Source organism: Medicago truncatula, chromosome 3 (genome assembly GCF_003473485.1).
Source record: "Medicago truncatula cultivar Jemalong A17 chromosome 3, MtrunA17r5.0-ANR, whole genome shotgun sequence".
NCBI classification, from domain to species: domain Eukaryota; kingdom Viridiplantae; phylum Streptophyta; class Magnoliopsida; order Fabales; family Fabaceae; genus Medicago; species Medicago truncatula.
The window spans coordinates 19277396-19349484 of NC_053044.1; the positions used below are offsets into that span (position 1 = coordinate 19277396).

General features: G+C 32.8%; 3 protein-coding genes and 1 long non-coding RNA gene across 5 annotated transcripts; 2 read left to right on the plus strand and 2 right to left on the minus strand.

Moving 5' to 3' along the window:
* The first annotated feature begins 2236 nt into the window (after positions 1–2236).
* On the plus strand, positions 2237–7574 carry LOC25490589 (protein JASON). Of its 2 annotated transcripts, none has more exons than XM_024777829.2 (7): positions 2237–2566; positions 4053–4104; positions 4218–4300; positions 5344–5591; positions 5966–6611; positions 6697–6779; positions 7173–7574. In XM_024777829.2, the coding sequence occupies exons 1-7, from the start codon at positions 2393–2395 to the stop codon at positions 7279–7281; spliced, it is 1395 nt and encodes a 464-aa protein (XP_024633597.1). In that variant the 5' UTR covers positions 2237–2392; the 3' UTR covers positions 7282–7574. The 2 variants fall into 2 exon arrangements, with proteins under 2 accessions (XP_024633597.1, XP_013459649.2); XM_013604195.3 differs by having other exon boundaries at positions 2238–2566; positions 4056–4104.
* Positions 7575–16617: 9043 nt separating this feature from the next.
* On the plus strand, positions 16618–19046 carry LOC112419913 (uncharacterized). The gene is made up of 2 exons (XR_003010018.2): positions 16618–17715; positions 18546–19046. It is a non-coding gene; the product is annotated as an uncharacterized lncRNA (long non-coding RNA).
* A 1902-nt stretch (positions 19047–20948) lies between these two features.
* On the minus strand, positions 20949–22813 carry LOC25490591 (glutathione S-transferase F9). The gene is made up of 3 exons (XM_013604197.3): positions 22585–22813; positions 22440–22488; positions 20949–21618 (listed from the first exon to the last, which is right to left on the minus strand). Exons 1-3 carry the CDS (start codon positions 22726–22728, stop codon positions 21164–21166), a joined length of 648 nt encoding a protein of 215 aa, XP_013459651.1. The 5' UTR covers positions 22729–22813; the 3' UTR covers positions 20949–21163.
* Positions 22814–26142: 3329 nt separating this feature from the next.
* LOC25490592 (cellulose synthase-like protein G1) lies at positions 26143–37978 on the minus strand. The gene is made up of 8 exons (XM_013604198.3): positions 37339–37978; positions 35893–35985; positions 31263–31364; positions 30423–30635; positions 30225–30327; positions 28734–28912; positions 27883–28230; positions 26143–26758 (listed from the first exon to the last, which is right to left on the minus strand). The coding sequence occupies exons 1-8, from the start codon at positions 37906–37908 to the stop codon at positions 26291–26293; spliced, it is 2076 nt and encodes a 691-aa protein (XP_013459652.2). The 5' UTR covers positions 37909–37978; the 3' UTR covers positions 26143–26290.
* Positions 37979–72089: the final 34111 nt, after the last annotated feature.

The following is a 72089-nucleotide window of genomic DNA, read 5'->3' on the forward strand; positions in this document are numbered from 1 at the left end:
TAATATTATACATTTTTCTGAAAATTTTTATTTAAAAATATGAATTCTACATATGAGTTTACGTTAAACGAGGGACCAAAAGTAAAGATTGAAAAGTTTATAGGGACTAAAAGTTGAAGGAAAATTTTAGAGGAATTAAAACGAAAAGTTTGTATATTTATAGGGAGCAAAAACATATTTAACCCTTAATTTTTTATCTATCTAATCAAATCATATCAACTAAATATCTATAAAGAGTTTTTAGGAATTAATTTAAAAAAATGGCAAGATAGATTTGTTTCAAATTGGATCAAGACTCATTTCCTTTGCGAACAAGGTCAACCCTCCTTGCATAACTCATGAACGGACAATGTCATTGACATGTTCTAAATCTACCGAATCAGGGTCACGTATGCTAATATGAACTGTCCAATTTGGATATAAGCTTAGCTTGCTAAGTGTCCTCTAAGAACAATTGTCTAGTTAAGCGTTCAACTGATAGAAACCTTACTTCCTTACCAGAAAAGCTAGCTCATAATTGATTTGATACAATGTACCAAATTAAATCTTTTTTACCACACTTTTTTATTTATCATGAAATTTGCATTAAACCCGTATAATACCATTCATGTTCAATACAAATTTGATGATTAACAAAAAAAAAATAAAAAAAATACACCCTCCGGTCACTAATATAAGCAAAAATTCACTTTTAAAATACATTCAATTAATAATGTATGTGACATATAATAAAGACCACATACATCGTTAATTGAATGTATTTAAAAAGTGGATTTTTTTTTAGGGTTAATAGTGCTTTTCACCCCTGTAATATAAGCCATTTCCAATTTTCGCCTCTATAAAATTTTCGGTTTGATTTGCATCCTTGTAAAAAAAAATTTCCGGAAAACACCCCTTATCCATCCAACTCATCAAATGCGCATATGTGGCGCTGACTTGGCTTTTTTTTAATTTTTATTTATTATTAATTGTCTACATCAGATTTTATTTTTTAAAATATTTGAAAATTAATTTTCAAAAATTAAAAAAAAATCAGAAAATTATTCAAATTTTTTTCCATAATATTTAAAAATCGAAAAAAAAGAGTTTTTTTTTTCAAATATTAAAAAAATCAGAAAAAACGATAAGATTTTTTTGAAATATCGGTTTTTTCTTTTAAATTCAAATATTAAAAAATCACAAAAAATTAGAAAAAACAAATTCGAGGTTTTAAAAAAAAGTCATATTTTTTTCCAGAAAAAAAAAACAGTTTTAAAATTTTTTCTATAAAAAAAAATTCTAGAAAATGTTTTATTTTTAAAAATCTGGATACAATTTTTTAAAAAATTTAGAAGAATTTGAGATTTTTTTTTCGAAAATTTTATTCCAGATTTTTCGAATTTTTTTTAAAGATTCTGGATTTTAATTTTCAAAATAAAGTAAAAAATTAAATTAGAAAAAACAAATTCAAAATTTAAAAAAAAAATCATATTTTTTTTCCCGAAATAGAAAACAGTTTTAAAATTTTTTCTACAAAAAAATTCTAGAAAATGTTTTATTTTTAAAAATCTGGATACAAATTTTTTTAAAAATTTAGAAAAATTCAGATTTTTTTTTCGAAAATTTTATTCCAAATTTTTATTAAATCATTTTTGAAATTAAAATTTTAGAAAAAATTTATTATCTAATTTATACAAAAATTAAAAAATTTGGAAAATATTTTTCGTAATAAAAAAAATCCTGAATTTTTTTATTTTCAAAAATTAATTTTCAAATTTTTAAAATTTATTTTATTTCTAAATTAATATAAATGAATTTATATTATAATTTTTTTTTAAAAATAGTCAGAAATGCCACATGTAGCCTGAGAAAAATAAAAAATAAAATTAATTATACAGTCAGCACGCCGCATAAACATATATGCACAATCAGCATGCCACACAGTGTACCACATCAGCAAATATGTACAGTCATATGGGGGAGGGGTGTTTTCCGAAAAAAAAAGTTTTACAAAGATGCAAATCAAACCAAAAATTTAATAAGGGGGAGAACCGAAAATGACATATATTACAGAAGTGAAAAACACTGTTAACCCTTTTGTTTATATTAGTGACGGATGGTATACGATTTTGTCAAAACAAATAAATTGTGATAAATGATATTTTAAGCAGACAGCCGGTTTTATCCGGTTTTTCATATCTTTCCCCGGTTCACGGCTTTTTGTCTTGGTTTTAGTGCAAGAGCGGGAGAAAAATACACACACTTTTCTCCTCTCTCACTTTTCAATTCCTCTCTTTCTCTGTCATCATCATTTCCATATTCAAATTCAAAAAACAAAAATAACAATAAATTAAAAGATGAAGAAAAGAAACGTTACCTGACCTACCTTCTTCATTGGGTCCTCTTCAATGATATGCTCTTCTGGTTAGCTTTCATTTTCATCATCACCTTCGTTTTTTTTTTTCGATCCATTTTTCAATTCATTATGGGTTGCCTTTTCACTTGCTTTCGTGTTCGTGATAACAAACGCCACCTCCCTCAAACCGCCGCTGCCTCCGCCGTGCCGTCTCGGCACCACAAAGTCAATGTAATGTAACTCACAATCATTCTTAACCGTTTCTTGTTTATTTTATTTGTAACTCTTGTTATCGAAATTCATTTGGGTTGGCCTGGTGATATTGACTTGGGACCTGTGAGAGTCTGCTCCTCTTCAAGGTCTCAGGTTGGATTATCTCCAGTGTCAATTTGGGTGGGCTCTTAAAAAAAAACTTTGTTATCGATTTATTGAAATTTTCAAGAATTTTTGTTGTGGGAAAAATTGTTGAATGGGAATGGAAATGGTTGAAATTGAAATGTTAGTTTAATTAAGCTGAATTTGAACTTGTTTTTTACTTTGTGCGATGATTAATTTTATCGATTTAAAGGACTATGAAATTGTGAAATGAGAATGGTTGAAATGTTAGTTTAATTAAGCTGGATTTTGGGTTGGTTTGGTGGTATTGGCTTGGGACCTGGGAGTGTGCTCTTCCTCAAGGGCTCAGGTTCCATGCTCCTCGTAGCCAATTCACGTGGGCTAATCTAGGTTCTTCAAAAAAAAAAATTAAGCTGGATATGGAGCTTTTTTTTTTTTCTGTTTGGGATGATGAATTTGTTGATTGCAGGTTAAGGTTTTTGATATTTTAGGTTTTTTTTTTGTTGGATGAAATTTGTTCATGAAATGATGGATGAAATTTTCAAGATTTTTCGTTTTGATTAAATTGTGAAATACTGAAATGCGAGTGGTTGAAATGATAGCTTAATTTGGTTGCATTTTAAATTTTAATTTCTTTGTTTTTATTTTATTTTTTGTTCTTATGTTCGTTGTAGTTGTTTTTGACTTTTTGTGTAGGTTTGTTGTTGATTTACAAGATTATTATTTTTTGTTCTTATGTTCGTTGTAGTTGTTTTTGACTTTTTGTGTAGGTTTGTTATTGATTTACAGGATTATGAAATGTAATGATGGATGATTCACTGAAATTTTAGTTTTGGAGAAATTGTGAAATGAGAATGGTTAAAATGTAGTTGAATTAAATTGAATTTGAACTTGCTTTTCACTCTTAAGAGATGATGAATTTGTAGATTTCAGGTTCTGGCTTCTGAAGTTTTATGCTTTTATTGTGTGTGTGTAGCTTTGTTATTGATTTAAAGGATTATGAAATGATGAAGGATTCAGAAATATCTGAAATGTTAGTTCTGATTGCATGTTTTAGTGTTTGAAATTTTAGGCGTTCTTTTTTGGTAGCAAAAACGTCGAATGGTTGAGATAATAGCTTAATTCGGCTGAATTTTAATTTTTTCCCTCCTTGAGATTATGAATTTCTTGATTACAGGTTCTAGTGGCTGAAATTTTACAATTTTTTTGTTAAAACAATATTTAATAGTTTTGATGGCCATTGAATTTTGCTGATTCTGAGAATGTTCTGCTGAAATTTTTGGATTTTTTTGTTGAAAAAATCTTTAATAGTTTTAATGGTCATTGAATTTTGTTGATTCTGTGAGTGTTCTGTGTAATTATTAGTTTTGACTTTGTAAAGCAGGATGATGCAACGTCTCGAAATCGTTTGTCTACTTTGTTTCTGACTGAAGGTAAATTTTTTTTTTGCTGTCATCATTGTTCTTATGTGCTCTTTTCTTTTACAATTTTAATGTTATGGACTCTCAGTAATGTACTAATTTTAGTGGTTTTAAATTATGAAAAGAGGGAGAAGAAGACAATGTGCATCGTAATGGAAGGAATTTTGAGGAGGGATCACAGAATGATGACAGGCAGCTTAAAGATGAGGTGTGTTTTTTTTGTTGTGTATTACAAACACAGCTGCAACTGTTTGTTGTGTGATACTGTGATTATTCATGCATGTTTAGCTGTTTGGAGGTTTTCTTGTTAGTTTGTAATGTGTATTTGCTATTCGGCCATTTGTTCCCGATACAAGACTAAGACACTGAGGGAAAAAATAAATGTTTTTTCAATTCAGAATTCTACTTGATAGTATTGGTTTTCAAGACACTGAAGATGTCTCATTGAGAATGGCCAGAATTATGACCTGAAAGCTATTTTTAATCTTTCAATTTTGACCAACTCTCAAATATTGAATTGAATGTATAGTTTCTGTTTAAGTGAAGTGAGGTTTAAACAATGTTCCTAGCTTCTTGAATGGGCTGAAATGATTTAACTCAGTTCACGTAGGAACTATCGTCAGTATAACACTTACCACGATACTGAGAAAGCCTTGATACTCATTACATTGTATTTTTCTATCTCAAGATTCTGGCAGTAGGGTAACTTACAGATAAATGCACTAGCACAATTAAAATTTTGAACTGTTAGTTTTTTTTATTGTAGCAACTGAGTTTTTTTTTAATCAATTTGGAAGGATAAGATCCACAATTCGGTCACACATCCCTACCTTAACTGCAATCTCTTTACTTTTTTAATGAAGGTAGAAATTTTCTGGTTGTCCATGGTGCATTCCTGGCTATGATTTGTCATGTATACACCTATATAACTATCTAGTATGTCGTTTAACTGTGACCATATGCATGTCCTGGCTCACAAACTTTGTAAACCTCAAAAATTCAATTATCTAAAGACTAAAATAGCTGATGTTTTGCTGGTGGAAGGAAATGAGTCTTGATAGAATACTTCAAATTCGATTTTTGAAATCATACAATTCAATTTTTTTTTATCATGAGTGAAGTATGTTTTCATTATTTACTTGCGAAATTCTTCAAAAACACCTGTTTAAGTCATTTGTCTTTTCTGTTTAATTTGTTGATTCTTTTATGTATTAGTAAGTTTGTTTACATGATTTTGTAAACATGTTGCAGGCAAAGTTTCTTAAAGCTTGTGGTACCATAGCAAGTACCCCTGCTGAAATTCGGAAAGCATCGGAGAAACTAAAAGTGTCACCTTCATGTAGTAATGATTCTGGTCCTCCAAAGTTTCGTTCTTGGCTTCTTGATACATCTGCTGAGAATGTTCCAACTAATGTCCAACCATTCAATCCGCCAACTCCCAAAAAACAGTGTGAAGAATGGGAAAAAAGAACAGATTGTTCAGACCACACGCCTAGCAGGTTATTAATCTTTAACCTGATTTTTTTTGAAAGGCAATCATTAACCTGTTTAATGCTGGTAATGTACAATATTGAATGTGAAGAAACAACCACGCAATCAATTTAGGTGGATGTTTTCTTATTTAATATTAGCGCGATGGGAACACCATCTTGTATAAGAAAGACTTCACGCTTCAGCTTATGACTATTAAAGAACCTTAGAAAATGTGCTCCTCTTTAAAATTGGTGTTTCAGAAAATGGTGAAAATGATTTTTACATTTTCCCTTTTGGATTTTCTAAGGGGATATTGTGTGGGGTTTTCACTGAATGTGCTCATGTATTTTGATCATATTAAATATAACCTTTTCAGAAGTTCATTTCTTTTCATTTACAGCTGTATCTCCAATGCACACAATACTCAATGGGAATATCATGACTCTTCGGAAGGAAGTGGGCAAGGGAGCTATCATCCTATCGATGGGACTGAAAATAAGGGGAGGAACAAGTCTGTACGTTTTGAATGTGATAATGATATTTCATCCTGTGAGTCATCGGCTTATGGTGGATGGCATACGAAGAAAACAGAGTCACCAAATCCTACCCCAATGAAGATATCTAACGAGATGCAAACTCCTGGTACTGTTTACCCTGCTAAGTCTCAGTTTGTGTATCCAAATATCAGCCTAGGTGAGGATGTCTCTAAGAGCAAGATACTTGAGGAAGAGGATTATGTTCCTGCACAAAATTCAAGGAAGATGAACAAATCAATTGAGCAGTCTCAAAACACATCTACACCAGATAAAAGTGAATCTACCGTGGAAGAAGGCTTGTCTTCTTGGTTGAAGCCTGCATCTGTTATTTTGGAGGAGAGAAGAAAGAAAATGGAGATGGCTTATAATCAGACCCGCAAAACTCCCGATGATAGGCCCATCATTGGGATGGTTGCTGCACACTGGATTGAAGATGAAAATTCTGATGCTCCTCCTCCTAAGTGGTGGGATGGCAATGGCATACCAAATTCAACCAACAAATACAAAGAAGTACGACCCAAAGTAGCTATTTTCCATGTGAAAGAATTAGAAGTCTAGATGTTACTTATGCCTAATTAATGCTGATTGTTTTCAGGACCAGAAAGTGAGCTGGCATGCTACGCCGTTCGAAGAGAGGTTGGAGAAGGCATTATCTGAGGATACTATCATCGCTCAAAGGTATGCCTATAAAAGCACTGTTGTTTGCTTGTGAGCTCTATTCGCCTTTGAAAGTTAAAACGATATTCAGAAGTTTGTACTTCTGATGCGGTTTTTTTGCTAAAATACTTCATACTGAACAATATACACAACAATCCTTTATGTATTGTTGAATTCCTGAGTTTAGCATGACGTTGAAGATAAAATGTTATTGCTATTGGTCACAGAATATCCATATACATAAGCAATCTACCATTTAACAAAAGACCACTTATTTTTGTATTGAGTGCTAAGCATACTCAAACACTTTGTTTAACACATTTTTAATGAGTCTTGCGATTTTGATAATTGGTCCCACTAAATCATACAGGTTTCTCATAATACTGTCTTTTTGATTTGTGATTTGGTTCACAGGAAAGATATTTGCGGAAAACCAATTGCTTTTGATGAGAATGAAGAAAGTGATACTGCATTGTCTCATTTGAAATCTTCATCCCATCCACAGTCTGTGGCGTCGTGTTGATATCTATAGTTGTTGTCCATCTCATTACTCTATGAGGTATAAGAGAGATATACTTTTCGCCATTAAGTCCCAATGCAGTGCTGATTGTTTGGAACAAGCAGTACATTATTGAAATTTTGTGATACTATAGATTTAAATTGCCCACTTGTATTGTACATATTTGATGAGGATTGTTGGGTTAAATATCAGTCATTCGGAGATCGGTTTTTATTTTTAGTTGAAAAATTTGAAGTTGTTCAATGTTGAGAATTTTCTTTGACTTAATTTTGGTTAGGAGTATTTTTTTTTGAAAACTATGCTATTGATCTGAAAATCATCGGCAAGACGATGCTCAATCTTTGGTTGGTTTAGACTGAAGACCTTTAGTGGGATCTTTCCACTTAGACTACATTTTTTCCATCCGTAAGACTCGAATTCAAAATTTTCTTAAAGGATTTGAGTCCAAATTCATTTATAACCAATGTATAAACTTTGATTAAGTTAGTCATAACGAGCAGAAATGGTTATATACTTATATTCTGCTTGTATTATACATGAATGACTAGGATTTATTTATTTATTATTTATTGATATTTAAGAAATGAATGACGAGGATTGTAGTGTTAAATATTGGCCATGTGAAATAGTTTTTTATCAGTTGAAAATTTTCATGTTTTTCAATGTGCAATGGTTTGTGTATTAGAAATTTAGAATAATAAATATATGAACCAATTTTTTTTTTTTATACCTAAACCAAATGTATATTCTTGTTAACTTTGCTATATTCAAGTTATTTAGAGATTTATAATGTTATGGCCAATGTGAGGTGAGAAGAACCACATTATTTAAAAAAAATAAGGTTGTACAGAATAGAAGTGAGAGTTCTATAAACTCAAATATGTCTAGATTTTTGGTTAAGTTGCTGTGTTTAATTCGTGTGGATGTGCTTGATCTAATATGGATGAAAAAATTATGATGGTCTTTTTTTTTTTTAAAGGAGCTATGATATATGTTAGAAGTCTGATGGAAAATGAGATGTTGAACAATATAAACGTGAGATGACTTTAAATTTTAGGTTATGATACCCCGTTCAATTTGTTTGTGTTATTGATTTTCACACAATGTGATACTCCCTCTAACTCAACAATCATACTCTTAATTTTTTTTTGTCTTCTTTCAAAATGTTATATTTGACTTCAAAATGCAATCATCTTTGTTCTCTCAACTAAACGATAAGTTGAAAGAAATACAAATCACATTTTGACTTTGCTTAAGATTATATCAAAAACACTTTCCAAAAATTATTTATTGCAAAAATATCTAAACTTACGGTTTGCCGTGTAGGGAATAAAACTAGAGTTTTTTTTCGCTATATAAAAATTTCATTTAAAATAATTAATTGGGTTGTTATTTTTGTATTATTATTAATACTTTAGTATAAAATTTACTAACTTGTTTAGTGGTGTAACAATTGGTTTTGGGAAAAAAAAATCCAAACCAATTGATTTGAATCAATTTTACAATAGTTTTTAACAAAATTTGAATCAAAATAATGAAAAATAAGTAGGTTTGGTTCAATCAAGTAGATACTATCAAAAGTTGGAGAATGGTAAAAAGTATGAGAGACATTGATTAAACAGGAAAAAGAAATAAATTTTTATTAAAAATTAATGTAATTATTATTTGATCAAAATTTTTATTTTTAAATTCATTGGTGTGATTTCTTTTCGCATGACGTAAAATATCTAAAAAAAGAAGTTAATTTTACACCATAGTTAGACCGGACCTAGAGGGTGTACAACCAACTCTATTGTACAGGGTCTCACGTTTTTAGGTGCTCAAATTTTGAGTATTCAAAGCCTAGTGGTTATTTATAGTAAATTATTTGGAGCCTGATTTTTTATATTTCATTAGTTACAAGAATGTCTATTTTTTTTTATTTTTTATTTTTTATGTTATTTACTGTCTAGATTAGATAATGACTTTTTAAGAAAAATTGCGTTGTCTTCGTGAGCTTAACTAAGTTGATAGAGATATTGCGCATTATATGTAGAGGCCGGGGTTCGAATTCGAACACCATACTTCTCCACATTTAAAATGTGTGAGCTCTATCTACTAAACTACTTGAAAAAAAAACTTTTGAAAGATTTTTTTGAAAGAATTTTATTATTTATTGGGTTAATTAAGTAATTGGTCCTTATAAATATTCAAAATTTCATTTTTAATCCATACAAAATAAAATCACACTTTTTAGTCCTTATAAAAAATTTCGTCAGCATTATTAATCCTTATAAAATTTTCAACCAACATTTTTAGTCCCTGTAAAAATTTTACGTCAGCATTTTCGGTCCCTAAAATGTTAAAGGAAAATGTCACGGGACTAAAAAGTGTGATTTTATTTTGTAGGGACTAAAAACAAAATTATAAATATTTAGGGACCATTTACTTAATTAACCCTTATTTATTTTCAGTAATGAAATATTTTTTTATTTTTTTTTGAATAAAAGTAATGAAAGAATTTTATTATTAGAACCGGCCTCTAATTATATTGTACTTTTAGTTAATTTACTAATTGATTATTTTCGCAGTTAAAGTGAAACAAAGGAAAAGAGCAAGAGAATTGTTGTTGACACATTTGATTTGGCTGAGACACACGAGTAATTTACCTAAATGTCCCTTGACAGTTAACTGCCGAAATTTTAGAAAACCGGCTGCAGTTAACTCCCGAGGATTTCCTCGGCAGTTAACTATCGAGGATTTCCTCGGCAGTAAACTGCCGAAGTGTCCTGAAGCCAAGACAGAGACAGTAGCTTCATTTCCTGAATCTGTAATGTGTTTCAAACACAAAACACAACATATGCACCTATTTTTTTTTTATGCATAACGAATATTGGCGCAAATGCACAACTTAATTAAACCAACATTTTTATATACCATTAAACAAAGTAAAATACCCATGAAATTAAAAGTAATGTCATCAAAATACAAATATATAAATCAATGTCATCAAAATACCAAAACTAAAAAACAAGTCCTAAAAAACAAACTACCACTACTGGTCCTGGTCCTGCTGATGCTGGTGCCTCCTCCTCGGCCTCGCCTCCTGGTCAAGATAGGCGCGATCTGCTCCCTAAGATGGCTCATGGCCTGAAACCATTGCTGAGGGGGTCATGCTCATGACCTCCTCCTGGCCTAACTGCGCATCAGCGTAGGCAACAACGCCACTAACCATGTCATAGGTGTCAAGCGAGCTTCTCGCCTCATACCGCTCCCACTGCTTTGCAATGATCTGCTTTTCATTTGCTGGCCTCGGAAGATCTCCTGGAAGAGATGGCGAGATCTGAGGGTGAGACACCCTAGTGTACCATAGCACATAGCCATCTGCCATACGCCATGTCTGCTCTCCTGCCTGCTCACCCCAATCGGCCGCCTTAAGCGTGTGAGTGCGGAAGTCGACGAATGCCTGCACAATCTGAGGCGGTGACGGCTCTACAACATCCGTCAGATGTCTGGGGACGGTCTGGACGTATCCGTACTGCCTCAAAACCCTCTCGGGCAAGTGACGGTACACCCTACGAACACCGCACATAATCCAGCCTGAATACCAGTGTGCTCGCGATTTTCGGATATCAAACCATTAATTGATTTGAATCGTCAATCTTTGAACTCTCAATTTTTATTCGTGGGAAGGGAAAAAATGAGTAAAAACCCTTATCGAGACTTTGGATTCGGGGGTTGGTTTCGAATAGGGAAGGTGTTAAGCACCCTAAACGACTTCGGTATTCCGAAGGAACCGCTTACCTAAATTATCTTGTGCTAAATTCATTTGGCTTACTTGAAAAATTATTACCTAAAATCTAAGTGAAAGAATGGAGGGAGAAGAAGTATGTTTTTGGTTATTTTTTATTTGATTTGGAAGGACAAGTCCTCTGCCTACGTACCCTTTTGGAAAAGGGATCAAAACCGACGTAGTTCCACTCAAAAATTTCTTTGGTGGATTAAGTTGATTTTAAGATTTTTTTTGAAAATGGTTTTAAGAAGAGAAAGAGGCCTCAAGGCTTGAGATAAAAGAAATGAGTGAGGTTGATTGATTTTAAATTTTGAAAATGATTGAAGTTGAATTAAAATTGATTGAGAATTTGATTAAGAAAATAAAGGGAAAATGTTATTAAGAAAATGATTTTTGAAGTTTCGCATATTCGATTTTTTTCAAGAAAATGATTTTTCTAAACTAACGGTGAAAACTAACGTAACGTCGTAAAAACTAACGGAAAGCGGTAAATAAAATGTGGTAGTGTCGGTGCATGTGTCGGTGCTTGTGTTACCTAGATTATTACATCAATTCCTAAATACAACCCTAAGGCCTTTATGCCAAAATAAAAATGCAAGAAATAAAATTACATCAATTCCCTATTTATACACACTAAATCAATGACAAAATAAGATGATGAGAAAATTAAATGTGCATGCTATGATTCAAGACAAAAATTAAATCGTTAATAAGCATAAGAAATGTCATGGTGAATGAGACATAAGAAATAAAAAGCAAGGAATAAAGACAAGCAACAATTAAGATCATCATATAAGAAATAAATAGAAAATTTTAAAAGAAAACAAATAGGATGGGTTTTAAAAATTAGAGAAAATTAAGATAATAAGAACAATATTTTTGGAATTTTTAAAAGCATAAAAATGTCAAAAAAAAAATGTAAAAAGTATTAAAAAAAGATAAAGAACAATTAATTAAAAAAAACAAAATTGGCTAAGCAGGATCTAATCTGGACCGTTGGATGAATCCAGAGGTCCAGATCTGAATCCCAAGATCTCATCACAGCCATAGGATCTAAGATCCAACGGTTTAAAAAAAAACACAAAATAGAGAAGGAAACACAGAAAGCACAGCGACCGTCAGATTAACGATCTGACGGTTCAAACAGAAAACATACCACAGTCCACACAGCAGAACACAAACAGAATTTAAAGACAGATCAAACAGTGGCCGTCAGATCAAGGAACGATCCAGATCTGATGGCTACTAACGCGATGGAGCATTGTATGGTTATGAGTACGCGCGCGTGTGATCCGGCAAAAAAGAAATTACTATAAAAGCAAGCTTAACAAAAAAAACAACACAAATCTAAAACACTTCTCTCTCTAAGTTAAACTTAGAGAGAGAAGCTCTCTCCTCCCTCAAGAACAACACGGCCGGAGAAGATGAAGAGGGGCGGCCGGAGCTGCTCCGGCGCGGTGGTCGGCCGGAGCGCCGCCGCGCCGGAGTTTTTTTTTTTTGCTTTTTTTCGAAAATTTTTTACATCAAATCACTCCTCTTCCCTTCCTCTACTCGAATCCGGACTCATAATTTCGAAAACATGCGCCGAAAATCCTAGATCTACAAATGAAGGTGTGAAAGTTTTTACCTCTTTTTCCGGTGCGGTTCCGTTTCCTACTTGCTCCGGTTCGGTTCTTTCTTGCCTTGCTCCGGTTCGGTTCTGCTCTCTTTTCCGGTTCGCCTCTTCCTCTTTTTTTCGGTTCGGTTCTTTCTTGGTTTGGGATGATGATGATTTGTGGTTGTATGGGCTGATTTGAGGTTTTGTTTAAGTTTTGTGTTGCTGGATTTTGATGAATCTATGAATGTTCTTCATGAGTTCATGTTATTTCTTTGTAATTTTAGTGTTTGATCTGAAAACTGGTTGGAAAAATGGAAAAATAGGGTTTGTGAATTGATGCTGATTTTTTTCTGACGTGAACAGTGATTTTTCGGCCCATTTCCCAATGATTGGACAGTGTATTTATAGTGACAAACTAGGGTTGGCTCTGGTACAGATCAAAGACCAAAATACCCCTGCAGCTGAGACTTGGAGAAAAAGACTTAACAAATAAAATAAATAAATAAAAAAAAAATAAAGAAAAAGGAAAAGAAAAGATGGAAGAAAGAAAGAAAGTCACGTGACTTTCCTTTCTTTGTTTGTTTTTTCTTCTTTTTTTTTTAAAAAAATAATAAAATAAAGAAAAAAATAATAATAAATAAAAAAAAAATAAAATAAAAAATAAAATATTAATTAAATAAAAAGGTCCCTTCGAAATTTGACATGAGGTACTTCAAAGTATCCTCCCTGCCGAAATTTTGATTGAAATGATTAAAAAGACACGCCTTTTAAAAATACAATTAGACATTTTAAAATGACTTGCCTGTTATGACATAAAAAAATTATAAAATGCGTTATAAAAATGCAAATGGAGTGATTTTAAATGTTGTAAAAAATGCAAGCGAGGACTTAAATGCAAAATGAAAGTTTTTAAATGATTAATGACGAAAAACACGAGTTTTAAAAGGTAAAAAAACGAATAAAAGAGAATCTGGACTATTATAAAATGTGGACAAAAAAGATTTCAAATGGTCCAAATTTGGGGTATGACAACCAGAAAACCTCTTCAAAATCCTGGATCTCCCTGTGCTCTTCGTACGGCCTCCATCATACGTCATCAAACTGTATACGATCAAGTAGTGACTGATACGTGACCCCCTCTCCGTGACCTTTCTGCCATACGCCATACATAGCCATCTGCCATACGCCATGTCTGCTCTCCTGCCTGCTCACCCCAATCGGCCGCCTTAAGCGTGTGAGTGCGGAAGTCGACGAATGCCTGCACAATCTGAGGCGGTGACGGCTCTACAACATCCGTCAGATGTCTGGGGACGGTCTGGACGTATCCGTACTGCCTCAAAACCCTCTCGGGCAAGTGACGGTACACCCTACGAACACCGCACATAATCCAGCCTGAATACCAGAAAACCTCTTCAAAATCCAGGATCTCCCTGTGCTCTTCGTACGGCCTCCATCATACGTCATCAAACTGTATACGATCAAGTAGTGACTGATACGTGACCCCCTCTCCGTGACCTTTCTGAAGCTTCCACCTCGCTGCAACCGGATAGTTTTCCATGTAATCAGTGTTGGGATCAACACTGTAAAAGCCAGGAAAATGCGCCAAAAACCATGCATGCACAAACCAAACAAATCACATTTATAAATTATTACGCACCAAAAATATAAAAAAAAAAAAAAAAAGGTTAAGGTTCACATTTATAAGTTTCTTACAGTCAGCAGTGTCATGCTTCCCCCAAGAGCTCTGTCTCCAGGCCTACACGCCTCAGCTAACTCGTCGTATAGGTATGCGAGTGTCATCCCTCCCTAGGAATAATTACGCATCCCCGCGTAGCCATCCTCCATGGTCGTCAGATAGACCAACTCGATGCGTTTGTTGCTTCTATCACCAAACAATAAGCATCCTACAAGATATAATAGATAGGACTTCACACAAAATGTCCTAACCCTCTGCAGCTCCTCCATCTCCTATGCATCTTCCGCATCCTCCAAGACGTTAGCCCTACCAAGGTACCTCGTATATAGCTCCCCCAGCTTCGGGTAACTAATGTACCCGCCGTACTCCGTACAACAAATTTTCTCCGCCTCCTGCTGCGACCCACCCAAGTGCCTCATCAATAGTGCCGCTCCCTCATGTTTCGGCATCTTCCCATGGCTCAACATCCGCCCCTCAATCTGAAGATGCGTCAGACATGCGACATCATCCAAGGTCACAGTCATCTCCCCCAAGGGCATGTGAAAAGTGCTGGTGTCGGGATGCCACCTCTCGCATAGAGTCATCAGCAGGATGAAGCACAGTGGCGTAGCCCAGGTAAACCAAATCATGTAACCCGCTCTCCCTAAGCGGATCCCAAAACCAATTCTGATTCCCGTTTGGGCGTCCGAGACTCAAGACTTTAGCTCCATGATTAATCGGTTTTACCACACGTAGCTTACGAACCTGAAATATTAGAAAAATAAACATAGTTTAAACAATTTATACATTAAACAATGTAAACATTTAACTAAACAAAATTAAACTTAACAAATGCAAAAATAAAACATAACACATGTAAACCTTAAAACTTAAATAAAACACATAACAAAATAAATTTAAATCATAATTAAACATAAAGAAAACAATAAAAGTTGAAATAAATAAAATATAAAGAAAATAATTAAACGTAAAGAAAAGAATTAAAAAAACACATAGAAAAGTGGATATAATAATTAAACAAACACACATATAAATAAAATAATTAAACATAAAGAAAAAACATTTAAAAAAATTACACTTACGTTATCTGAATTATACCAAAGCGGCAACGCCACATGATTGGCGTAAGAGTGCAGCAAAGATAGGCCGTCCGGTCCTCAAGGAAAGGGAGGGTCCACAGGTAACACCTCCGGGGCAGCAGCTGCTGCAATGTCATCATCATCTTCTACATGTTGTTGTTGTGGTATATGATCCTGGTCATACCCACCATCTGTAACATCGTGGTGTACCTGATCCTGATAATTCAGGTACTCCACCTGCTGGCTCGGGTCAACTACCTATGACTCTTTAGGCTGTGTAATATGAGAAGCCTCCTGCGAACTCCCTGAACCATCCACCCTCCGACCTCTACCCCTCTTTGGGATGTGGCCGCTTTGACTCTCCCTCCGGTGGCTCTGAGTCATCGCACGCCTACCCCCCAATCATCTTAGATGGATCAATGGGGTTCTGATCGGCCATATCTACACAAAAAATTATAAAATTAACATCATTCAACTTATACATTCAACCACTTTATCAAACACACTAAACCTAAACTTTCACATTCAACCACTTTATCAAATAAACACATTGAACATAAACATTATCATACACACTATCATTCATATTCAAACATAAATAATTAAATGCATTATCATACACATTCAACATAAACATAACCTAAACTAAACATAAACATTCATCTTCGTTGAAAAAATCAAAACCACATTCAACCTAATTCAATATACACTTTTTCGAATTACAATCAATATCATATCCATAACCTAAACTAACTAAATAATCAATAAAATTGTCATTGAGGCATTTTATCAAACACTTTGTGTGCAAAGTATCAAACATACTCAAAATGTGTTCTTTTGCCACCATTGAAAACCACATTATACTCTAACATCATTCAATCATCAATTAAAGTAACTACATTCAATTATAAACTACATGCAATCATCAAAAATTCAATTCCTACATCAACCCTAACCACATGAAAACTACCATTTTTTTTTTAAAAAAAAACTACACAAACTAACATTATGATTAAAAATGAGTCAAGATACTTACTTGTGATTAAATGGAGATGATGCACTTGATTTTGCTCAAAAATTGAAATGGGAGAAGTTGTTTGGTTTTGGAAAGTTTTTGAACTCTAAAATTTCGACAGTTAACTGCCGAGGGACATTTAGATAAATTACCCGTGTGTCTCAGCCAAACCTAATGTGTCAACGGCGATTCTCAAAGAGCAAATATAAAATGAGGGTAGCGAACGGCGGTAAGTGAAAAATTAGGGTAGCGAGAAAGCGGCAATGACGATTGAGAGAAGAAAGCGTTTGAAGCTGCAAGAACAAAGGAACTAACGTGTGGATAGTAATAGCGAATCTGAATCAAAAGGGGTTTAATCATTCCCATGATGTTCTCTTTTCATAATAGTTTTCAATCTGAATCACGTTCCTCTTCTTGTTGCTCGCGTTTTCTTCTCACTCTCACACACAACCCTTTCATTTCGCGATGACCCTTTGAGCCTCGTGATGATAACCTGAAGGTTCTATTTTTCGTAATTTTGTGTTATTTGAATCAGAAAATTATTTGATTATTATCTGTTTATGTTCTAAAACAAAGGGGTTCTTTTTGTTGTTTGAAATTTGTACATATTTTCATTATTTTGATTAGTGTATACTACCTTGGTCTCAAATATATGCAGAGAAGAAAAAGTTTAACAAAGTTGATGTATATAGTTAAAAAATTGATCAGATGCATAGCACATGCACTCCTCAGATTAGGTGTGTCCAGGTGTCCGACATGTGTTGTGTTTGACACGACACCAACACTACACTTGTAATTACATTAAATTATGTAATTTTCTCAAATTATTAATGGTGTCATTGGCTGTGTCCGGTGTCCGTGTCCGTATCCGTGCTTCATATGATACATCAAACTTGTTTGATTTTCAATTGTGAGGTAGCCTAAGTGGGAATCTTCTTCCCAATTGTTACTTCATTGTGACTTGTGAGGTAGCCTCAGATGTGTAGTCTAAAGTTTTGAGGTTGATTGTATCAATTTTATTACACCTAATTTATTTGCGCATTTTACGTGTTTGAGTGGTGAATAGAGAAGTAAGAAAATCCGAAAAGGTTTTTGGTTTATTTGGCATTCCCCAATTTTTGAAGAGATTAAGCTTGTGTCTTGGAGTTGGAGTTTAAGTAGGCTGAAGATTCCTACATGTATTTTTTTTCCCGAATGAAGTTGGGATCCTGCAGATTGTTTGAATATGGGGTGATGTGCTTCTGCTGGTAGTTGAGCGAATGCTGCTCTGCTGTTGTGGTGCGTTCTTTTCGATGGCAATGTTTCTTTTTGTTGGGGTCTCTTTAGCATTTAGGGGTTTATCTGTTGATGTGTTGTTTTGGCTCGGGTGGGGCTGCTGTTGTGCCTGTCAGTTGGTTTTGCGGCTAGCAGCTAGGCTCTTTGTTTTGTTCTTCTCTTTAAGGGCTGTTACTTTGTGTGTTAAAGGGGTTTTACCTCACTTTGTAATTTTGTCGCGCACCTAGCTTGTCTTGTGCTTGGTTTTGCGCCTTTCATAAAGTTTAGCTGTTTCAAGAAAAAAACTTGGTTTTGCGCCTTTTAGCTTCCGGATCTTTGGCTTTAGTAATTTGTGTTTTGTTCTCTTTGCAATAGTCATTCAGTCAATGCTGCTTTGTGATTTTTAGTTAAGAGATATAAAATTTGAAAGTAATATTTAGTTTGCTAAATGTTTATATCTTTAGGTTGAATTTCACAAAAGTGGAAGTTCTACTTTCATTGCTAAGGGTAAAGGAGAGCATGTCTATTTTTTAGTTTCTTTTACGAAGTTGATATTATATGGCATTATATATTCACTTGATAAACTTTCAGCTTGGGCTGCTTTGGCAATCAGAGGTATTATTGAAAAATAAATATTTCAAATCTTAGTCCTCACAATGAAAGTTGACATTTAATTTGGCTTGCTACATCATAGTGTATTTGGAAATTAAGGAACAACATCATGTAAAGGGGTGTTTTCGCTGATTTTTCGTGTGTCTAGTTGGTTGTGGTTCATTGGAAGGTCGGGCCATAAATCTAGTTGTGTTTTCTGAATTGAAAGTGATATTTAGTTTGCTGAATGTTTATATCTGTAGGTTGAATTTCTACTTTCTTTGTTTATGATTGAATGGGACACAAAAGTGGAATTTCTACATTCATTGGTAAGGGAAAGGGAGAGCAAGACTGTTTTTCAGTTTCTTTTACAAGTTGATATTATACGGCGTTATATTTTCACCTGATAAACTTTCAGCTCGGGCTGCTTTGGCAATCAGAGGTATTATTTCAAGTCCTCACAGTTTACCTTGTGCTTTTTGTGTTGTTGTGGTGGAAGATTCGAAGCATTTATTTTTCAATTGTACTCCGGTTAAAAATGTTTGGAGGAATGTTTTCGATTCATTGGGATTGGAAAACACTAATCATGATGATGTGTGGAAGCATTTTCTTTTTGGAAATTTAGCTAAATCCCATAAGGGTATGAAAATTAACATTTAATTTGGCTTGCTACATCAGTGTATTTGGCAATTGAGGAACAACATCGTGTTTAGGGGCGTTTTCGTTGATTTTTTGTGTATCTAATTGGTTGTGGTTCATTGGAAGGTCGGGGTGTGTAAATCTATTGCTTTCATTTTGATATGTCACTCAACATGTACAAGGGATGCTCACATGAGATCCTCTACATGATAATGTAGCCTCTGTACCTTGCCTCCCAGTCAACAAATTAATTTTGTTGCCTCTTGTTGAATTCTAGAACACAATCCACGGCAGCCCCACATGGGGAACAACCTACCGTTGTTTAAAGGAGTAGTGATATTTGTACAACTATTTGTGACAATTTTCATTTTATCCGGTTTGTGAGTGATGAAAATTTCCTTCCAAAGCTTGCGTACCATCTATTTGAACTGCTTCAGAAGAATAACGAGTTGTTAAGTTTGTGTCTATTTAAGAAAGTTTCAAGTCCCTTTAAAAGAAGATATAATCATATAACAAACTTCTATCTATCAAAATGCATATAAATTTATACAATAAAACCCATTCAAGTGCTTTTGCAAGTTCATCCCAATGTTCACCATCACCAGCTTCAATATCAAAATCAATTCCATCCAAAACAGCATCACCTAATGGTCTTGAAGATGATGTGCCACCCAAGAAATTGTTCCATAGGTAGTTTGCAAGCTGCGTGGTGTCGTAAGACGAGTTGAGAGAGTAGCTTCCAACGCCGCCTTCGATAAAGAGCAACACTTTGATGCCTTTGCTTTGAAAAGAAGCGATAATATATTCAAAAGAAGCGATAAACTAACTTAGTAATTTGAGGTTTTCTTCGGTCTCTATCGAACTTAACTGTAAGTATGTGGTTGACGACATCTCTAGCAATCTCAACACCAATTACATGTTGAGATTGACAGAGATGCCGTCAACCACTTTAAGATAAGCAAAATATCTTTTAGTAAAAGAATCTAATATTATTATAAGAAAATACAAATAAAAAAAATGGAGATAGATGGACATGTTTTTTTTTTTTGTTACAAAGATAGATGAACATGTATAAAATTCAATTTGAATCCAAGTGTGTTCGTTGTCAATATTTACTTGACCAAAAATTTATTAGTAGATTAATTGTTGAATTGTGTATCAGTTGCTGTGTAAAATAAAGTGTAAAACGTATTGAAACGAAGGATAAATGAAGTGCAACTGAAAATGAACATAAATAAATAGGAGTAAATAGGCAATTACTTCTTGAAATTGTAATTTTATTACCCCTGAAATTAACAAAATTTCAATTACCCCTTTGAAATTGCACAACCTTAATCAATTTACCCCTCTGTCAAATTTTTCTGTTAGTCAACATGACGTTTTGCAAAATACATCCTATGAAGTTTTGCACTTATGTGCAAAATACCCCTTGAACTTCAGGGGTATTTGCAAAACGTCATGTTGTACATTTCGTTAGTTAAAATAGTCTATATTATTGAAATGTTTCATTAATACTTGTTATCATATCAATCTTTATAAGTACTTATTCATTCTTATTTCAGTCCCTATGAAAAAATATTGTGAATATTGGAAGATTAATTTAGCATCAGAGACTATTTTGACTAATAAAATGCAGAATAATAAACTATTTTAGAATTTTAATACATTGAAGAACTATTGTGATTAATCATTACACATTAAGAGATCAAATTGAATATTACCTCAAGAAAAAGCTCATTTACTTTGTGGACGAGTACTACATTTTATTTGACAAAATTTCAGCATTTACCAACTATCAAAATTGTGTATAGAATGAACTCCATAACTAATTTTGAGATTGAAGGGGTAATTATGTTATTTTTATTCACTTACATATGTCAAATATTTCTTGTCAATCTTTGCACCTCGTGCTACTTAACTTTTGGAACATCCAAAAGACACCGTATATAGGCAGAACATCCAAAATAAACACCAAACTTACATATGTTTGGAGATTCCTACAACATATTGTCTAGGACAAACCAAACTTAAAATGACCAAACATCAAATTTTATTACTGAAATCATGTTTGCCAGAAAAATACATATGTTTGGAGATTCCTACAGCATATTGTCTAGAACAAACCAAACTAGAAAGCAAACATTTTATTCTCAAAGCAAGTAACAGAAAGCATTGAAGAAACCCCCCCTCAAACTGAAACTCTTATTTGGGGTATTTGCAATGTTGTTCACAAACAAAACCATTACACAGGGTATTTATATAGTTCCAGAACCTTCTTCCAAGATGGCCTGCTACTAATATCATCCCACCATGCACTCACATGTTTCCTCTCTCGAACCAAATTTCCTCGCCCAGTTTGATTCACCAAATAGTGACCAAATGCAAGATGGCTAAGATCAGCAAGACTAAAGAAATCACCAGCCAAGTACTTGGTCTTTGAGAGCCTCTCCTCATAAATATCCAACACTTTCTTCAGCTTTTCATCACTCTCTTCAATCGCTTTTTGGTCACCGGGAACACCCCTTAATGGTGCAAACAGAACATTGATGACCAAGCTGTAGATTGCTGGGTGAAAGTTATGTGCTTCCACTTCAAGCCATTGTTCCACAAGACCCCTTTCTTCTACCGTCTTTCCTAACAAATCAGTTCCTTGGTTCTTGTACTTTTCTGCGTAGTATCTGATTATTGCTCGAGATTCTGAAAAATTTGTTTAAAATTAGTCCATTAGTATGAATAGATTATTCCAAATTAACTGATACAAATGACAAAATATGTTTGAGATCAAAATCATGTAAAGGACCATTTTGACTAACATTGTGCACAATCAGAGACCAATTTGAAATTTCGATACATTGATAGACTATTATGACTACGTTGCATATTCAGGAACCAAAATAACTATTACCCCGTTGAGAAAGTTCATAAACATTTTTGAAAGGGTCTTATGTTAGTAATTTATGGACCAAATTGACCAGTAGTAGACACATTCGAGGACAAAACTAATTAGTTAATTAATAGAAGACGAATTTCACGCATAATCAGACTATCAAAACACAGATTCAAAAATATTGAACAAATTTTGATACATTCAGAACCTAAGAAATTGCTGTTTATTTTATCTATTAAATTGAGTGATATGTAATTTATTACCCTCTCATTCCCATGGAACGCGGCCTTGGTAATTCTAAGTTCAGCCGAGAGATAAATTAAATCTAGATAATGATTGTTTCAGCTAGGATTCAAACTTGATTTCTCTAGAACAATTTGACCTTAAGTGAAGTTGATTAACGACTCGATTACCCTAAAAAAAACACATGAATCAGGACAAGGGAGGCAAAAGATGCATGCAGTGAAAATATAAACAGTTTTAAGCTCAAAATTAAATGTAACACCCTGATCCAAAGTTTAAAATATAAGGGATTAAAAAGGTGATGGAAATTAAAATTAACAAATCAACAATCATTAATTATACAGCACAAAAAAATTGCAGAAAATAGTAAAGGGATGAGGTGGCTAACCATAGAGGGTATAATCACCATCTTGAACAAGAGGAACCTCTCCAAAAGGCTGAAAATATAAGAGATAAAGGTAAAATTACACATGAAAAATAAATAATTGACTAAGTTGAATAAAATTGAAGGAAAAAAAGAAGAAAAATTGAACCTGCAGTTTGAGGAAATCAGGTTGTTTATGCTCTCCCTTGAAGAGATCAATATCAACAGCTTCAAACTCAACTTCCTTCTCAAACAGACATACCAACACCCTTTTTGGGGAACCATAGGCTGGTCCATACACTTTCACAACCATGTTTTCTGCTCAAATTCAAGATTCAAGAGTGTATCTTGTTTGTTTTGTTTGTGTGAGTTTAGTTGTTTGTCAATATCTTGAAGTTGTTATAGTGGAGGAAAGTGGAGGAAAAAGGTAAGTTCCAATGATGTCATTGTCATGTTGTCATTGGTTTCTTCATATGATTCATTTATTAAAGGCAAAATTACACAATTCGTCCATTAACTTAATTTTAGGTAACACTTTCGTCCTTTATTTTTTTTTGTTACGATTTAGTCCTTTATGTTATAAAATTACAATATTTTATCATTTTTTATGAGATTTTTCAATGCAATTTGATTTTTTAGGCTTTTATGATGAAAATTTGCGTTTGTCTATGAGTTTGATGATTTTTTTTTTGGAGTTTTTGATTTTTTTTTTGTAAAAAAGGATAACTATGTTGTTATTTTATAACATAAGGTACTAATTATGTAATTTTGCCTTTATTAAAATATAAAAATATCTTTTATATTTAATATGTATCTTTTATGTTTCCCTTAAAATAATGTATTTTTTATAGTATTTGATAAAGTCTTGATAAACAAATCATTAAAAGATATTACCAAAATACGATATCACATTTAAAGATACATATTAAATATAAAAGATATTCCCAAATTCTAATAACTATACCAATTAAATATAAAATATTATATTTTTTTGACGATGTAATAAATATAAAAGATACTTACATATATTAATAATATTTTTTTTGTGTGAGTCAAACATATTTGCATGTTCAAAGACTATCCACTCAAGCTAGGTAGAACCGTATTAAATTATAAAATTCTTCTTCAAATACATCACATCCGATTAAGTTGTTGTTAACTTGTGCAAAGACATGAAGTGGCAGATGCACGACTAGCATAATGGGGGCTTAAGACCCTTCAACTAAACAAAAATTTAATAATACTATTACACGCTCAGATTGGACACATATCAAGTGGGAATGATTATATCTTATGTGAAAATAAAAGAAATAAACCTCAATCATTAGATCAAATTGGAAGGCTAAGATTAGAACCTAAAATTTAAAAAGTTCCTTGTCTCTCTTCTTCCAATTATCCACAAAACCTGTGACCTTCCTCTATTCTCCCCTCAACGGTTTTGTTCTTCTTCCTAATGTTTTGATTCCTTTCAACAATCTATCTTATTTGAAAATGAGAAGTCAAGCTTGTTGAAATTTTGATTCCTTGCCTTTTAGAAGCAATAACTCATGTTCAATGACCACTCTTATTTTATGCCAATAAGTCTTCAAAAGCTCAACAAATTATCATAAAATTTGTTCATGTGCATATCTACAATACGGATACTCCTTCACTTCCTTACTACATATATGAATTTATTTTCATTTTTAGTTAGAGTTTTTTATGTCAAAATTGATTAATGATGAGATGGATAACTATGGCTTTGGTTATTCTTTGACTTGGTCATAATCTTGGTGCATTCTAATACTACTTCTGTCGTGTGACTCTTAGACTATGTTTAGATCGGTGGTATGTGATGGAATGAGATGATATGGGGGTGGTAAGTAAGTAGATTCTATTGTTTGAATTTGTAAAAAATCAATAATGTGAAATGGAACATAATGGAATTCATTCCATCTCATATCACTCAATCCTTCAATTTTTCATTCCCCAACTTAGAGTGTAGGAATGATGCCATAATTAACATATTACCTATTTTACCCCTATCTTTATTTTATCATTGTAATGTTCTCTATTACTCTCAAATATATTCTACTCTACCTCACTTCTTTTTTTCTACTGTAATTTTCCATATATTTCTTCTGTTATGTGACTCTTAATCGTATTACTAACTTAAATTACATTGACTTCCGAAGTCTTTTTAAATAACAATTCATCTAATTTTCAACTAAACACTGACATCCCCTCCATTTCACATTGTTAGTTCTGAGCTAAATTACTTCTCCACTTTCACTAATCACTACCCTCTCGAATTGGATATATATATATTTTTTTTTGGGTTTAAAATGCTATTGTGCATATATACATTTCAGAACCTTCATTTGAGGGATTCTGATTTGTCTCTAACTCAATTCCTATTTGGTTGTTATTGCCACTATAACTTTATTCTTCACATGAGTGTGTTCCTCGGCTATATCGTTTCTATTATTACGTGCGTTTCTTCTTCTTTTGCGGAAGAACCTTTCAATCTCTGAAACGAATTCTCCAAGACTTTTGCTTCTTCGCATAAAAGAAATAGAAACTCCAAAAGTTGAAGGTAAAAATAAAAAGAAATAGAAAAAGAATTGAGTCTAACCGATACTAAAAAGCTAATCATTATTACTAACTCCCCGGCAGCGGCACCAAAAACTTTATGTGAATTACATCCTCAAGTGCACGGTTTTATCAAAGTAGTAAAAATATCGTTCCACAAAGAGTTGTTGTAATTATTGATTTTCTTTTAAATTGTGATTAGCTGAAAAGTTCAGTTTTAGAAGTTTAGCAAATTTGGTTGAAATAAAATAATAAAAAGCAACTCGGGATTATTGGTTCATCATAATGACAAATCACTTACAATCCAAACCTATATCCAACTCTTATGTTAAATCCGTTTCTAAAGACAAGTTTCTCTAATGTATTTCAAGGTTCCTCTAAGAATCCATGAGTGTGTTTCAATAACAATCACGCCTATTCTCATGGTTGATTGCTATTGAAACCCATTAAGAACAAAATTTTTAAGGTCTCAAGGTTTACTAGACTATTCTCATGTTTCATAAACCTTGTCTAATCTCACTTGTTCCAATACTAACCTTCTTCTTTTGATTCTTCAATTAGTATTTGAAATATGAATTAAGAACGGTGAAATTAGATTAGAAAATAGATTTACATAAAATTTGAGTTTTAGGCTTGGTTTGATAGGGATTAGGTCATTAGACTCATCCAACAATCCCAAGACAAAGAAATTTACTCACTCATGTTCATCGTAAATAAATATTTTACAATTCTTCTGAAGGTTTTAAAAAAAAGTGGAAAGTAAGTATTATAAAATTCGGTTAACAAATATTTTTAAAAGTTATAACATAATAAAAAAAATTGGCTAATAATTTTTTTTTTTACAAAATTTGGACGGCTAATAAATATAGATTTTTATGAACGCTACAATACCCTAGAGTTTTGTTGTATATATTATCTAATATTGCCTATTTAATTAGTGTCATGTCGATTTTTTATATTAATTTATTTTGAACTAAATTTAAATTTTGCATTAATTTGGCAGATAAGATACTATTACCCAACATCAAAATTCAAATCATATGTAGTTGGAATATACAAGTAAATTAGGACAAATATTAGAACAAGGTGTCAATTTAGTGAGAACGTTCTCTTTCTCTTTGATGTCATTTTGCTCTTAATTTAGAAAAATAAAAAATTATGACAAAAGATGTAATACATTAGAAAAATGAAATTCAGCCAAACATAAGATTGTTCTCTCAAAATCATCTAAGCTTAAGATTACAAAATTAGAAGATACAAAATACTATGACATACTCATATGCTTTTCATGGTTAAGATATTTGCTACCCAACCTTGCGTTTCATACTTATAATCCCCTCAATAATAGGATAACTTAAAGCTATTAGATAGCTAATGAGAAAAAGTTGACCAAACATTTCATCAAAATCCTTCTTATTGAGTAGTCTCCATAAACCACCAAAGAAGCAAACAATGTTTATTATGAGCAACACAATCAATGGTGCCATCAACAACGTTGCACCTTCAAAATTAAATTTACCTTGCTCATATTGCTTTACCTTATCTTTGTCAACTGCTTTGTTTGATAAAGTGAATTTTCCCTTATTCAACCCAAACCATTTTTTTGTTGCTTCTATAATTGCAAAAAAACATCCAATTGATTTTACAATCCAACTTCTTTGTTCATCCCACCAAATTCTAGAGGAGCCACCACTTGAAATTACCTCAATATAATGTTGAATTTGAGTGGATACATATAATAATGTAAACACTATAAACCAAGGTTCTGTAACCTGTAACATAAATAAATTAATATACTTAATCAAGGAAAATCTTAGAAGTAGCATATTGTAAAATGACATAAAAAAATGATAGTAAATAATTATTCAACGTGTTTGAATTGACTTATTTAAGTTTATTTGTAGACATAAACTTTTTTTAGATTGTTTAGAAGAGCTTATTGAAAACACTTATAACATAAGTTGTTTCAGCTTATGAACACAAGTTAATATTAAATAATTTATACATTAATATTTTGTAATTTAAAAAATATATATAAACTATTTTGTGTTTGTTTACAATGATAAAATTTGATTTTACTAAAAAATTATTTATCAAAAATGATTTTTAAGAGATGGAACTTAGGGCCCGTTTGTTTTAGATTTTGAAAAAATGGATTTTTCTTTGTATTTCTAAAATGGATTTTTTGGAAATTTACTCAAAAATAGTAGAAGTTATTTCAAATTCATTTGGTATAAGTTAAAAAAGAGATTTTATCATAAATATTCATTGTTCGAGATTTTACATAGTAAAAATCACATATTTTATCAAAAATGATTTTTATGAAAAGCTATTTGAAATAACTTTTTTTTTAGAGATTTTTTCAAAATTTTAGTGTCCAAAAAAATTATAACAAAATGATGAAATACATGACATTTTAAGATAAGCTATTCAAACGAATTTTTCATTTTAAGCTTTCCTTGAAAATTTCTTTGTTAAAAAAATTATAACAAAAATATATTACACTTCAAGAATCTATTTTAAAAAAAGCTAAAACAGACGGGACCTTAAAATGTTCAAATCTTCTACAAATAGTTATTTTTATTAAAAAAAAATTAAATTATTTTCTTGAAAAATATTAGTTGATAGGTTAAGTAACTTAGCCTATCAACTAACTATAGTTTATTTTTTATTTTTTCTGAAAACTCGATATTCGATCCAAAAATCGACTAATCTGAGGGGACCAATCTCACCGCCCACTTGCGGAGGGTCCCGTTTAAAGCTAAAGCAAGCTCTGTATGGACTTAGCCCACCAAAATTAACACTAGAGGAAATCAAACCTGAGACTATCAACTAACTATAGTTGATTATTCATCTTGTAATAAAAAACTTGTTTAGCTACTTATCCGTAGTTTACCTTTGGAAATACAGAAATTCCTTTCAAGAAGCAAATCTGAGGAATGATTCCATAAAGTGTGTAAGCAATAGTATATTGAGTTGTGGTTGTGAAGTAGCAAAAGGTTAGACAATGAATAATGGGCAATCTTGAAATCCCATAAGTGAATGGGCTATACTTAGAGATTCCAAGCAAGCAAAGTTCAGATGTCCACTTTACCAACTGAAGGTATCCCTCTTTCATGTCAGTTGGGGCACATCCTAAGAAACATGGTCTTTTTGGATAGAGATAGGTTGATCTCCATCCTCTACAGTGAAGGAGATAACCAGTAACTGTACTCTCAAGTTTTATAGCATATGAGAATCCCACCTGTGGATTTCAAATAAGTTAATAATGCATTGGAAAATAATATATATAGGCTAAATTGGGTCCTTTAAGTTTCATGTTTGTTTCAGATAGGTTCTTTAAGTTTCTAAGGTTTCAGATAGGTGCTTTAAGTTTCGAGTTTGTTTCGGATAGGTCCTTTCTGTCAATCTCCGTTAAGCCAAAGTTATTCTGTCTGTTAAGGCAAAGCTGATATGTCCGTTAAGTGGGTGAAGTGGTTCTCTCTGACACTTGACATCAATTTTTTCCCCAACCAGATCAACTTTGGCTTAACGGAGGTTAATAAAAATGACCTATCTGAAACAAACTCGAAACTTAAAGGACCTATCTGAAACCTTAGAAACTTAAAGAATCTATCCGAAATAAACTCGAAACTTAAAAAACTTATCTAAAACCTTAGAAACTTAAAAAATCTATCTAAAACAAACATAAAATTTAAAGGATCCGGGGAGGTATTTGGCCTAATGTTTATGTTTTTATGTTCTTACCTCAGTACCCCAATTTGTGTTACTTTCATAGGTACAAGAAGCCGCTACACTCGCTTCTTGTAAACTTACATCTCTTGAAGCATTTTGATTAGTAGTTTGCTGACCAAATATTGCTTTCAGTGACTCTACATACATAGTAGACTTGCCATAGTTGGTTTGAGCATCAAGTAGATAGTCCCCTGCAAATATGAATTAAAAAAAAAAAAAAAAAAATTGTCTCTGTCAAGCAATATGATCATAAAAGATACTTTGTCCGCATTAAAATTGAGTTTATCATATCTATTGGTTGGAGGTTGTGATTGGTCCTTAGCTTAGGTTTCGATGATGTTTTTATTTAGATGATGTTTATGTTTTAAGTGTAAATGGTTTAACTGTGAAAGCAACCTAGTCAATCCATGATCTCATGTCCTCTACGATAGTTTCCTAGGTTAACTATAACAACCGGTTTTTCATTAGAATTATTTATTATGTGTGTTTATATGCGTTTGTGTGTGATTATTTGTCTATTTGTGTATTTTATTCGGGATTAGTGGATTTTTGGCTCAGAAGGGTATTTTAGACATTTAAAAACTCAGGGGTATTTTGGTCATTATGTGAGCACGGGTAAATTAGTTATCTCATTAGAAGGTTATTTTTGGTGTTTTAAGTGAGAAAAGTTATTTTTATTAAGTTATTTTTTTGAAGAAATCAAAATGAGATTATATTAAACACCAAGAGAGATTCATCTCGCACAAGGTGTGCAGAGAGAACCTCTCGACAAAGTTACAAAGATAAGTGTCTAATGCCAACGGAAAGCACAACAAAAGAAACAAATGTGAGGAAAGCTAATCTCGAACACCCATACATAGAACAGGGTCCCGTCATCAGTTAGTGTAACTGAAAGCGGAAGTAAGCTTGTTCGCTTTCAACCATAAAAAAGACGTTAACTTAACACTATCCAACAAAAGACCAACTTCCTTGTTTTGTGATTAAAAATCCTGCTATTTCTTTCCTTTCAAATGAGACATACACAAGCATGCCAAATATCCTGAAGAAATGTGTGAGTAGAACGCGGTACTCCCGCTAAATTACCAAACTGATGGAAGTTGTCACGAACCGTGTCTGGAGGTATGAACAAAATGCCGAGCCACTGGTAGACATGAAGCCACAGGAGGCGGCCAAAAGTATCACAACAGAAAAAGAGATGATGCCAAAAGTCTCGGTAATGAGTGTCCTAAAAATATAGGTTGAGAATATAATTCTTTTTTTTCCCTTATACGTGTTAAAATTTTTCAAAAATAGCATTGGTTATGTTGGAAATGCTAATGAGTGTTTTTAGGACATTAGTTAAAAAATCAAAAATAAAAATATTACCTTAAAAATTGATAAAAAAAATGATGAATTCAACGTTAAATGTTTAAAAGTTGAACTTTCAATGTAAACCTATTAATTTTGCATTTCTTAACAAGTGTCACATTTATTAACATGACCCTATAATAATGCTACATGTACCTTTTTGTTTTGGACTTCCAAAGAGTAATGCACTTCTACTTAAATAATTTCCACTGCCAGTGAGACCTGGACCTCTTAATCCATCCATTCCTTTCCACCTTGTCTAATAGAAATGGCAATATGTTACTTGATAAACTAAATAAACAGACATAAATTAATGGAGAGAAAGTGAAGATTTAATTAAATTTGGTGACATACCGTAAAAGCATTCCTAGCCTGACTATCATATATATCTTTCTTGCTGAGGTTGTGAAACATTTGAGGGAATTGGACAAAAGCAAGATCTTTGGAGGTTTCAGGATCAAGAAAAAAGCACATGGATTGTTTGGCTGATGATGAATCATTACAATTCATATCACAATCTAAGACAAGTACATAAGGGCCATTGCTGATTAGCCCTGAAACCCTTAGCTGATGAAATGTTAAATGATTAAGTATATACGTATGTGTGTGTATCATAAATTTAATTTGGGTTAATATATATTTACCACCATGTAATATTAGTGATTTCCGGTTTATCCTCTGTAAAAAAATTTGTTCAAATTCCAACCCTGTAATTTAAAGATTTTTCGTTTTGAACCTTCATGAATTTTGAAATTACAAAATCAATGATATAGCAGGCACTACTAGAAAAAGCAAAATTAGTGACGGAAAAAATAAAATTCCTCACAAATTCCATGGTCGCAAAATTTAGTGACGGAATTAGAGAGGGATTTCACGTTTTCCCTCACAAAATTTCCCTCACTAATTTTTGTTTTTTTAGTAGTGAGGGGTTAACTGAAATATCGATTATATGGCAGGAGGTAAACCGAAAATCTCTCAAATTACAAGGGGCGAAAGTACCTTAAATTTTGTAATTTGATGCTATGAAGGTCCAAAATAAAAAAAAATCTTCAAATTACAAGGTTTGAATTTAAACAAATTTTTTTACAGAGCTAAACCGAAAATCGCTAATATTATATGTAAACATATATTAACCCATTTAATTTAAAGTAAATTAAGAGGAATGTCTCAAGATCAAATTAAATGAGTACACACCAATGTATTAAGTGCTCCTCCTTTGTATCTATGAGGAACATCTGGTCTTCTTTCACGAGACACATAAACAACCAGTGGCATTTCCTTTTCGTCATTAATAATCTTCAGAGAATGATATAAGAAGGAAAATCATCAATATGTGAACTACATATTTTTCCAAACATTTTTAAGAGGATTTTATTAATTATACTTGGATTAAACGTTATTTTTCAAAAAATTGTATTAGTGCGTGAGTGTTACTAGATGACTGAGTTCAATGCATTTGTTAAACTTTGGTTAGGATTTTAGGTACTTTAATATCATGTGTTAATATTTTGTGGTACGTGTTATAAGAAGATCAATGGAGCTACTTTAAAAATAAAAATAAAAATAGTGGTTTGCAACATTTACATATAAATATATCTATACATATATAAAGAAAATAGAATCTTTCATTTTTTTGGTTGACTTTTTTATTATTTCAGTTATACCCTTAATCATATTTTCCTATAGTAATGTTATATTGTTGGTGTTATTAAAAAAGATAAGAATTTTTATTATATTTGTTATATTATTGTTGTCAATATGAAAAGATACATATAGTTTGTTGAGTTTGTTATATTTGAATGTCATAAATGTCTATACTTATAATTTTTATCTATATAAAAAAAATTACATAAAATATTGTTTGTAATTTACACGCAATTTTCTATAAAATATCATTGATAGTATACACTCGTTAGAGTAATAAAAAAAAACGGAAAGACGGGCACGTGAGTGTCATTCTTTCCTCTAATAATATATAATTTGAATTAACAAGTTGAAACATGGTAAAAAAAAATAAAAATAAATATTGGTGAGTTTTTAGCTGCAAATTAGAAATGTGATTTTCCAAAGCATAATGTGATTTTCCAAATCAGTGTACTAAGAGAAAGAAAGCGGGTGGTTTGTTACGACATTCGGTTCTTACTCTCAAGAAGGTTGCTCGTTTACCAAGCAAAGATCGTGTGGAGGTTATGAAAATTCTAAAAAATAAAATTCGGAAACGAAAAATTAAAAGAGGGAGCGAGTTAAAAAGTCGGTGGAGGTGGTCAATCAAGGTTCTAATCAAAGTTCTTCTAATGAGTCTTCTTCTTTAGCTTCAGTGAACAATGATTGGTTTAATTGGGTGGATTTCACGGAAGCGAGGAGGTGGCGGTGGAGGACATTTGGGGAATAGGTAAGGCAATTGGTATTACTTTTAAAGGGGAAAACCATAATATGTTCAGTGTTTTGTCTCAAACTAAGAAGGTGTCAAAAGGGCCGAATGTTGGGATAAGAGGGGGGGATGGAGGTTTAGTTGGGGGCGAAAGGTAGGTTGGTCGGGTTGGTGTGGAGGTTTGCGTGGAGGGTGTGTCCGATGAAGTTGTTATCGTGGAACATGAAGGGGTTAGGTGGGATGGAGAAGAGGAGGAAGGTTCTCTTGTTGGTGGGGGAGAAACGACCGTTTGTTTTTTGTATGCAAGAAACTAAGATGTCTAGTTGTGATGATTCTTTGTGTTATTTTTTGTGGGGCAATCCTAATCATGGATACTCATTTCGTCCTTTGTCAAGGGCGTTAGGGCGCTTGTTGACGGCGTGGGATAGTTCAGAGGTGCAGGAGTTGTTGCCAATAAGTCAAGATCATGTGTTATTGATACATGGTAGGTTTATTAAGATAGATCAAGAGTTTTATCTTTTTAATGTATACACCCCAAGTGATGTGCGGGCCAAACAAGAGTTGCGGGCGTCCTTAACAGTTAGAATTCAAGCGCTGCAAGGGAAGAAAGTGTGTTTCTGTGAGGACTTTAATGTTGTTAGAGGTGTGGAGGAAAAACGATCGGTGGGGGGCTATGCTTCTTCACCGGATGCTCTGTCTTTTAACAACTTTATTGATGGTAATGAGTTGATAGATTTTCCTTTTTGTGGCCGCAGATACACTTGGTTTATGGGTGATGGTATTTCTATGAGTAGGTTGGATCGATTGTTATAATTCGAAGAGCGGTGTTTACATTGGCCTCATTGTCTTCAAGTGGCTCTTCTGCGTGGTATTTCTGATCATTACCCGTTAAAGCTATCGGTTGATGAGAAAAATTGGGGTCCACGTCGGTCTAGGAAGCTGAAATGTTGGCAGGATATGCCCGATTACAAACAGTTTGTTAGTGAAAATGGAAATCATTTCATGTTGATGGGTGGGGCGGTTATGTTTTAAAGGAGAAGCTCAAATTAATGAAGGAGTGGCATTTGTCTCATTCCAAAATATTCCAGCTAAGCTTGATTCTTTAAAGGCTCGGTTAACTGAGTTGGACGGCAAAAGGGAAGATGACAAGTTGTCAGAAGTTGAGATAGAGGAAATGCGTGTATTACTCATGAGCTTCATTCTTTATCTCGTGTTAATATTAGCATTTGCTGGCAGCAATCCAGGTTACTTTGGCTCAAGGACGGTGATGCAAACTCAGTGTATTTTCATTTAGTTTTATCTAGTTGATGGAGGCGGAACTCTCTTGTTTCCATTGTTGAGAATGGTAATATTGTGGAAGGAGTGTAGCCGATTCGAAATGCTGTTTTTCATCATTTCTCCAATCAATTTTAGGCTTGCACTACTGAGAGGCCTGGTGTAGATAATCTTGCTTTAAAAAATCTGTCTTATGTGGAGGGAGGTGGCTTGATTAAACCTTTTTCTATGGAAGAAGTTAAGGTTGCGGTCTGGGACTGCGATCGTTTCAAGAGTCCAGGGCCCAATGGAGTTAATTTTGGGTTTCTTAAAGAGTTTTGGCAGGATTTGAAGGAAGACATTACAAGCTTTCTAACTGAGTTTCATCGGAATGGAAAATTATCTAGAGGTATTTATTCTACTTTTATCGTTCTTATTCCAAAAGTTGAGAGCCCGCAGAAGTTGAATGAGTTCCGGCCTATTTCATTGGTGGGCAACATGTATAAAATCTTGGCTAAGTTACTCGCGAATAGATTGAAAATGGTTATTGTAAGTGTTATTTCTGAGACCCAAACCACTTTTGTGAAAAATAAGCAGATTCTATATGGGGTTCTTATTGCTAATGAGGTGGTCGATGAGACTCAAAAGTTAAAAAAGGAGCTTATGTTATTTAAAGTGGACTTTGAGAAAGCTTGCGACTCGGTGAATTGGGGATATTTAGATGCGGTAATGAGTAAGATGGCCTTCCCGATTTTGTGGAGAAAGTAGATAAAAGAATGTGTGACTACAGCTACCGCTTCTATTCTAGTAAATGGTAGCCCTACAGAAGATTTTCCGCTTGAACGGGTTCTTCGTCAAGGTGACCCTTTATCACTTTTTGTCTTCCTTTTGGTTGCGGAAGGACTTGTAATGATGTCTGCGTCTGTTGAGGAAGATTTGTTCAAGGGTTACGGGGTGGGATCGACAAATTCAATTGTTGTTTCTCACTTTCAATTTGCTGACGACACGTTGTTATTGGATGTCAAGAGCTAATCTAATGTTCGTGCTTTACGGGCGGTGTTGTTATTGTTTGAAGCGATGTCTGGTTTGAAAGTGAACGTCTATAACAGCCCGATTTTCGCTAGAATTATTTTTAATTGTTTTAATATGTGTTTTATGTGCTTGTGTGTGATTATTTATTGTTGGGTGCATTTTAATGGGTTTTCGTGTTAGAAGGGTAATTTAGTCATTTTGGACTCAGGGGTATTTTGATCATTTTGTGAGTAAGGGTAAATTAGTATTTTTTGGTGAGGATTATTTTAGTGTTTCAAGTAAGAATCATTATTTTTACTAAGTTACTAGTGTGGTAAATAGTTGTGAGCCGGTAAGTGACCGTTGTTACTATTTTACCGTTAAATGTGCAAAAACATTTTAGAATTTTGATTGAGTGAGTTAAGCCCACTAAGACATTAGGGTTAAGCCCAATTGAGAATAGCATATATAAACCTTGTCTTAAGAGAAAATAACATTCATTTTCCATTTCATGAGATTTTTGGAGAGAGGTAGAGAAAGAAAGTTCAAGAGAAGATGAAAATGGTTAGAAGAGAGGAGACTTGAAGATCTAAGAGGTGGTGGAGATTCTAGGAGCTAAATTGAATGACATCAACAATATAACAATTGGGCTATAACGAAGCCAATTAACCATGATTATTTTCAATGACATCAACAATATAACAAAAAATAATCTAATTTTTTTTTTAATGACACCAACAACAATCTTTATTATAAGAAAAGTTGTTTGAAGGTATAACTGAAATAATGAAAAAGTAAGTATAAATATACTCAACTAGTTTGTTATATATATATATATATATCATGTTTTGTTACATTTGTTTTAATATTTAAATTTAGGCAAATATTAACTTGTGCCCTCAAGGGCACATGTTAATGAACTTGTAATAGAAAAATACGTATCAAAAGTCGTGCATTCAACATCTTAAAAGTTAATCTATTGTTTTTTTTCAATGCAAAGTTACTCATTTTGGGTTGCTTAACATGTGCTATAAGGACACAAATTAACCTGACATTTAAATTTATTCTTATCTATTTATTACATGTATTATTTGTATTGAAAATTAAGTATATTTTTGAAAAAAAAAGTATTCTCAAAAGTGCTGAAAGTGATAGTTTTTTTATATATAGGATGGATTATTGGGGTACCTCAATGAGAGAAGGCCTATCATTCACCACACGAAGATTTTTGGGGTCGCTTTCCAATTTTTCAATATATTTCTCCATTTTCTCGTATTTGCTCTGTCAAATAGTAAAATAACAATATAAATGATAGTCAGCTACATAAATTAAATGATAGCATGAAAGACATGTCTATTGATCAATTATTTAACTCCAAAGCTATGTTAATTGTCTAAATTAAATGTACACCGTAAACCAATATATATACTGGCCTCCATCCTAAATTATAAGAAGAAATAAAAACCATTTCTTATTATAAGTAAATAAAGATCAACTTTTATTATATTTAATTATGTTGTTTTAAAAAATCATCTTTTTTAAAGAAAAATTAAGTGTAAAGTGCATTTAATTTGTTCTCTCTTTCATTTTCTCAATAATCAATGATTTGTTTTTACATCTTCCTATAAAACTTATTTCAAGAATAACAAAAGAAACTATATTGCAAATTACTATGTTTTAGTTTTCTTAATAAATATGTGTTTTTTTTATTGCTTATAATATGGGATGGAGGGAGTATATATACATATACACATGACATAAGATAAACCGTTATATTTCATACAATGAAAAATTATATTTAATTTTTTGGATATACAGAACGACAATAACCACTTAAAACTCTCATAAATAAGTCGGGACTTTAGATTAGGGTTAGCATCCTACCTAAGATAAGTCTTTCTTCTCTAAAAAGTATAACTAATTTTGATTTTAGTCTCTAAAATATAAAACATGATGTTTTCAGCCTCCCAAAAAATTTTCATTGTTCTTGGTGTTTAATGGACATGATTTTGACATTTCTTAAACGTAATATAGATATACAAGGGTTATACATAATAGATGATTACAATTTAGACACATCTTGAACATAAAAGGATCATAATTTTGACATTAAAATTAACTTAAATTATCCACTAGAGATAAAAACTAAAATTAACTTAAATTCTTTATATATTAAATTTTCTGTCCCCGTGAGCTTAACTCAGTTGGTAAGGACAATGCATAATATATGCAAGATCTGGGGTTCGAATCCCAACTATAAATATAAATATTTTTCAAGTACAGAAAAGAAATTAAATATTTTTCATTCCCTTTTTTATTTCTAAAATACAGAAAATATAAATATTTTTAAAAAAAAAGCCAAAATGGAGAGAAAAGAAACATGAGAGCGAGTGACAGAGAGGAAAAGGGTGGAGACTGCCACCGGTTCTATCATGCGCAGCCACGCCGGTGTTCCTTCTCGCCAGATGTGAGGTCCTTTCGAGGGGTAAGGGGTTCAAACAGGGTGCCAGAAACGGGGGAATGAGGATGATTGGCTTGATGTGAAGTCTATCATAATGTTATTTCAATTTTTATTTTATAACGGTGATACTTTAGAAAGAGCAATAAAAGTAATAATAATAATTAAACAAATACCTTAATCTGGTCCCTCTCTGCTTCAAATTCATGTGTTGGAAGTTGTTCATCCTCACCCAAAGGTGAGAAAAAAATCTTAGGACACCTTGACTTAACACCATATTTCTTACAAAAAGGAACCCAAACTTTAGCAAATTGAAAAGCCTCTTTAATCCCAAATAGAGTAATGGTAGAACCTCCATCATCAGAAAGATAAATAGAAAGTTTATCAGGAGGGTAATCCATAGCAATAGCAGAAACAACAGTGTTCATAACTTCTACCGTTGGTTCTTTTTCAGGATCAATCGTACACACAAATATGTCGAGTCCCGGTAACTTCTCTTCAGCCGGTAATTTCTCGGTCATCACTGAACGAGTCACCGGCCGCCAACGGAACGCTTGGTTGAAAACCCACATAAATGATAGAATAATCTCAGCTAATGTCATTAGAAGCCATGGATATGAAATAAATAAATTTTTGATACGGTAGTAAAAGAGAAACAAAATGCATATGAAGTGGAAGACTATGTGAGTTCTATGTAGAGGTAACCATGATTGAACGGTTTCTTTGTGAAGGGTGAAGGTTGCCATAACAATTCAATGATTCTTAAATTTCACTACGAAACTTTTGTATATGGCGTTTTGTTTGTTTGATTGATAAACTTTTTTTTTTTTTTTTTTATATAGGGAATTTGGTTGAAAACTTTTGTATACGTTTTCTTTTGGTGGTCGGGGTTTGAACTCCGCACCTTGCATATATTAATGCATGATAACAACTTTTGTATATGTCTTACACTACTAGTTAACCATTTTCATTTATCAATACTATATACTACCTCCGTCCCTAAATATAGGACCCTTTTGCCAAAATTGCAGAGATTAAAAATGGTGGTTGTAGTATTAAATTTGTATATAATTACTATTGTTTTTACAATTTTATCCTTAAGAGAGAGAGTTAATTTATGTTTTCAATATAATATTTATTGTTGATTGAAGAAAAAAATGCAAAATAAATAAGGGTGTGTTGGTAAAGAAATAATTAATGTACTTGAAAATACCAAATGAGTCTTATAAAAAGGGACAAATTATTTTTTCAAAAGTGTCTTATAATTAGGGACGGAGGTAGTATAATTTTTTTTTTTACCCCTTTCAGCATTTTTGGATTGACTTTTTCCTTTCTAAAAATACCCTTAATTTTCAATACAAATAACATATGTAATAAATAGATAAGAATAAATTTAAATATTAAAACAAATGTAACAGACAGAATGTGAATATATATGTTTGATTTTTTTTCTTCCTTTATCACTTAAAAAGTGTAATAAACTAGATAAGTATATTTATAGTTACTTTTTCATTATTTCAATTATACCCTTAAACAAAAGTATATTTATAGTTACTTTTTCATTATTTCAATTATACCCTTAAACAAAGACCCCCTTTATTATTCTTAAAGTCATAATAATTCTAATAGTAATTAAGTACTGTTAAAAAAAGACTACACAATTTTTATTGTAACAAAATTGATGTCTTTCTTTTAAAATTTGGTTCAACTTCTGCAAAAAAAAAAAAAAAAAACTTATATTTTGATTGATATTAATGTGAAAAAAATTGAAAATTATTTATCGTCCTTAAATGTTGTGAAACTTTGTGACACAATGTCTAATCTATAAAGGGCTGTGCAAAAATATCACCCACCGTAATAGCATAAAAAAAATGAGAAATGTCAACGAGTGTCTGCGAACATATTTTAAAGGATAAGTATAAATACAAGTATGTGTATTTATAAAGTAGGAGCGTTACACTTTACGCGTGAGTCAGATTAGTCATTCATTTTTTATGGATCGAAAACCCGTGCAAAAGCAAAAAAAAAGGCATATTGCTAACAATTCTGCTTGAGCCTACTACCGAACTGTTAAAATTTAACGTGATAATTTTGTCAATTTTTTTTTTTACCTAATAACGTTTTTAATCAAATTTTAAAATTGATTAATTCCTTCTCTAATTCATTTAATAAATAAATAAAATAACAAGCCCAAAACAAATTACAAATGCCCATGATTTAATAAATAAATAAAAATCAATAAATCAAACAAATGAAAATATGTTATTAAATCAGCCTCATGGGGTCCACATTTTTGATGCACAATACACAACAAAAAGTAATAGCCATTAGCAGGTAATTGATCCTAGCCATCCACATAAAAAATTATTTTATCTATGGTTGTGGTTGAACTTTCCCATCATGGGATAGAACTTTCTTTTCCCATATTAAACTTCACCTTCCCCAAGATCCTAAATTCACGGATCAGAAGTTAAGTTAAAGGCACCAACAATTTATTACACTTTTCATGTTAAAAACTAATCAATTTCAATCTATTTTTGTTTTTTATAAGAGTAAATTACGCTCCCACTCTTAAAAGATGTTTGAATTACACACTCTAATCTTTATTATATTATCTTTTTAGATTTACGTAAGATTCCTCCTAAAACATGTTTTATACTCCCTCCATCCCTAATTATAAGACCCTTTTGCTAAAATCACGGGAATTAAGAAAACGGATATTTGTATTAAAGTTGTTTGTAATCACTATTGTTTTTACAATTTTATCTTTAAGATAGAGAGTTAGTTTATGTTTTCCATATGCTACTTATTGCTGATTGAAGAAAAAGATGTATAATAAATAGGGGCATGTATGTAAAGAAATAATTAATGTAGTTGGAAATAACAAAGGGGTCTTATAAAAAGGGACAAAAAAAATTCTCAAAAGGATCTTATAATTAGGGAGGGAGTATTATCTTTCTAGATTTACGTGTGTGTATTGTTATTATATTATCTTTCTAGATTTACGTAAGATTCCTCCTAAAACAGTGTTTTATATTTCCCCAAGATCCTAAATTCACGTAGAAGAAGACAATTTATTACACTTTTCATGTTAAAAAATGAAAGTCACAAATCACACCAATGTGTGTATGACAAATCTTTATATGCTTAAAAAAAATAAACAAACAGCTCTAGACTCCATATTTTCCAAAGCTAGAAGAATCAAATCTTTAAATCATGTAATACAATTCTTTATGAGAACAGCTCTAGACTCCATATTTTCCAAAGCTAGAAGAATCAAATCTTTAAATCATGTAATACAATTCTTTATACAAACAGCTCTAGACTCCATATAATATTCTGAGATGTGTTGTTAAACACTATTCAAAAGAGACAATAAATTTTATAAATAATATATGAGAACCAAATATATATTAACTCTGTTTGTCTATTTCTCAAAATTAACTTTATGTACAAATTCAGTGAATCAATTTTAATTTCAAAAGAAATCAAACTATATAATAAAAATATAAAATCATTAGGCCAAACTGAGTTCATGATAACGCTGAATTCATGATCCAGAAAGACATAAATCTGTTTTAACCAAAACTCTTATAAGGTCATTTAGAAATAAATTACAAACCATGCTTTCATGTGCACTCGGTTTAATATTAATCCTTATTTCACATAATCCATAATTTGGAAGGAAAGAAACTTCAAATCTTATAATGAAGTAGCATGTTAAAATATGCCTAAAACGATGCTTAAATATGTCTGAAATATTATGCTAATATTGTATGCCAAAATTGATTCACGTGCATCATTCCAAGACATTAAAAATGAATCATATACCTTAAAACAATCTTGAGGTCCAACTCCATATAATAATATTACATAGCATGAAAACTGGATCTGTACCATTGAGGACAAACATACTATTGAAGACAAACATGAGCACGTGATAATTTTTTTTTTTTTTAATGGCCAAATTTTCGATGCTGCACACTAGATGTCTAACCAAATTAAATATATATGGATACAGCAAGATTAAATCGGCAGAGGAAAAAAAAATATAAAACAAAAATCACTTGATCCGTGATCAAATTTATTTGTTTATTAGCAAAAAAAAAAAAAAATGCGAAATAAATAAAATATATATATATTTGTAAACGGAATCAAATATATTGAGGATTGTTTCAAATGTAACCTTTAAGAAACAAATTAGACTTAATTGATTTAATATGTAAGCCAAAAAATAAATAACAGGAAAACTCTAAACTCATGGATTCAGCCGATAACCTTATGCCAATTTCAAGGAATTAACAGTTTGCAATCCAAAAAAAAAAAAAAAAAAACTCTTCGTGATTAAAAGCAGGCATAAATCAAAAAAAAAAAAAAAATTGCACAATAGCAAATCTTTTGGATTCAATATTCATATTAACAAAAGAAAATTATAAACCCAAGTCGATTGATTCTAGAAAAAATATACTAGAGTCCCAAATTCTATACATGCATTTAGGCAATTCACAAACTAGCATCGATGGAAAAATAATTAAAAAATTGGAAACATACATATGCATCGATAGACATATGCATATAGGCATCGATGACAATGGCACATGACAGAATACTTATCAAATTGAAATCGTTGAACAAATATACCAAAGTAAACTCATCGAAGAATTTAGGTAAAGTAAAATCCTGGTTGAAAGACCGCGCTCTGATAACACTTGTAGGAAATTTAGGTCTTAATTAAAAATATATTTCATAATAGATGTTCAACAATCGTAAATCAATCGCGGAAGCAAACAAAACATTGAACATGATTATGATCGGATCTACGACATGTTTAATTTATCAAGAATATTAAGAATTAGGGTATTAGGAATACCTGGATAAACCTTTCGAGGCAGCCCTCTCATCAACAACGATAACCAAAGAGAGGAGATCGATCGTTTGCCGTGTACGGTATATTTGGGACCAGAGCCTCTTTTATATTGTATGGTGGACCGTCATAATATTCCTAAGGACCTGAAAGACCTCCAAAAGGGCTTTTAGACCCCTCAAGAAGGCCTTAACACCCTTAAAAGAAGCCCAAGGGCCCCGGGCGCGCATTACCCATGGCGCCGCCTCAATAATCTGAAGAATCTTCTAGAAACTACCTCTAAATACATAAATACCCCTATTACTTGGAGACTAAGCAACCGAAACCCAAGCCCATAGAAGGCTATAAATACCACCCTTGACAACACTCTCAGATATCCAATAATCAGTCTAAAACCCTAATATACGATTCTTAACCCTAGAATCCCTTATTGTACTTTTTCTGCAAGTACAGTTGGCGCCGTCTGTGGGAAAAGGTAAAACTAACCTAGACCGCACTCATAAACCAAAAAACGAAGGGACGATGGCCGGCGGATACCAAACCAGCCTCAGCTTCAATTTTTTCAACAAAGCGATCACACAATCAACAGCACGCTGCCTCGGCGCTATCAATTTTCCCAATCACCCAGGTGCTATCGATTTCAATGGCCTAAATACTCTAGACTGCTGTAACTGTGAAAACCAAGTCTTTTCATAAATTTGCTTCGGTTTTGATCTTTCAAAATAAAATAAAAAACGGTGGTTGTTTTTATAATAGTTGCTTATGTTGTTTGATTTTAATGGACTTATCATAAACTATAATTGAAGGTTTAGTGATGTCATCAGATTGAATCACCATCGCCGATTTAGTTTTGCTGCATTTTAATTTATAGCTTTTATGATGGCTATAAATTGCAAGTGACACCATCAAGTTGTGGAAGGCTATGAATGTGATTTATATTTTCATAGTTTAAATTGTAAATAGAGTACGCAATATCAATTTTGCTGCCAATATGAAATTTCAATTTGTGTAGTGTACTCACCTAACCAGAATCTAGAAAATTGCTTCACATTATCCCTTTATTTGTGTCTCTATTACGTGACTATATACGAGTGAACCTTGTTTTTATGTGTCTATTTGCATATATGGGAGTGGTTGCATATGGGAGTGGAACGATTTTAGATTTTCTCGAACAGTTTAATCGATTGTTTATGCAGACGGATAAAAGCTTTCTAATCGGGACTCGGATGAACACTCAAACACGCAACCGCAACAGTGTCACCCACGACTCAAGACATGGCGCAAGAAGGAGGGCGACATACCAGGCTCTATCATTGACAGCAAAGCTCGACGAGAACAACATACCAGCAAGGGTGTTATACTTCCTAAGTAATTTTCAGGTCCTCAAGATTCAACAAACGAACTCAATTTCTCATCTCCATCAGCCTGGTTATCGGTAAATGAAGTGGAATGTGTGGCTTTCTCTCAACGCCAACGACGTCACGAAGATCCGACCGACAGTGGAGCTCAATTCGTCACCATCATAGTCATCCTTGTGAACAGGCGGATATCATATACAATCATGTCACGAGAAAGGAACCTGAATAAATGCTCAAAGCAGCAAGGACCGAAGCGGCATCATTCAAAAGAAAATTAACGACAAGGTTCTATATTCTTGATCTTTTATGTATAGGGCTGATATATGTTTCAAATACTTCAAAAGTAATTAATGACAACTCAGGACTTCATAATTTGTCTTTAATCAATATTATATATATCTTCCAACTATTTTTGTGGCGCATAGGTGCATATTAAAGAAAACCATCCAGGTTCTATATTTCTTCAATTAATTCATAGCACTTGCTTGGTTTGATTATCATACGTTCCTCTCGGAGCATAAATGCTACACGTCACTTTATGGTGTTATCTTCACCTTCACATGTGTTTTTGGTGCATGTATACTACTATAGATTGTGTGTATATATTATGTAGTCAACCTTGCATTATGTGCACAATAAAAAAGGAACATGTATACCCGTATAAAAGAATAAAGTTGGGCATAAAACATAGTTCCAACTTCATAAGATGAAGTAAAGACATAAAGAGTAACTGAGAGAGTAAGTTAGTTAACGGGCAAGATAGTCATGAGTTAGTAGAAGAACAAAAAGAAGAGTGAAAAGCTGCATAAAATATTTAATCTCATTTTAGAAGAATTAAGAGGAAAAGGAAGAGAAATACAAAGTATAGGCGAGCTAAATAAGAGAAGACAAAGAATAGTTAGTTTCCATTAAATATGATTGCATATGATTAAGGACTCGTTTATTTATGATACTGATTACTTTGGAAGTTTGGAAGAATTGTTATATTTCAGATAAATCAAGGTTGGGATACTAACAAGCCCGCCAAGGGCTAGATGAATCAAAGGAGAGAACTCGCCAATCAACACGGCATAATTAAACGAGCATGGAAGCAACAGTCCCGCCATGGAAAACATAAAGATGAAACGCGGAATTATATTCTAAAATAACTTTTTCGACCTTTGAGATTTGTTTTGCAGATTTTTTAATAAGAAGATTATCGAGAGGACGCCCAAACTGGGTCAACCTTCTATAGGCTCTGAACTTGGCGTCCCGATTGTAACACCCCGTCACCCAAAAGCAATAAAATAGCATATAAACATCAGAGTATTTCACCAAACGGGCATGCTACATTGCAAATTCAAAATTCTTAAATAGAAAATAAAACTATTTAATTCAACATCAGTTATAACTTCAAAATAATGCAGCGGAAAGTTTTGCATTTCAATAACAACCACAACGATGTAAATCTCCAACAATATCCTGGCATTAAGCCTAAACAACAAAAGTCAACCAACAAAGGGCCACATCATCAAGTTCCAAAATTTGATACATAGGAGGAAAACAACAATAAAATAATATAAATATTCCCATCCCACGTATCAGAGCCCTAGACACGACAATGAGCCACCACCAACTACTCAGGATCACCTGCAAGTTACCCATAGGAAGGGCAACGTTTTCAAGCAGAAGGGGTGAGATTCACAACAATAAATATAGATACTAAAATCATCAAATGAATCTAACACCCTATTACTTCAAACATATTAATCTTGCAATTATCAATATTTAATTCACAAGCCACAACAACATCACCATAATAATCCATTTAGCAAGTATGTATACAATGTACATATTACCAATAACATCAACAACACATCAAGGTCACAATGAATATATATAAATAAATGTATATTCAACATCAACATCAGATAAAACCGAACAACAACCAAGACTCATGCAAATGACATGACCACTGCTAAGACACCATCTTAGACTTCTTAATGAAATGCATTATGCATGTGGTACCAATCAGGACCGAAGCCCTCACCGCTTTTGAATGGTTAAAGCATTCATCAGGACCGAAGCCCTCACCGCTGTTGAGCAACTAGTACTCCAGGACCGAAGCCCTCACCGCTGTTTTTATGCATATGCAATGGACCTACTTGTGTATATCTACATACAACTGACCATGCAATGCAACTCCATGTGACTCCAATTAATGCAACATGTATGGTTTAATAAATGATCATACATCATAGCCATCAGCAATAACAACAACCAGCAATTCATCAATCCATAATAATGCGCAATTAAATATAACTATGCTCGAATCCAACAACCTCAGACCACTACTAGTCATACAAGCAAGTTAGCACTCAGAAGCTGTGCAACTCGCCTCGCGAGCACATCTACTCGCCATGGCGAGTTCACAAAAACACTAGCTCGCCATGGCGAGTTCAAGGCGAACTCAAGGCGAGTGAAAATCAGGTACTCTCGGGAAAAGTGATATTTTCTCACTCAAACTCCAATTCTAAGCTCCCTATTCATCTTTTTAACCTAAAACTTCCACCATTCATCTTTATTATCATCTAGGTACCTTAAACCATTCCCAAAACATCTTATAACAACTTTTCAAAATTTAAGTTTTGTCTGGGCTTACTCGCCATGGCGAGTTGGACTGCTCGCGAGGCGAGCTATGAAGTTGCTCACTCGCCATGGCGAGCACAGCTACTCGCGAGGCGAGCGATGAACTTCTGTACGGGCAGAAATCTGGTTTTTCCCCAAAATCCCATTTTTCTTCCAATCACTCCCCAAATCAGTTTACAGATGCAAATTAACTTTCTGTATACACTTAGAACCTATTTCTAACATCAAAATCATGCTTACAACATCAAAACTCACAATTTCAACATAAAACCCAAAATCCCCAATTTTTACCAAAACCTGCTAAACTCACAATCAGACTTTAAATTCTACACTATTGAAGTAAACCCCACCCTTACCTTAATTTTGCAGAAGAAATGTGCAGCAAAAATCCACTCTTGGCTCTAACTTGGTCTTCTCCTCTTTTTCTCCCAACTTGTCAGTTTTACGTACAAAGCTTTCTAACCTCTCTTTTCCTAACTTCCCATTACTTGTAACTCCCTTCTATTTTCATTTAACTCCCTTTAATTATAATAAATATTAAATAACTCCCCTAACTCCAAAATAACTAATATTTCATACTTATTCTAATTATTATTAAATAAACCATATAATAAAATAATACACCATATAAATTGTAACACCCCGTTTTCCCAACGTGAAAATTTCATTTATTTAATCAGAGTAATTCACCTAAACGGAATGTCACACTTCTTTTCTTAAAATCATAAACTGAATAAATAATTATTTATCCTTTAAAATTCAATAACAAAACCTTTAATACTTCGCAGCGGAATTTATTCGATAATCTAAACAGTCTTTGGCACAAGGCCTCATCATTAATATCTCATACAAATTCGATCAACATCTTATTCATGAAAATTCTTTAAGCAATACGTAAGGAATAGAAAGACAACATTAAAATTCCCATCCCGTTACGTATCAGAGCACCTAAAGACACACATGAGAGCTAATCCACTCACAACAGCAACTTAAACTCGATCACCTGCAAGTTACTCATACGAAGAGCAACATTTTCAAGCAGAAGGGGTGAGATTTCACAAAACAATAATATCAAGCATATAATTCAATAATTATATTTAACAACACAAATAACTTCATCTATTAGTAATAATAATTCTTCATGTAATAATTCTTAATAACTCAACCAACTTCTAATTATCATTTAACACATATTAACCAAATCGTAACAAACATAGATCATCACATCATAGTCATAGTTCATATATAGCATAACAACATCTTAATCCTAATTCATATACAACATAACAACATCATTAATTCATAATAATAATTATTCATCAAACATCTCATTATCAATTCATTAATAAAAGACAACTTATCAATTTAACATAAACATCATCAAGTACACTTAACAACTCATAGATATCATCATGTAATCATCATCACTAATAACTTTAAAACAACACAATATAATCATCTCTTATTAATAGTAATAATTATCTACATCATAACATAAACATCTTCTTATAATAATATAACAACAACGTAACATGATATTCACTTAATAATAATAATAATTATATATACATCATCTCGTCATAATATAATAATATAACAACAACATATTCACCATCTTATAATAACATAAGCAACAACATAATCATCTTATGAAAATATAATCAACACATACTAACACCAAAATCAACATCATAAATCTTCAACATAAACATCTTAAACAATATCATCTTAAACATCATAGCATCTTTGATAAACAATTACCAAGTAATCACAACATTCGATCATCATCAATAACATAACATAATATTCACTTAATAATATTAATCATATATAGAACAACATATTCATCACTTAATAGTAACAATTATACACAACATCATAACAACTTAACAATATCATAATCATTATCTTAAACAACATAGCAACGTAACAATATCATAATCAATATCTTAAACAACGTAGCAACATAACAGTATCAAAATCAACATGTTAAACAACATAGCAACATAACAATATCATAATCAACATGTTAAACAACATAGCAATATTTTAGTCAACATCATATAATTCACATCGTATAATCTTCGTAGGTACTTCTTTAACAACACATAGGTAGAACACAACTCGACAAACTCATGGATGATAATTCATCGACAACTTAACAACTCATGGATGATAATTCATCAACAACGACCTTGACTCGACATATGCGACAATGCAACTTAGACACTTATATGCATGTGGTACCAATCGTCATCATAAGTATTAATATACTTTTATCGTGCGGAGGACAAAGCTCCTAAAACGTGCGGAGGACAAAGCTCCTAATCGTGGTGAGGACAAAGCTCAATGAAATGCTATGCATGGACTCTTAACAACAAAACACCGTAATCATCATAATCAACATATCATCATGCATCCAATAATTTGGAGCTAAACGTCATCATTTCATCATATATATAAACATCATGTACTTAGTTAAATAACAGCAGTAGCACAGTCAAGTCACACAACAACAGAGAGATATCAATATATCAATTGCAATTCACAACATAACAATATTAATGTGAAGCATCAACAACTTAAACATCAAACATCTTCCACATAAGGCATATAAATATTTCACATAACCAACAACAGCAACATAGGCGACACATAAACATCTCAGGATATAACAATATCAAATGTTAATCAACAACAACTCATGTAACTTAGTTAAATAACAATAGCAGCATAATCAGATTATATCAACAGCTTAATACCAATTCATTTTCAACAACTTCCTGATCATTCAATAATAATTCAAGTAATGCAATCAATCAATAAATCACATTATAAACACTTAGCATTTCAATATAGCTTCACAATTCACAATCATTATCTTTAATAGGTCACACTATGTACCTAAAGTTCATTTCTAACCAATCCAAGCAACTCAAGTCTCACAATGCACTAAAAACACTCAATTCTGGAAGTGCTCGCGAGGCGAGAGCATCTGCTCGCCGTGGCGAGTACAAGCCAACTTTCCAACTAAGGTTGTTCTAGGTTCAATCTCATTCCCATTCGTTCCCTAATCATTAGTAGGTATGTTCAGGCACTCAAAGGCACTCAAGGTCCAACTAAAAAGTCGAAATTACAAAATCCAACATGCTCTCTGCCTTAGCTCGCTATGGCGAGTAAGGTTGCTCGCTATGGCGAGCAATACCAAAAGAACTCGCGAGGCGAAGGGAAAGGGCTCGCGTGGCGAGCGATGAAGTTCATCACTCGCGAGGCGAGGATCATCACTCGCCAAGGCGAGCGATGAACATAGGCTCGGGCAGAATACAGGTTTTCTCAAAAATCCATCAACTAACATGGTTCAAAGCCTAATATTGATTCCAAAGTTTGTCCTAAACATAATCTAAGGTCCAGAAACACTTTTTACAGCAATCTAATCAATTCCTACCGTCTAATCATCAATTTTAGGGATTTGACCTAGTTTTCGTTTTCTCCAATTCAATCCTTTCTCAAGGTTTTAAGCCTAATTTCGATTCCTTAATTCATCTTAATCATTATCTAAGGTCTAAGGACAGTTTCTACATCTTTTTAACAAGTTTCCACCGTTCATTCATTAATTCTACAATTTTAACCTACTTTTCAATTCCTCAAAAACTCCTACATCATGTTAAACCTAACCATTGATTCACATACTTAATAGAATTGCAAAGTTAGTCTCACCCTTACCTTATAATCAGGAAATCGCAGCCCCTCTAGGTCTCTCCTATTTATATAAATCTTTAACCTACTTATTTTTCTCTTAAATCCAAATATTAATATTCTATTCTAATATATACATATATATATATATATATATATATATATATAAAATGTTTCTATAACAATAATAAATAACAATTATATCTCTATAACATATATATATATATATATATATTTTTCCATAACAAATCATACATATTTCTATAACAGATTATATATATTTCTACAACAAATCATGTATATATTTTTATAACAAATGACATATATTTCTACAACAAATCATACATATTTCTATGATAAATAACATTTATTTCTATAACAAATCATGTATATATTTCTATAACGAATCATATATATTTCTGAACCAAATAACATATATACATTTCTAAATCAAATAACATATATTATATTTCTAAATCAAATAGCATATATATATATTTCTAAATCAAATAACATATATATTTCTAAATCAAATAACATATATATTATATTAATAAATATATAACATATATCATAATAAAATATCACTCATCAAAATAAATCATTAGAGAGGGCGTTACATAAATCACCCAAAATCACACATATAAATATAAACATATGCATATACTCCACATAACTCATCAAACCATCATATATAAATATATATATATACTCCATATAGTTTCAAATTAATTAAATAAATAACTAGGGCGTTACAACTCTCCCCAAATCACAGGATTTCGTCCTCGAAATCTTACCTCAAGCAAACAGCCCCGGATACGACTCCCGCATCTTACCCTCCAGCTCCCAAGTCAAACTTTCACCAGTCGCTCCACCCCAAACGACTCTCACAAGAGGAATCTCTTTACCTCTCAAAGACTTCACCTTTCTATCATCAATCCTCAATGGCATAGTCTCAACTGTCAGGTTGTCCCTAACCTGCACATCATCATCCCTCGGAATCACATGAGAAGGATCCGCAACATACTTCCGAAGCTGAGAAACATGAAACACATCGTGCAAATTCGAAAGATGTGGTGGCAAACCAACTCTGTATGCCACTGTACCAACTCTCTCTGAAATCTGATACGGACCAATGAACTTAGGAGTCAACTTTCTCGACTTCAAAGCCCGACCAACACCCGTCAAAGGAGTGACCCTCAGAAAAACATGATCACCCTCCTGAAACTCAAGATCCTTTCTTCGCTTGTCATGGTAACTCTTCTGTCGACTCTGCGAAGCTCTCATCTTTTCTCTTATCAACCTTACTTTCTCAGTAGTCTCATGTACCAAATCTGGTCCCAACACAACACTCTCACCCGACTCAAACCAGCATAAAGGAGTCCTACACCTCCGACCATACAAGGCTTCGAACGGTGCCATACCAATACTCGAGTGATAGCTGTTGTTATAAGTAAACTCAATCAAAGGCAAGTGACTGTCCCAAGCTCCACCTTGCTCAAGCACACACACTCTCAACAAATCTTCCAATGATTGAATTGTCCTCTCCGACTGACCATCTGTTTGAGGATGATAAGCCGAACTCAACTTCAATTTCGAACCCAAGGCGTCCTGTAAACTCTTCCAGAACCTAGAAGTGAACCTCGGATCTCTATCCGACACAATACTAGACGGAACACCATGAAGCTTCACCACACTGTGAATGTAAATCTCTGCTAACTGTGCTACCGGATAACTAATATTAATAGGAATGAAATGTGCCGACTTCGTCAACCGGTCGACAACTACCCAAATAGCGTCATGCCCTCTCGGAGTGTTCGGTAAACTCGTTACAAAATCCATAGAGATACTGTCCCACTTCCACTCCGGTACATCTAACGGTGTCAACAACCCTGCAGGCTTCTGATGCTCAACCTTGGACTTCTGACAAATCAAACAGGCATAAACAAACTGAGCAACATCTCTTTTTAAACCGGACCACCAAAACAGTTTCTTCAAGTCATGGTACATCTTTGTAGCCCCCGGGTGAATACTCAAACTACTCTTGTGACTCTCCTCAAGAATCAACTTCTTCAACTCTTCATTGTCAGGAATACAAACTCTACCTCTGAACCTCAGCACACCCTGATCATCAACTTTAAAATCACTATCCTCAGTGTCATTACCTGAAGTCATCAAATCAACAAACTTCAAATCTTCTTTCTGAGCTTCTCGGATACTGTTCAAGAAATCACTATCAATTTTCAACATTCCCAACTGTATACTCTGGGGTGACAATTCACAGACAAGACTCATGTCTCTGAACTGTTCTAACAATTCAAACTCCTTCACCATCAAAGCAGATATGTGTAAAGTTTTCCTACTCAAAGCATCAGCAACCACATTGGCCTTACCAGGATGGTAATTCAAGCCAAAATCAAAATCCTTCAGTAACTCTAACCACCTCCTCTGCCTCATGTTCAGTTCCTTCTGGTCAAATAAATACTTCAAACTTTTATGATCACTGAACACCTCAAATCTGGAACCGTACAAATAATGCCTCCAAATTTTCAAAACAAAAACCACTGCAGCTAACTCCAGGTCATGTGTAGGATAATTCTTCTCATGAACACGCAACTGCCTAGAAGCATATGCTACCACCTTACCATCTTGCATCAGAACACCACCTAAGCCCAGCTTAGATGCATCACAGTACACAACAAACGGTTCTTCTGGTTTAGGCAAAATCAAAACAGGAGCAGTTGTCAATCTTCGCTTCAACTCGTTGAAACTACTCTCACACTGAGCATCCCACACAAAAGACTTACCCTTACAGGTCAACTGTGTCAACGGAAGAGCTAACTTCGAAAACCCTTCTATGAACCTGCGGTAATAACCAGCCAAACCCAGAAAACTTCTGATCTCAGTTACCGACTTCGGAGTCTCCCATTGTGATACCGCATCAACCTTTGAAGAATCCACTGCAATACCACTACCAGAAATAATGTGACCCAGAAAGCTCACTTCACTTAACCAGAACTCACATTTTGACAACTTTGCATACAATCTCTTTTCCTTCAACACTTGCAATACAATTCTCAGATGCTCTGCATGCTCCTCCTCATTCTTGGAATAGATTAAAATATCATCAATAAATACCACCACAAACTTATCCAGAAAAGCATGGAAGATTCGGTTCATGTACTCCATAAAAACACCAGGCGCATTAGTAACACCGAAAGGCATCACTTTGTACTCGTAATGACCATAACGTGTCCTAAAGGCCGTCTTCTGCATATCTTCATCCTTCACCTTTATCTGATGATAACCAGACCTCAAATCAATCTTACTGAAAATCTTAGCACCAACCAACTGATCCATCAAGTCGTCAATTCTAGGAAGCGGATACCTGTTCTTAATCGTAACTTTGTTCAACTGACGGTAATCTATACACAATCTCATACTACCATCCTTCTTCTTTACCAACAACACCGGTGCTCCCCAAGGTGAAACACTGGGTCTTACAAACTTTTTATCTAACAGATCCTCCAACTGCTTCTTCAACTCAGCTAACTCAGAAGCTGACATACGGTACGGTGCCATCGACACCGGCTTAGTTCCTGGAACAAGATCAATTGAAAATTCAACCTCCCTTTCTGGTGGCACATCAGGAATCTCATCAGGGAATACTTCTGGAAATTCATTTACTACAGGCAAACCATCAATCACAGCTTGATTTTCTAACGACAATTGTGCCATTAGAGAATACATCAGGATACCATCACGTTCAAACTGTTTCATCTGTTTCGTAGACAGAAGCTCAACCTCACCTTCTTCTTCAGCAGAAGAGAAATGTACCGTCTTACTAAAGCAGTTGATATGAACTCGATTATACTCTAACCAATTCATACCAAAAATCACATCCATACCCATCAACGGCAGACAAACTAAATCAATCACAAAATCTCTACCAAACATAGATATAGGACACCGCAGACAAACAAGAGAAGTGGTTACTGAACCCTTAGCTGGAGTTTCAACAACCATTTCCCCTTTCATATCAGACACATCCAAACCCAACTTATATGCACATTCAATAGCAATAAAACAATGAGTAGCACCAGTATCAATAATAGCAATTAAAGGAGTACTATTAAAGAAACAAGTACCTCTGATAAGTCGGTCCTCATTAGGAGTCTGCGTACCAGTCAAAGCAAACACCTTTCCACCAATTCTAGTCTTCTTCGGCTCAGGACACTGTGAACTGATATGGCCTTCCCCATTGCAGTTGTAACAGACAATGTCCCCACGCTTGCATTCAGCTAAACTGTGACCCTTCTGACCACACCTGAAGCATTTTCTATCATCTCTACCACAAACATTGCTCTTGTGGCCTTTCTCACCACACTTATAACAAACAATCTCAGAAGGAGCATCTCTCCTCTTGGGTCTCCTATCATCATTCATCCTCTGCTTTCCTTTGTCAGCAGGAGCACTATAAGGCTTAGGACGATTCTGCTGTCCCTTACCCCTCCTCTCACTCATTATCTTGTAATGAGCTTTGGTGTCTTCTTCATAAATTCTACATCTGTTTACCAACTCAGAGAAGACTCTGATCTGCTGATACCCAATAGCTCTTTTGATGTCAGCTCTCAACCCATTCTCAAATTTGATACACTTAGAGAACTCAGCTGTCTCCACACTATAGTGAGGGTAGAACTTGGCAAGTTCCACAAACCTAGCAGCATACTCCGTAACGGACATATCACCCTGTTTCAGCTCCAGAAACTCAATTTCTTTCTTACCTCTGACATCCTCCGGAAAGTACCTACTCAGAAACTCCTTCCTGAACATAGCCCAAGTCACCACAGTATCACCCTGTTCCAGCACAGGCAACAAACTCACCCACCAGTCGTCAGCCTCTTCCGCTAACATGTGCGTCCCAAACCGCACCTTCTGTGTCTCAGAACACTGCATGACCCTGAAAATCCTTTCAACTTCCTTCAGCCATTTCTGAGCACCATCAGGATCATACCTACCCTTGAAAGTTGGTGGATGATTCCTCAGGAAAGTCTCTAGCATCCTGGTTCCATCACCACCAGTCTCAACCTTAGGTTGCTGTTGAACAGCTTGAGCTACAGCCTCAAGCGCAGCAACAAGAGCAGCATCACTACTTCCAGTCATCCCGAGATTCTACACGACAAACAACAACTCAGAACAACAACAAAAAGCAACATTAAAGTTGACACTCTATCCTAGGTGGCTCAACAAGACTCTACTACTTGGCCGGACGGACCAACCTGCTCTGATACCAAATTGTAACACCCCGTCACCCAAAAGCAATAAAATAGCATATAAACATCAGAGTATTTCACCAAACGGGCATGCTACATTGCAAATTCAAAATTCTTAAATAGAAAATAAAACTATTTAATTCAACATCAGTTATAACTTCAAAATAATGCAGCGGAAAGTTTTGCATTTCAATAACAACCACAACGATGTAAATCTCCAACAATATCCTGGCATTAAGCCTAAACAACAAAAGTCAACCAACAAAGGACCACATCATCAAGTTCCAAAATTTGATACATAGGAGGAAAACAACAATAAAATAATATAAATATTCCCATCCCACGTATCAGAGCCCTAGACACGACAATGAGCCACCACCAACTACTCAGGATCACCTGCAAGTTACCCATAGGAAGGGCAACGTTTTCAAGCAGAAGGGGTGAGATTCACAACAATAAATATAGATACTAAAATCATCAAATGAATCTAACACCCTATTACTTCAAACATATTAATCTTGCAATTATCAATATTTAATTCACAAGCCACAACAACATCACCATAATAATCCATTTAGCAAGTATGTATACAATGTACATATTACCAATAACATCAACAACACATCAAGGTCACAATGAATATATATAAATAAATGTATATTCAACATCAACATCAGATAAAACCGAACAACAACCAAGACTCATGCAAATGACATGACCACTGCTAAGACACCATCTTAGACTTCTTAATGAAATGCATTATGCATGTGGTACCAATCAGGACCGAAGCCCTCACCGCTTTTGAATGGTTAAAGCATTCATCAGGACCGAAGCCCTCACCGCTGTTGAGCAACTAGTACTCCAGGACCGAAGCCCTCACCGCTGTTTTTATGCATATGCAATGGACCTACTTGTGTATATCTACATACAACTGACCATGCAATGCAACTCCATGTGACTCCAATTAATGCAACATGTATGGTTTAATAAATGATCATACATCATAGCCATCAGCAATAACAACAACCAGCAATTCATCAATCCATAATAATGCGCAATTAAATATAACTATGCTCGAATCCAACAACCTCAGACCACTACTAGTCATACAAGCAAGTTAGCACTCAGAAGCTGTGCAACTCGCCTCGCGAGCACATCTACTCGCCATGGCGAGTTCACAAAAACACTAGCTCGCCATGGCGAGTTCAAGGCGAACTCAAGGCGAGTGAAAATCAGGTACTCTCGGGAAAAGTGATATTTTCTCACTCAAAATTCAATTCTAAGCTCCCTATTCATCTTTTTAACCTAAAACTTCCACCATTCATCTTTATTATCATCTAGGTACCTTAAACCATTCCCAAAACATCTTATAACAACTTTTCAAAATTTAAGTTTTGTCTGGGCTTACTCGCCATGGCGAGTTGGACTGCTCGCGAGGCGAGCTATGAAGTTGCTCACTCGCCATGGCGAGCACAGCTACTCGCGAGGCGAGCGATGAACTTCTGTACGGGCAGAAATCTGGTTTTTCCCCAAAATCCCATTTTTCTTCCAATCACTCCCCAAATCAGTTTACAGATGCAAATTAACTTTCTGTATACACTTAGAACCTATTTCTAACATCAAAATCATGCTTACAACATCAAAACTCACAATTTCAACATAAAACCCAAAATCCCCAATTTTTACCAAAACCTGCTAAACTCACAATCAGACTTTAAATTCTACACTATTGAAGTAAACCCCACCCTTACCTTAATTTTGCAGAAGAAATGTGCAGCAAAAATCCACTCTTGGCTCTAACTTGGTCTTCTCCTCTTTTTCTCCCAACTTGTCAGTTTTACGTACAAAGCTTTCTAACCTCTCTTTTCCTAACTTCCCATTACTTGTAACTCCCTTCTATTTTCATTTAACTCCCTTTAATTATAATAAATATTAAATAACTCCCCTAACTCCAAAATAACTAATATTTCATACTTATTCTAATTATTATTAAATAAACCATATAATAAAATAATACACCATATAAATCACCCAAAATCACACATATAAATATAAACATATGCATATACTCCACATAACTCATCAAACCATCATATATAAATATATATATATATACTCCATATAGTTTCAAATTAATTAAATAAATAACTAGGGCGTTACACCGATAAAATGAAGACTATCGAGAGGATGCCCAAACTGGGTCAACCTTTTATAGGCTCTGAACTCAGCATCCTGATAGAAAGAAGACTATCGAGAGGACGCCCAAACTGGGTCAACCTTCTATAGGCTCTGAACTCGGCGTCCCGATAAAATGAAGACTATCGAGAGGATGCCCAAACTGGGTCAACCTTTTATAGGCTCTGAACTCGGCGTCCCGATAGAAAGAAGACTATCGAGAGGACGCCCAAACTGGGTCAACCTTTTATAGGCTCTGAACTCGGCATCCCGATAGAAAGAAGACTATCGAGAGGACGCCCAAACTGGGTCAACCTTTTATAGGCTCTGAACTCGGCGTCCCAATAGAAAGAAGATTATCGAGAGGACGCCCAAACTGGGTCAACCTTGTATAGGCTCTGAACTCGGCGTCCCGATAAAATGAAGACTATCGAGAGGACGCCCAAACTGGGTCAACCTTTTACAGGCTCTGAACTCGGCGTCCCGATAAAAAACTCATAGTCATAAAGACACTTACGATTTAAAGTCGTCTGCGAATTTTTTCAAAACGGACGCCAAAGACCTCATAAGATTTAAAACACCACGCCTTGTACCAAGACTTGTGCTTGGGGGCTGTGGACTGTCATAATATTCTTCAAAGCTTAGAAACCCTCGGAAAGGTCTTAAACGCCCTTCGTAAGGACCTAAAAGGTTTTCCAAAAGGGTTATTGGGTTTAGGCGCGCCCTCCTGAACCTTCAGAATTTGCCTGAAAGTATTCTAAAGAATTCTTAAGCTTTAAAAGCACCACGCCTTGTACCAAGACTTGTGCTTGGGGGCTGTGGACCGTCATAATATTCCTAAGGACCTGAAAGACCTCCAAAAGGGCTTTTAGACCCCTCAAGAAGGCCTTAACACCCTTAAAAGAAGCCCAAGGGCCCCGGGAGCGCATTACCCATGGCGCCGCCTCAATAATCTGTAGAATCTTCTAGAAACCGCCCCTAAATACATAAATACCCCTATTACTTGGAGACTAAGCAACCGAAACCCAAGCACATAGAAGGCTATAAATACTACCCTTGAGAACACTCTCAAATATCCAATAATCAGTCTAAAACCCTAATATACGATTCTTAACCCTAGAATCCCTTATTGTACTTTTTCTGCAAGTACATATGGCCATTAGGGTTTGTCATTATTCCGTTAATGGGTCATTCGGACATCCAATCATGTTGAGTCCATATCAACTAATTAAATAATTAATTATCCAAAATAGAAATCTAATTAGCCTTATTACTTAATTTGACCACTAATCAATTAAGGCTCTAAATTGATAAATAACTAATATAATTATTACTATGATATTTACGCACATAGTGATATTTGAATATTATTAAATAATAAAATATTTCAACAAGTTCTTGTTGGAAAACCTCGTTTATGCAAAGATAAATATTACAACCGAACATAGTTAAGGTTCTTGTGATCAAACCTTAACCATGAAAATAAATACGGCTACATTCAATCCATCACACAACCAGAACAGTTTACTCCACTACACCAATTCAAAAGCCAATACGCACGAACATAATGCTCCAAGCAGAAGAAGTTGATGGGAAATTAAAAGAAAGAGTAGAAACCATCCAATATATAAAATAACCAAGGTCAGAATTAATTCAACCAATATCTTAATAAATAAAGTTTCAAAGCGACGCAATTTCGATAATTTAAAATACTAGTTTCGTCAATATAAAAATAAAGAGACATCCTTTAAAAAAAAAATACAAAGTAAACTCTTATGATTTCATCAAACGCTCAATCGACCTCAAAATTAAAACCGTATACATGAGTTCTCTATTTAATCATAAGGTATTCAAAATTCTATCAAAACAACTTATAATCTTGGACTTTCTTTTTTTGTCAAGTAGCCCGGTGGCTAGAGCTCACACAATTTAATTGTGGAGAAGTGGGGTGTCCGGGGTTCGAACCTCGGCCCCTACATATAATATGCAATATCCCTACCAACTGAGCTAAGCTCACGAGGAAGTTTAGACTTTCTACTAAACTTAATTCTACTGATATTTCTACTTATCCTACTAATAACTATTTAAGGTCTTCACCAAAATTTAACATCAACCATACTCTCCATTAATAATTCCCAACAAGTTATCCCCAACAAAAGCATCACTTCAAGGATTAAAGTTCAATCAACATCAAAGTCTACACGTTATCAAAATCCAAAGAAAATTCTTTATTTCTATGTTACTCTAAATTTACGTGGGTTCCTGGATTTTTCGTGGTAGTGATTTTTTAGGATTGTTCCTTTTTATACCACTTATGTACTAAATTGTTGTATCACCAATTTTGGGTTGTTTTAATTTTATATTTGCCTTAAAAAAAAAGATAATAAGTACAGATTTTATTTTGTGAAATCATTTCCTTCCAATACAGCGATATATATATATATAGGATCCGTTGACACCAGGTGTCAACGGATTCGTTGACACCAAATCTTAAACGTTCATTTCTTTTAATCTAAAGGTCAATAATCATTTATCAAAATCTTAATACGAGCATTTAATATTTCATATCTCCTTTCCTAAAAATCCTCTTGTTTTCTAAATGATCCTAAGCATACACCTGATGCTTCTCCTGTCTTCATTCTTTCGTTATTATGCTATCTATGGTTTTCCTTTATCTCCTTCACCACTAGGTACACTTGCTGAGATGTTTCATCAATCTAATTTGATGCTTTTAGAAATTAAAAGTCCTCTTTCAATTAGTGATGGAGTTGAATTGAAAAATATATTGAAATACATATGTTTAACCTAATATCCTTTTACAAATCAATTTTTTTTTATCTCTGCCATCGTTCTTTAGAAATTCCGAAACAATTTACTTTTTGTTTTATTTTGAGGGGAAAACAATTTGTTCTTTCTCCCAAATATAATAATATATAAGATATAAGTTGCACTCCAATAACTAACGAAAGAAACAAAAAGCTTGTGAATGAATGGAAATCGACAATCAAAACTTGAATCCTACAATTGTTTTCTCGAGAATCTCAACAAGATGGGAATTAAAGAAATAAAACGCAGAACTTCATAGCCTTCGTTGAGTTTTCTCGAGCGTCAGGTATATGCTTAGGTTCGTTTAGGAAATAAGAGGATTTTTAGGAAAGGAGATATGAAATACTAAATGTCCACATTAAGATTTTGATAAATGATTATTGACCTTTAGATTAAATTAAATGAACGTTTAAGATTTGGTGTCAACGAATCCGTTGACACCTGGTGTCATTGGATCCTATCTCATATATATATATATATATATATATATATATATATATATATAGGGTGTATCAAATGAGAGGACTTTTATAGTGAGAGATGAGAGGCTTCAATAACAGCCCTTAGATTAATATTAACAGTCTGATGCAGTATAGTGTTAAAAATACTTATGGTGTGCTCTCTCTTCTTTCTCACAATTGAGACTGAGAATCCAGTTTCCACCGCCCTGTACAATCCAATTCTCTTATCCCCCTTCATAAGATTAAAACTTCCACGGAGGTTAAATTCGTTAGATTACTAAACAATTTCGATTAAATTTCTTTTACAAAACTGCAGTTTTTTGTTTTGTTTTTGACAATCAAACTGCAGTCATTAACAACATCTTTCTACTTTCTTACAACTGCAGTTTTCTATTATTCGTGTGAATTCCTTTGGTAACCGATTTATCTTCTTTCTTTGGAATCTAATGAATTTGTCCTTATTTTAATATGATTAGCTCAATCTAATATTAAATTATTAAATCAACAGGATCTATTAACTCTTAATCTTGTGATGATTTGTTTTTATGATTTATTTTTAAGAATAAACATGGGCATCTTCAAGCTTTTTCCAAGAACTGAAAAAGTCAAAATTGGAAGGAAAAAGAAAACTACAGTAACACGAAAGAGAGAAGAGAGAAGATGCAGAAGTATTCTCTGTTTATTTTATTTTACTTTTTATATTGATGAATCGAAAAGACGTAGGAGATGCTAGTGGAAGAAAACATAGGATGCAGTCATTAGAATTAAATGCCACGGTAGAGATAAATCCAAGGGTCATGATTGAAGCCTCTCATCTCTCACAATAAGAAATCCTCTCACTTGATACACCCTATATATATATATATGAGATTTGCTAGAACACATCCACTAGTTTTTATGTGGGAGTGTTTTAGCAAGCTACACCTTAAGGTGTATTTAACTACTTTTTAGTTAGGGTTAATTAAGTTTTTAGTCCCTATAAATATTCACGGTTTTGTTTTTAGTCCCTACAAAATAAAATCACACTTTATAGTCCCTATGACATTTTCCTTGAGCATTTTAAGGACCAAAATTGTTGATGGAAAATTTTTACAGGGACTAAAAGTGCTGATGGAAAAATTTATAGGGACTAAAAATGCTGATGGAAAATTTTATAGGGACTAAAAAGTGTGATTTTATTTTGTAGGGGCTAAAAACAAAACTGTGAATATTTATAGGGATTAAAAACTTAATTAACCCTTTTAGTTAAAAACTTAATTAACCCTTTTAATTGTCCCTCAATTGTTAGATAAAGTTTAATTGTGTTTGTTTATGGTACGCAGAGATGGTGGTCTGACCCTTTTGCTTGTTTGGGGTTGACTAACTAGTGTAAACCTCTGTTTGTTGTTTCTTAAACTCTTGTATTTTTAGTGGTATCCTAGGCACACCTTGTGCTTGGATATTGCTGTTTGGTGTGTTATATAATTTCATTTTGATTTCTTCAAAAAAAAAGTTATAACTTGCTAAAACAAACCTTCTAAAAAATAAGTGGGTGTATCCTAGCAAATGCATATAGGAGTTGCTAACATACCCCCACTTATTTTTTAGAAGATGTGTTTTAAAAACATTCACCTTAAGGTGTATTTAACAACTTTTTAGTTATATCTTTGCTAAAACACACCTTAATAAAAACTAGTGGGTGTATCCTAGCAACGGTATTCGTTGACACCAGGTGTCAACGGATTCGTTGACACCAAATTTCAACCGTCTATTTCATTTAATCAAAAGACTCATATTTATTTACTTAAAATCTTACATGGTCGTTACTTCTCTAGATCTTTTCTTACCATATTTTCGCATCACACCATTTTTAGCTTAAGTGTTCTTTGTTATCTCTCCCCTCTTTCTTATTATTGTCGGTCAGATTTCCCCTCTCTACCATCGATCAATGTTCCAAATAAAAATTATGTCTTCTTCTCCATCTCAATATGTTTTAAGGTATGAATTTGGGAATTCTATTACTTATGGATTGTTATGAAATTGGTATAAAATTTCAAAAACTCAATTGTCAATCTTGGATTCAATACCTTCCACTCCATTTACAATTGTTTTCATCAATTTGGAATAAATCATCCCTGAAACTGTATGAGTTATAAACTAAGAGGATGTGTGGCAGCGGAAGAAATTACAGCAAATTATTTTGGTGGAATTGGAGGAAATTACACCAAATTAATTGGAACATTAATTGATAATAAATTGTCTCTAGAACCTTATGATTGTAACATAAATAATTGAATGAAAAAAAAATAGTATGTGATTGATGTAAAAGATACTCACCAAATAGAGATGTGAAATAATATGAGCCTTTGATAAAATAAAATAGACGGTTGAGATTTAATGTTAACGAATCTGTTGACACCTGATATCAACGGATTCTGTCTCATATATATATATATATATATATATATATATATATATATATATATATGGGCCAGAAAGAAAACAACAAGATGCAAAAGGAGTGAAGCGAAACCAAAACCAAAACCTCCTTAAAATATTTTAAACTTAAAATTAGGAAAGCCTAATCTATTCATAACATAAGGAGTTCCGATAAAATTAGGGAGATCCATCCAAATAGTCATGTTTGCAACATTAAAGCCTAAATTAGCCAGAGAATCTGCACATTCATTATCTTTCCTAAAAATATGAGTTTCTATAAAATTCATGCTTCTGATCAAGTGTAAACAGTTTATCCAATTGTGTTACTTATTAACAAGAATATATTGTTGTGAAGTTTTAACAATAAAAATTACAACAACTTCATAACTAAAAATCAAATATATAACTTCAACTAGTATTTATTATTTTCTTTACTCACCGGTAAGAATTTCGTAAATTTCTAACAATGAATCCTAAATAAATGTGTTGAACAACAATAATTAATTTTTTTTTTGGGCAATCTTGTGATGAACAACAATAAACTTGTGAACTTTTAAAAATTTCTTTGGTTGCATAATATTGCAACCAAAGAATGTAAAGTAGAAATGTAGAACTTCAAAGGTAGCAATATACTACAAAGTACAAAAATGTTTATAGTAGTAATGAAAATATTTCTCTTGTCATAAATACATTAGTAGTTATATCTAATAACATCATTTTGTTTAAATTTACTACCAAAATTGAAAGTTACATATATAATTAGGGTTTATCTACTATGAACATTTCAAAAAGTTTTTAAAGGTATTAAAAGTTATTTAAAAAAAAGGTGGACCCTCATCGTTTTAATAAAGAACTAAACTTCATAATTATAAAAATTTGAACGAGATTTAATATTTTATTAAAAATTTGAAAGAGATTTTTGGACTCTTTTTGGGATCTTCATTTTAGACAAACCACTTCACATTTGTCAATGCACAACTTTGCACATTAATATCTTTATTTATTTATTTAAAAATTATAAAAAGTTTATTATCCACAAATATTCATTGAGACAAATTAAATAACTTTTTATATACTAACATTTATCTTTATACTAGCAATAACGCTCATGCAACACAGTTGATACTTTTAAGTTACACATAGTTAAGATGTTAATTACAAAATATTAGTTTAAATATTTGAGACTATTAGATCCTATTACATACCATATGACATGCTTCACTTATACAATTGTAGTTTGGGACTCATAAAACATTAAGAGTTTTACTGAAAAACTTCACGGTAATACAAAAGACTTCATGTCCATATTTTAAAATTTCATGTCCTTGACTTTGCTGTGAATCCTTATTCCTGTAATAAATATAATAGTAACAACAACAAAAAAATAATGTTAGAGTTTATATTCATCCAAAACAAATACATACTCACTTAAAGGCAAATGGTAATTATATATATATATATATATATATATATATATATATATATATATATATATATATATATATATATATATATATAAGGTGGAGAAATGATAATTCAATATAAATGTTAGTAAAATAAATATGGTCAAAATAAGATATGTGAATAGTGCAAATGTTTAAAATAAGATACGTGAAAAGAGTGTACTTACGTTGGTAGCGTTAAGCTTTTCAGTCTCGTACCTCAGAACCGCATCGATAGACCGGCAAGTAACTCTGTCGTCCTTTTTTCTTTTTGAAGAAGTAATTTTGTCTTGCTTATGATGATATAACTGCAACACAACGATTTTATAACTAAATGTTTATCATAATAAGAAAATACAAGAAACTATTTCTATGATAATATATATATATTTTTTTTGGTCAAGTAGCCTAGTGGCTAGAACTCACACAATTAAATTGTGGAGAAGTGGAGTGTCCAGGGTTCGAACCCCGGCCCCTGCATATAATATGCAATATCCCTACCAACTAAGTTAAGCTCACGGGGATTTTTCTATGATAATACTTTGAATATGTAAAAATGGTAATAGAACTTTAATACAAAAAAAAAAAAAAGAATAAAGTATATGAAAGAATAGAACGAAATAAAAACTATTTTATTGGACAAAAATCAAAACAACTTTTTGTTGGATTTTTTGAAGAGCAAACGATAACACGCACACAAAAATAATTATGCACACAGAGTATTTTTCTTATATGTAATAGAAATATATTTTTTGCATTGTAATTTTTCTTCTACTTTATTGTGTTTACCACTTTTTCCTTTTGTATTACTATTTTCCTTAGGACATGAGAATTCAATATCGAATACACTGGAAAAAGTACATTTTAGTAATATTCTCACACAAAATGAATACATTAACTACCCTACTAATTATTTCTTAATATATGGAGTATCGACAAGAGTATGAAACAAGGGGTTACATAGGAATCAACAGGGAAGTGAACCTTAAAAGAGTCATAAAAGAGGATCCAATTATTGCGTGATTAGAACTATGCTTAATTTTAACCATCACATTGCAAGAAAATCAATGATTTTGAATTGGAATAACTCGAAAGAGTTATTTATGAAGTCAATACATCCCTCATTATAAATAACACACACATATTACACACACACACACATATATATATATATATATATATATATATATATATATATATATATATATATATATATATATATATAATTTAGCGATTTGCTAATGCAAACCCACTTATTTTTAGGAGTATTTTAGAAAGTTAAAACAAAAAAGTGGTAAATATACACCTTGGAGTGCATTTTTCTAAAACACTCTTTCTAAAAAGTAAATAATTGTAAGTTAGAAACTCTTATAAACATTAGAAAAATATGATATAGACACACACACTTGACGATGCATTTTTCCGTTCAATTTTTTTCTCCACAATGATACCCAATCTAAAACAACCGAACAACAAAGCACATATAACTAAAAATGTGCAATGAAGTACAACCAACACATACAACAATATAGCTACACCAACAACAACAATGGCATATTACGTGTAATTTTCATTAGTAATATGAAATTACAATTGGTGCACCACAAACCAGGATGAATCTATAAAATTTAGAATAAAGGTTTAATGTGTGAGCGCGCGTGTGCGTGTGTATTAAATATATATTTAAGTTTTATATTTTTTTTTTTCTGTCAAGTATCTTAGTTACTATAATATTACACTATTTTAATATTTTTTAAAGACAAATATATATGTATAAATAAAAAGGAGAAATCTTATGAAAGGGTATAAGAACACCCAACCCTAGCCGAACAGGAGGAAGACTAGGAAAAGAATCCCACAAACAATCAACCTCTAGATAAATCCACCACATAATATTATCGGTGCAATCACAAAATGACTTCATGATTCAACACATAAAAGGAACATGTGTGATCATAGTTTTTTTCTCCTAAAAACCAATTTCAAGAGGTGAATTGAACCATATCTACCAACTGGAGCGAGCACAAATGACTTCTGCCCCCAAAAAGATGTAAGCATCATGAAATCTCAACAAGGACTAAGCAATTGTTTGCCATACTAGTAAGAAACATTACCTCTCCCTTTTCCCCTCACCTAAGTCTAACTGAATACTATGAAGACTCGCTAAATCCGATAGTAAAATAAACTCTCACCCTAACCACTTAAACACATGATACCACACTTAAGTGTGAAAAAGTAGTGTGTCACGAGTTTGAACCCTCGCCCCAGCAAATGGATGTCTGTCAATTAATCTATGCCAATGGTACTAAATTATATATATGTACTATCGATGTATAAATTAATTATACATTCATCAAAAAGAATCCATGAATATTGTATGAGTAAGCCTTGCCAGGACAAAACCACAAATAAAAACGTTTTGAATGCATGCCAATGTTAAAAGAAAATCATTTTGACCTATCATTTAATATCATTAATTCATTCTCTCTTTAAAATTTTTTAATTATGTGTGTCCAAGTAAATATTTCTTGCCTCAAAAAAATATTTACATTTGAATTGTATTGATGGTGAAGTGAGAAAAAATAATTAGAGCATTTACTGGTGATATTAGTTTATTCTACGGTAGAACACTTTACTTTTTTTTGTTGAAGAAAGACATATAATAGAAGAACAATTACACAGAAGTGTCAATATACTATTAATATACTATATCATTATTGCAATATTAGTGGGGACACTTGCCCCCATAGTTCTACTGATTTTCAAGTATTTTTAAAATATGGTGCAACTTTGGGTTTGATGATTAATTCTTCAAAAATAAAATTTTATTCAGGTATGAAGTTTAATACTCGAGTAAATTGTATTATGGATACTCTTGGTTTTGGTAAGGGTTTAATTCCTTTAAATTATATTGGCTGCTCGATTTTTTGACTGAGGTTTTCTAATACTTCTTGAGTCATTTTCCTAAGGTATATTGGAACAAAACCTATCTTTATGGATTTGACATATGTGTTATTTCTAGGGTTGAACAAAACCTATCTATTGGATTCTATGAAATTGCAAGATAAAATTCCCTAGGTTTGTAATTCTAATAGGGTTAGAGGCCTAAGGGTAAGGAACTTATTTCTTTTTAACCAAAGTTTATTTGGTTCATGAAAAATATGGGTAAAATTGTTCATTTTAAGTTTGACTACATACCTTATCAATTCGACCGTCGGATCGCGGCCGCTCTTCAATATTCCAGTTGCCAACCCATTCATCTGGAATTCTTTTAGGTTCTCTGGGCTTCCTTGAAGATCTACTAGCCCGCGAACTTCCAATCTGAACTCATATGATATTTAAAAATGTATTAATAAAATAAAATAAAAATTAAATGCAGTGAAAAATATGGAAGAAGAAATATACTAATATATAAAATAATTAAGCCAAAATTTAATATATAAATTAAAGTACAACCTACCTTATTTGTTTGAGTATTGTTGATGTCTCTGTCTTCATTATTCATGTTGGCATTATAACCAACTGGATATGCCCATGATATTGGGTCCACAAAAATTACATCGTCTTCCTGAGTTGACATCTATAATACAAACATGTAAATAAAATTTCTACATTTAAATCACAAATTCAATACATATCTATATAATATGAATAAAATACACAAAATATATTTTCTGCATTTGAAGAGATGGTTAGGATAGTCCAAAAGACGTCAAGAAAATTTAGTAAGAAGGTAGTGAAGAAAATAAATTGAATGCATTTTATTTTAAATATATATTCCACTTTTAACATTATCTATTTCGAGATGGCTTAAACTTTGAGCGTATAATTTCCCCTTACTCATGTACACATATCATACAAGTTTAAACAAAAGCACGATTAGAGGTAAGAGCATACAAAAATTCGAACATATGAGAGGAAAATACTAGTTTTATTTATGAAATATATTATTTGATTTCTATTTTATTGTTTCTTTTTCAATCAAGAGGTTCATATAATAACTTTAGAGAAAAGAAGAATACAACAAGTAAAAAATGATCATGTGATGATGAGAATTTGGAGTACACGGTACCCTCCTCCGCCTCTCCATCTAGGGATTTTAGTGGGTATCCATGGATACGGGTAGTATGATATATGTTCCCGCCCCGTTGGATAAATATGGTACCCTTATCCATGCCCATACCCGTTCGGGTATCTCTATATAGGTAATCCACGGGTATTTAGATACCCACGGATATTCGCGGGTACCCATGGATTTTTGAATTAATTTTTTTTTCTACAAAAGAATAATTTTTTAATTACCTAAAAACTTCAACCTTTAAAGATCCATACATAACATACTCCATTCAAATTTCATAGTTCATATCATAATCCAACAAAAATCATGATTCTTACATAATCCATACAAATTTTTGAAGTAAAATAAAAGGATAAAAACATCCAAAAGGAGGGAAATTAGTTTGATAATTGATTGATATGATAAACAAAAGGTTGGTATAATATATATTACCAATTGAAATATTAGTTTAATCCTTTAAAATTATAAAGCCCTAAATTCTAAAATCATAAACAAGTAATCATGCAAAGGAGAAGAAGAAAAAAAAAGAGACGACGGAAAAGAAGAAAAAAAAAGAGACGTCGGAGAAGAAAACCTGGCCGCAAAAGTAGAGGAGAGTATGATAAATTTTTGATAGAATTTTGAGAGAAAGAACATAGAAGAGCGCCATACACAAAGTAAATTAGGGTTTTTTTGAGACACCAAACTCTTATATACACACATGGATATTTTAGTAATTTACTTCACTTATTAACGGGTACGGATACCCGCAGGCACGGGTATCATCAAATCCGTATCCGTGTCTATAAAATAATGGGTAGTTAAATACTCATTTATTATACCCACAAATACCCGTTTATCTATCCGCCCCGTGCACATGACGGATTTTATCCACGGATACCCGCGGGCATAAATTTTTTTGCCATCCCTCCATCCATAGGTGTCATCCCTAATTAATGAACCTACTAATGTAATATTCTGATCCTCCCATGGTTGAATTGAGTGTAAAGATTTTTTTTCTCAGATCACACCATTAAAGGGTTGATTGATGTTTATTTAAAAAAATCTATGTTGAAACACACCAATCTAGTGCTTGTTGTAGCTAGTAATTAACACTAATAATATCTAGTATTTAAAATCAATATAATTGAATGAAAAATATATTCACAATTGTGTTTGGATTTCAAAAAAGAAAACACATATACAAAACACGATTTATTGAAGGGGTAGATGTAGAATGAAAAAAATAAAACAAAAATTGAAGACATCTGTGAGAAGAAAAAAATATTGAAAAAAGTAAGTAAACTCAATTATTTACCTTTTGTTCCCAAACCCTTGCTTTCAAATTTGGATCCATTGCCATGTAAATGATCTATTACTGCAGAACAATTAAAACTTAAAATTTTGGTTGAAAGTTCTCTGAAATCAAGAGAAAATGATAATCCTTTTAAAGTTTTATTTTGAGTTTTATATTACAATAAACAAGTAATAGAGAGAAATTAGTAGTCAAATACTAAAGGATGCTATTTTAATTTATACCAAATGTAATTTTTAAACTTATCACGAATAATTATATTTAGTCAAAAACAAATATTTATTCATACGAGTTATTAAAACATTAATATATAGGGGTTTGCTAAAACAGACCCATATAGATATATATCAACATTTCATTGAATGAATTAATTTTTTTTTTATCAAACATTAAATGTTTTTTTAGAATATATATACTTTAATACATTATATTCCTAATTATTTATATCTAATAAATGAGTAAGAGAAGAAGATATTGTGTAAATTACGTAATTGTCCTGCATAAATAAATTGTATCATAATATTTAGACTCTTACAAAATAATACTTTTACATTTTCCAACCTCTTTTCGCGTTTTCCAATCACTTTTCACGTTTCTCAATACTAAATTTTTTTGTCATGACACTGCTTAGTTCTTCATCTTATATACTTCCAAAATCAATTTCCACCTATATGAGAATAGAGTTATCTTAGGCAAAAGCCTTTTTTTAAAACTCTTTTCAGGTTTCTTCTAATACTTTACCATTAAAAATGATATTTTTTTTTCATTTCTCAACCTCTTTTCTAGTTTTCTAGCACCGGCTTTAACTATATTCTATATGAAACTATCTATCATTACTCAATTGTATCCTTAAAAAATGGTATATTACGTATAAACGTTTCTCATACTCTTGCCATTGTCTATCATTACTCAATTATATCCTTAAAAAATGTCATATTACGTATAAACGTTTCTCATCTTCTTTTACTTCAAACAATTTTGAGTGATTATAAGCATTTGTTTATATTTAGTAAAAATAATATTTATTTATATCCTTAAAAATTGTTTTTACTAAATATAAACAAATACTTATAATCACTCAAAATTGTTTTGAAGTAAAAGAGGGTTAGAAATGTTTATACGTAATGTGACATTTTTTTAAGGATATAATTGAGTAATGATAGACAATGTCAAAAGTATGAGAAACGTTTATACGTAATATACCATTTTTTAAGGATACAATTGAGTAATGATAGATAGTTTCATATAGAATATAGTTAAAGCCGGTGCTAGAAAACTAGAAAAGAGGTTGAGAAATGAAAAAAAAAATATCATTTTTAATGGTAAAGTATTAGAAGAAACCTGAAAAGAGCTTTAAAAAAAGGTTTTTCCCTAAGATAACTCTATTCTCATATAGGTGGAAATTGATTTTGGAAGTATATAAGATAGAAAATTAAGCAGTGTCATAAGGATGACAAATAGTTTTAGTATTGAGAAACGTGAAAAGGGGTTGGAAAACATGAAAAGAGGTTGGGAAATGTAAAAGTATCATTTTGGTAAGAGTCTAAATATTATGAGACAATTTATTTATGCAGGACAAATACGTAATTACACAATATCTTCTTTTCTTACTCATTTATTAGATATAAATAATTAGGAATATGATGTATTAAAGTATATATTCTAAAAAAACATTTAATGTTTGGTCAAAAAGAAATTTAATGCATTCAATGAAATGTTGATATATATCTTTTTTTTTTTTAAATATGTTGATATATATCTATATGGATGTGCTCTAGCAAACCTCTATATACCCACTCATTTTTATGAAGGTCTATTTTAGCAACTTGCACCTTTTCACTTGGACACAAATGCCAACGTTTTTGTTTTTTGAGGAAATTAAAACTGAAGGGTAAAACGGTAATTTCAATTAACTTTTAATTTTCCTTTTTTTCTCCCCCCAGAACTCTGAAAGTCGCACGTTCTCTTCTCTGTTACGTTTTGCTCAAAGATTACCTTCCTTCCATGTTGTGCTTGCTTCCATTAACTTAAAATCAAATGCAACAATTCTTTTACTAAAGAAAAGGTATACCCCCTACTACTGTGTCTTAATTTAACAATTTACCTTTTCTTTTTCTTTATTTAACAAAGGTACTTTTGCTAATGTTTCACACAATAGCATCTTATATTGTTCTTGCCAATAACTAATTGTTTTAAAACTAGTTATTTTATATCATTTTGGCCAATAACTAGTTGCTTTTGCTATGCATTCATGTTACGGTTGCTTTTTCTTTTGCTTTGTTTAATCTATATTGTGATTTTATTTCTTCTCTTTTTGGGTAATTTATAATTGTTCTTGCCAATGCTATTCAGGTTTAAATTGAGATAGTTATGTCATCGGAGGGAAGAAATGAGGTCATTGATGGGTCCTTGGA

Bases quoted from the DNA above. Each gene is read 5' to 3' on its own strand.
- LOC25490589 (XM_024777829.2), top strand. From the start codon at position 2,393: ATGCTCTTCTGGTTAGCTTTCATTTTCATCATCACCTTCGTTTTTTTT. The intron at 2,567-4,052 runs GTAATGTAACTC...GACTTTGTAAAG, and splicing joins CTCGGCACCACAAAGTCAAT to CAGGATGATGCAACGTCTCG. The intron at 4,301-5,343 runs GTGTGTTTTTTT...AACATGTTGCAG, and splicing joins ACAGGCAGCTTAAAGATGAG to GCAAAGTTTCTTAAAGCTTG.
- LOC25490591 (XM_013604197.3), bottom strand. From the start codon at position 22,728: ATGGTTGTGAAAGTGTATGGACCAGCCTATGGTTCCCCAAAAAGGGTG. The intron at 22,489-22,584 runs GTTCAATTTTTC...TTATATTTTCAG, and splicing joins CTGATTTCCTCAAACTGCAG to CCTTTTGGAGAGGTTCCTCT. The intron at 21,619-22,439 runs GTTAGCCACCTC...CAAATTTTTCAG, and splicing joins TGGTGATTATACCCTCTATG to AATCTCGAGCAATAATCAGA.
- LOC25490592 (XM_013604198.3), bottom strand. From the start codon at position 37,908: ATGGCAACCTTCACCCTTCACAAAGAAACCGTTCAATCATGGTTACCT. The intron at 35,986-37,338 runs GTATTTGTTTAA...ACTATTTGACAG, and splicing joins CAGAGAGGGACCAGATTAAG to AGCAAATACGAGAAAATGGA. The intron at 28,913-30,224 runs GTACATGTAGCA...TCATATTTGCAG, and splicing joins TGGAAGTCCAAAACAAAAAG to GGGACTATCTACTTGATGCT.